This window comes from Heterocephalus glaber, unplaced genomic scaffold, assembly GCF_053883595.1.
Source record: "Heterocephalus glaber isolate CG9 unplaced genomic scaffold, H.glaber_assembly_v1.0 deba00001531, whole genome shotgun sequence".
Taxonomy (NCBI): Eukaryota; Metazoa; Chordata; class Mammalia; order Rodentia; family Bathyergidae; genus Heterocephalus; species Heterocephalus glaber.
The window spans coordinates 17699908-17760855 of NW_028258329.1; the positions used below are offsets into that span (position 1 = coordinate 17699908).

Genomic DNA, 60948 nt, shown 5'->3' on the forward strand with positions numbered 1-60948 from the left:
CACCCCTCGCCCCGCCATCTCTATGGCCTCATCTTGTAGTACTTACTCCCTAACTCCGGGCCAGCCACACCTGGCTTTTCTCTGCAAGTTCCTGGAATACACCAAGTCTGTTATGGACTGAATTGTGTTCTCTACCCCCTAAAATTCACAGGTTGAAGTCCTAACCCACAATGTGACAATCTATGGCGAACGAGTCTTTAGGGGAGAATTAAGATTAAATGAGGGCCCTAACCCAATAGCACTGGTGTCCTTATAAGAAGACACTAGGAGCATACATGACAGAGAAAAGGTCATCTCAAGAAGACAACCATCTGCAAGCCAGAGGGAGACGGAGGCCTCACCAGAAACCCAATCTGCTGGCACCTCAATCTTGGACTTCCAACCTCCAAAACGACATGAAAATAAACTTCTGTTGTTTAAGCCACCCTATCTAAAGGTTCTGTTGTGACAGCCCTTGTAGGCTAATTTACAGACAGGCCTTGCCCACCTCAAAGCCCTCCCCCATGCTGTGTTCTCTCCCTGAAAAGCTCCCCCACCTCCCACACTCAGCCAGGTAATTCCTGCTCATCCTTCAGCTGAAAAGTCACACAGACCTTCCCTGATCACTCCTCCCTTGGTCTGTTCTTTTCCTTTAAAAAAACTTATCAGTGAAACAAACTTCAGACTCCAGAAACATGCCCAAACACAAGTGAAAATAAAGGACATGATCAACAGAACATTCAAATCATTAGAACCAACAATGCAGGATTTAATAAATGATGTTGCGATAACCTGGGTCTCTAGCTGGAAAAAAGAAAAAGTTTGATCTCAACCTCACTACTTAAACCAAAATAAATTCCTGAAGGAAGAAATATTCAAAAAAGAAATCTTAAGTTGTTGGAACAGGAATGGCCTTTTTAAAAGTATGATACAAATCCAGAAACCATAACAGAAAAGATTTACTACACTAACTTCACAAAAATTAAATTTTTCTTTATGAAAAAATAATGGTAGAGTCATAAGAAGATTAACAAACTGAGGGAAATACTTGTAACACATGTCACAGACAAAAGGCTAATTTTCATAATACATGAAGAGCTTCTACAAATCAATGAGATCAACAGTCCAATAGGAGAATGTGGAAAAGATAAAATAGTTAACTGTAACTGAAATAAAATGGATTTCTTCAACACATAAAAAGATTCAAAAATGAATACCATTTTTACCTATCATGTTGGCCAAGCTGACAAAGCTTAATAGCAGATTGTTGGCAAGACTATGAAAGAACCAAGGCACTCATTCATATGCACTCTGGGTGCATGTGACCTTTATGGAGGCAATAAACCAAAATATTTAAAATGTGCAGAGTCTTTAATCCTATAATTGCAATTCCAGAAAATTATCTTATAGATATGCTTGCACATGTGTGAAGTGACATATGTATAAGAATATTCATAGTGGAATGTTAAAAATTGAAAAGACTGGAAACAAACTAAATATCCTTCAATATTAGGCTAGTTAAATAAATGAAATAAGCCATACAACTGAATATTATACAGCCTTTACAATGTAGCAAGCAGCTCCCACGAATAGATGTGTAGTATTTTCTAAGATACATTGTTATCTGGAAAAGCAAGTTATTGAAGAGGGTGTATACCATTCTATAATGTGTTTAAAAATAAAAGAATATGTATGCATATACTTATATGTGCATTGATTAACTTTGGAAGGAAATGCCAGGGACTGGTAACCAAGGCTGCCTTCCAGGAAGGGAACTAAGGGGAGGGAGACTTCTTTTTCACTGTAAAATCCTCTGCAACAGTTGAATTCTCTATCTACAATGTATCAAAATGAATTTTTGATTAAGAATACATGAATTAAAAGCCATTTCACAGTGAGAAAATACCAAAAAGCAGAAACAAAATGTTACCAGTGATTGTGTGATGGTACTAGGAGTCCCTTTACTTTTTTTTCTTGTATTTTTTCTATATTTAACTCTATTTCTTTATTGAGCATGTACTGATTTAAAATGGAAGAATCATTTTTAAAACTGTTGGCAGAATCACTAAACAGCACTTCTCCTGGTGAGCCGCATGTGTTCCCAGCTGAATGTGGCATGAAGTCTTCCAGCCACATTTGTAATCCTGAACCATCCCTGTAAAGACCCTCAACTCTGCATGTGATGCCAAGGAACCAAGTTACCCCAGCTACTTCCTGGGTCCCATTCCAAGCAAGTTGGGGGCGGGGCCTGAGTTTAAATGACAGCAGACCTCCCACTCCAAGAGAAGGGGCAGAGGCACATAGCCTGCAAACTTGGAGGGACAGCCAAAAAAACTTAATATTTGGACAGTGCTTTGGAGTTTGCCAAATGCATCTTATGCAACATCTTATTTGATTGTCACAACCACCACAAAATATGGCTCTGGTGAGTTCCCCCTTTATAAAGCTAATGAAACTGATGTTCTAAGAAAGAGGGTCTTGTCCATGCTCCCACAGCTATAGTCCTAGGGTGAGTTAAACCCAAGACTTCTGACTCTTGGTGGCATGACCCACCCCCTCCTCTTCACTGTCAGTAATAAACTATCTTTCCAGTGTAGTCATCTCCTGATCTGCTGAGCTCTCCATATTTGAATACTAATGAAATCCACATTTTAAAATAGTCATGAGGACAAATTTCTAGGCAAGGGAATATGAGCAGGACTTACAGATCCACTGCCAGGACTGACCAATGAATTCCTCCTGTGCAGAGCTGTAGCTCCTGTGCTCCCACTCGTCCTCTCTTCTTAACGTAGCATCCAGCAGAATATTTTGAGGTCCCCGGGGGATGCTAGAGCTACAAGACGGAAGGAGTCTGGGTGCCTGAATTACCACATGGCAGGCCACCTGTCAAACACCCTTATCACACACATATCTGAGCAAAAAATAAACTTTGATGGCATTAATTCAGTTGCCAAAACATATGTTTGGCTATTTTCACCTCTTTCTGAATCCCTGACTGTCTCTCAGACTCTTGCTTCTCCTCTGCCCAACTCCCCTAGGACAGTGACAGTGAACCAATGGCACTTGCGCTACAGTGGACACAAAGAGCCCTCACTGTCAGCAGCATCACCCCAGCAGCCAAGCTTCGGATATTCAGGTTTAATTGCATTGCTGGCATTTGCAATAAATAAGCAGGTTTGGAGTTGCAGTTTGGGCACTTGGTCTCACTGTCCTAGGACCTTAGGCACTCTACAGCTCCCCTCAGGTTGCCAAAAGCCCCTGGAAGAATATCACTATATTCCCCCAAATTCAATCCTACAAATGTCTCCTAAGCCTCTACCATATGTGAGCCTCTGAACAGGATACAAAATAAAGGTCCATCCCAAGGGATGGGCTGGGATCCATCTATGGGAGGTCAAGAGCTAGGTCAAGGCCCAGGGGATACAGGGATGAAGCACAGAGTATCTACCACTTTGTATTATAGGCACTTCAACTGCAAGGTATGCAGGTTCTAACATCCAAAGAAATGAAGAAGAAGAAGGGGAAGGAGAGAGGATGAAACTGAGACTCAAAGAATCAAGGTTGAACTTACTAGGCGGACATGGGGACCAGAGAATATCTTGGGAACCTCAGGTCCTACAGAAGTAAAACACTATGAAGCCATGAAAGGGCAGGGGAGAACAATGAAGACAAGCAACACTCATGTTCCATGTGCTTTTGAAGACACTAGAGCTATTTGCTTCTGTTCATGGCACAAGTCTCTGTTATGGACATCCCAGAAATATCCAGTAACTCATCTCACCCCTACACCCTCATCAAGTTAAGAAGCACTTGAGTCTACAACTCTCATCTTGGGCCATGGCCTGCTGTACTGCTTGCTGCTCCTCCTTTGCAGCCCTGGCCTGTACACAGATGTAGTCAGCTAAAACGGAAGGTCCCTGTGAGGAGCTGGGGATGAACCATGTGTGTAAGATCACTTGGTTGCAAGGAACAGAAACCCCTCTCAAACCAGCTCAAGTAATGCAGTGATGGTGAACATTTTAAAGACCAAGTATCCAAACTGCAACCCAATACCCACTTATTTATCAAAAAATGCCAACACTGCAATTAAACCTGAATATCTGATGCTCAGCTGCTGGGTCAACTTGGCTCACATGCTGACAGAGAGGGCTTTATATGTCTGCTGCAGCAAGCATGCCATAGTTCACCACCACTGTAATAGAGGGCTTAACTGAAGGGCTGCCAAGGGAAACACAAGGAAATACTGAGCAGGAAGTAAAAGTAACTCTCACTGGGGCTAGAAGGTCATTCTACGTTTCTCTCCTCTATTTCTAGGAAGCACTATTTTGTTTCCAGGTCTCTGTAGAATGGCTTCACCTAGATACTATGGTTCTGGCTCATCCATAATTTGGACTTTCATGGGTGTCCCTGGGCCAGGCCAACTTGACTCTGACTCCATCTTCCCTTCTCAGCCTCACAACTGACCAACTCATTTTGTCAGGGTCTTCATTTAAAATTCCTGTGAGAATCAATTTGATCAAGGAACTGATCAGCTTAGCTCGTATGTCCACTCCTAGTTTGATCAACATGGAACACAGAGCTGCCCCTTCCAGGGTCTGGGAGCCCCAGCCAATGAGTAAGCAAAGTGTGTAGGCAGGGACACAAACTCATATAACCACTGCAGGCTGGCCCCAGCTCTCTCAAATCTCACTCTACTGGAGAGAGCTTGCCCTCCAGTGAACTCTCCAACAGGGACATGACAGGAAGTCCTGTTTGCCCAGAAAGGTATCATATGTCCAAAGGAGAATGACCTATGACAGCTCTAGAACTCAAGTGGGTGAATTTGGAAGCAATCTGCCCAACTTCACACCCACCCATCTTGCATCTCCCACTGACAGGCCTGAGGTTTGCTGCACCTGAGCCTGTGGCCCCAAACAAGCTTTCTACTTCAGCCTTGTCAGGTCCATCAGAACTTCCTCCTGGACTCTTACATGAGCAGAGCACCAAATGAGAGGCAGCTTCATGACCCAGATCAATTAATACCATACTGTTCCCTAAGTGTTTACATGCCCAGACAGACCACACTAAGGTAAAATCATCTGAGATATTACAATGCAAATGTACAGTGTGTAAACAAAACTAGTCCCATAGTGGCTGAAGGAGGGCTGGACTGCAAATGCAGAGACCTGGTTGCTTGGCCTGACCCTGATACTAGATCACCAAATTAAAAGTGAACATTTCATCTCCTTTTTCTGCACCTGCATAATCTCTACTCTCTAGCCTTTCCTTCTGCCCTTCTTTGGTTGGGAGGTAACTTGTACAGAGTCGGAGGGATGGTATAAAAAAAGGAAGGCAGTTCATGCTTTCCCTTACTTAGAAGGGATTCTCTGGATGAGGCTAGTTCCCAGAAATGATTAATAGAGGAAGGAGAGGAGAGGGAGAGGAGAGGGAGAAGGAAATGGTCTACAACTGGAAAGTGTTAGGGCCTGGTGCACTTGAGAGAAGGCTGGGTCACTGTCACAAGACAGGTAAGTGAAGCAATGGACTGGTATCCTGCTGAAAGAGTTTGGTCCTGATGTTGCTTCGTGGCCTTCACAGATATGGGTGTGAATCTGGAGGTGCAAGAGTAGTACAGGCAGCCAAAAGGTAAAATATTTGCTTTGTGTGGTCTTTTCCACAGGGTCTCTCGGGAGGCTTTTGATGGACCTGTCATAAGGCATAGGAACTTCAATGAGAACTGAGTGCCATATGTAACTGAAAAGTTCAGAGGTCAAGTTGGCTTCAGGCATGGCTGAATATAGACATTCAAGAAATACAGCCAAAACCTGGTTCTTCATCTCCAGGGCCTGCTCTCTCTGGATAGGGTCCATTATCAATTCCAGGTTCAAGTTCTAAGGGAAAGTGTAAGTCTGCTTCTCCACTAATGAAACAAAAATCCCAGAAGTCCTGGGACAACTCACTTAGCTTCACTGATCTTCAGCTGGATCTCACTGGCTCTGATTGGCCTGACTTATGTGCTGACTCCTGCGCTAATCACTGTCAGCAGGCGAGTGAAGCACACCAACTGTATAAGCCTGACCCTCATACTTCCCACAGGGCAGGAGACAAATCCTACTCAAACCATGCAAGCTGATAGAGAGAAAGGGGTGGATCCTCAGATAAAAGCAGGGAGATGCTATTATCAGAAAATGAAGAGTGGATGCTTGAAAAGCAAATAACAAGTTTTCACTGGAGCACGTTAACCTAAACTAGAATTATTGATAAAAGTGCATTTCCATTCCAGTTGTAAATCTATGTGGAAAAGACCTCCAACACAGCTGTTTGCTGGCATCTCATCCTTCTACCAGGGGATGATTCTTATTCGCCATTCTACCCGCTGCAATGCCTAATACAGGGCCTGTCCGGTGCACAGTAAGTACTTAATACCTCTTTCTTGGGTTGAATTGAGCATCTTCAGGGGAGCTAATCACAATTAGCTCTGTATGCAGCACTTTATATAATTTACCAAAAACTCTTTGATCCACTATTTAATTTCTTCTTCCCAAAGCCCTGCAAGAAAGGTACTATGAGCCTCATTTAATAGATATGAAAACTAAGATCAGTGAAGCTAGGTGAGTTGCCCCAGGACTTCTTGACTTAAAGTATGGGCTTTTTCCTCTTCTCTGTGTGCCTCTACATGGAGAAAGGAAAGGACATCGGCACCAAGATGTGAGTCCATGCTGCCCCAGTCCAGACAGACTCAGCTGCAATAAACACTTCCCACCTGCTAAGCTGGCCAGCAAGGTCTCCTTTCCTATGGATGTGACCATAGACCTAGTTCCACATCATGTGGCCTAGAGCCCAGAGCCCTAAGGGCAAGAATAAATGCTAAGTTGAATGTGTAGTGCCAACCTACCAAATGGATCCTCTACCAGAGACCTAACTCCTGGCATCCTTCATGCCACTACTGAGTTTGGGGCCAGGGCTGAGCTGAGTTGTGAACCTCATTTATTGACATACAAAATCTAAAGGTTTGTTTCCCCCAAGATTTTGCTGAGCCTGTATTTTAAAATAACAACTCCAGCCACTGAAAAACATGCTTGTCCACTTGGTTACTGCCTGTGAAAGAATTGATATGCTTCAGCGCATTTGTTTATTTAATATTTCCAAATTAAATTTAGAATTTTACAGCATTGCTATTAAATATGTGTCACCTATCTTGAACTGTATATAAAAGTGTTTATAAGAATTGTGTGTATTTCTTAGTATTTATTTAATCTTCTAAATTAACCTCTGAATTTCTGCAAAGTGCCTCATTAAGCATGTCACTTCTCTTAAAAACAGTACATAAGAGCCCAGAAGAGACTTCCAGGTAGGAATGCCATGGCTTCCAGCTTAGAGGATGCTTCCAGGTCAGCGCCCCATGGCTCCCAGCCCAGAGGAGACTTCTGGGTAGGTGTGCTGCGGCTCCCAGCACAGAGGAGGCCTCCGAGTCGGCGTGCCACAGCTACCAGCCCAGAGGACACTTCTGGGTCAGCGTGCCATGGCTCCCAGCCCAGAGGAGACTTCTGGGTGGACGTGCTGCAGCTCCCAGCACAGAGGAGGTGAGCCGTGTGGATGCCAGGAACACATCCCCCAACCCACCCCCATCAAAATGAGAAGACAGGTAAACAAGGCTAAGAACTAGACTTCCAGATCACCTACAGCAATCCCAAAGGGAAACGAGATGGAACACTCTGATACTCAACCACCTGGACTCCCTGAACTAGCAATGAAAGAGGATCTGGATAAAATGAAATCAGAAATAATTTCTCACATAACAGCAAAGATTTTGCCCATAGTCCAAGACATGATTAATAAATCTAGAGAGGATACAGATCAAAAAATAGAGGAGCTGAGGAACATGATGGAATCCCAACATAGGAAACAAACTGAATCCATAAAACAGATGCAAACAGATTTCCAGGAGATTACAAACTCCACTGAAAATCTATGCACCAGAATGAGCCAATGTGAAGACAGAATTTCAGATATAGAAGATAAGATTGCAATTAGTGACCAGGAAAAGAAAAAATTCTTTAAAATTGTAAGGGAACATGAGAAATCAATCCAGCAGCTGCTAGATGATGCGAAGAAAAATAACATAAGACTGATTGGGGTCAATGAAGAAACAGGAGACAGTGCAGATGACATAAAAAAAACTGTTCACAGAAGTGATGGCAGAAAACTTCCCAAGCCAGCGGAAAGAATTTGACATACAGATAAGGGAGGCATATAGGACTCCAACTAGCCTTGATAAAAAATCAAGGTCTGCAAACGCCATCCTGAGGTCTCCAGTCACGCCAAAAACACCGAGTCAGCCCGCTGCAGACAGGCGGGTCTATGGATGCGGTCCCGAGGTCACCCCTCATGCGGAAAACACCAAATCAGCCCACTGCAGACAGGCAGGTCTGCGGATACAGTTTCAAGGTCGCCAGTCATGGGGAAAACACCGAATCAGCCTGCTGCAGACAGGCAGGTCTGCGGAAGTGGTCCCAAGGTCACCAGTCGCTTGGAAAACACCGAATCAGCCTTCACCATGGCAGCAATCCACTGGACCCCCCCGCCCCGCTCCTTTGGCCTCTTCTCTGTACAGCCACCTGGTTCCACACTACAAAGATGCAGAGAACACTGGACCACCAGACCACTGTACTGGAGCTCATCAAGTTCTCAGCATTTAAAGAATTCCTGCCCAAAGGTAGGGGCTTCTGAGCTGCCATCCCACTGCTCCTGGTCCAGAGGAAGGGGCTTCTGGGCCTCCAAATGTCCCGCCACTCCCAGCCCAGAGGAAGGGGCTTTAAGAACACCATCCCTACTGCCGCTCCCAGCCCCTGGCCCACCTCTCCCAGCTCAGAGGAGGTAAGCTGCGCAGACACCAACAGCACCCCCATGCCCCCCCCCGAGTCGAACTGAGAAAACACATAAATAAGTCTCAAACCCAGACTTCCAGATCACCTACAGCAACCCCAAAGGGAAATGAGATGGAACACTCTGATACTCAACCACCTGGACCCACTGAACTGGAAACAAAAGGGGATCTGGAAAAAATGAAAGCAGAAATAATTTCTCAGCTAACAGAGAAATTGTGCTCCTAGTGCAAGACATTGATTAATAAATCTAGAGGGGAGCTGAGAAACATGATGGAATCTGAACATAGGAAACAAATGGAATCCATAAAATAGATGCAAATAGATTTCCAGGACATGAAAAACTCCATTGAAAGTCTACACAGCAGAATGAGCCAACTGGGGGACAGAATTTCAGATACAGAAGATAAGATTGCAATTAATGACCAGGAAAAGAAAAATTGTTTCAAAATTATAAGGGAACACAGAAATCAAACCAGCAGCTGCTAGACAATCCAAAGAAGAATAACATAAGACTGACTGGAGTCAATGAAGAAACAGGAGAGAGTGCAGATGACATAAAAAATCTCTTCACAGAAATAATGGCAGAAAACTTCCCAAGCAGGGGAAAAGAACATGACATACAGATAAGTGAGGCATATAGGACTCCAAATAGCCTTGATCAAAAAAAACCTACACAAAGGCATAGAATTGTTAAGATTCCAGAACGTCAACAGAAGAACAAAGTTCTACAAACAGAGAAAAGAAACAACTCACATACAAAGGAAAGCCCATCAGAATCACAGCAGACTTCGCAACACAAACCAACAAGGAAAGAAGAGCTTGCAGTGACATATTCCAAGCCTAAAAGAAAACAGCCACCTACCCAGATTGATGTACCCTGCAAAACTATCTTTCAAAGTGGATGGAGAAATAAAATACTTTCATGACAAAGAGCACCTTAGGAACTTCGTGAATATCAAACCATCATTCCAAAGAATTTTACACAATATCCTAGGAACAGACATTCAGGATCACAATGCCAGGAAGCAAAGCAGAATGAACCCATGTGGCATGACAAGAAATTAAATGTAAAGGGGGAGAACCCAACAAAAAGAAAAAGTCGTGGCAATGACAAGTCAATACGGTTCAGTTATAACCATCAATGTTAATGGTCTCCATTCACCAATCAAAAGAAAGAGACTGGCAGAATGGGTCAAGAAGCAAAATCCAACGATACAAAAAATCAATGAAGCCAAGAGTTGGTTCTTCAAAAGAATCAACAAAATTGACAAACCCTTAGCCAACCTTATCAGAAAAAGGAAAGAAAAGGCCCAAATCCATACAATTAGGAATGAAAAGTCAAATTACAACAGACCCAGCAGAAATCCAGAGGATCATCAATACCCTATATGTCAATACGATGGAAAACACAGAAGAAATGGACAGATTCCTAGATACATATGAATTACCAAAGTTGAATGAAGAAGACCTAAAAACTCTGAACAACCCAATATCAATCAATGAAATTGAAAATATAATTAAAAACTTAACAACTAAGAAAAGCCCAGGTCCTGATCGCTTCACTGCTGAATTCTACAAGACATTTAGAGAGCAACTACTGCCACTACTGTTTCAATGAAATTGAAAGGGAAGCAATACTCCTAAATTCATTCCTGGAAGCAAGCATCACCTTGATCCCCAAAGCAGAGAAAGACCCAACCGAAAAGGAAAACTATAGGCCAATCTCACTAATGAACTAATGAACACAGATGAAAAAATCCTTACTAAGACACTGGCAAACAGAATGCAGAAGATCATCAAGAAGATCATACACCCTGATCAAGTGGGATTCATCCCAGGGATGCAGGGATGGTTCAACAAACATAAATCAATCAATGTAATACACTATATCAATAGAGCCAACAACAAAAACCATATGATCATCTCCATAGATGCAGAAAAAGCATGTAACAAAATCCAACATACATTTATGAGAAAAACCCTACAAAAAATTGGAATAAATGGTCTCTACCTCTATCTGATAAAAGCCATCTATGAAAAACCAACAGCCAATATCATACTAAATGGTCAAAAACTGAAATCCTACACACTAAAATCAGGAACAAGACAAGGATGTCCACTATCACCATTCTTGTTCAATATAGTTTTGGAAACATTAGCCAAAGCAATTAGACAAGAGAAAGAAATAAAAGGAACAAAAATAGGAAATGAAGAAGTCAAATTGTCATTATTTGCAGATGACATGATACTCTACATAGAAGACCCCAAGAACTCCACCAAAAGTCTTCTAGACTTAATAACCAAATTCAGTAAAGTAGCTGGATACAAGGTCAACACACAAAAATCAATAGCTTTCCTCTACACGAACAACAGACTCACTGAGAGAGAAATAGGGCAAACAATTCCTTTCACGATAGCACCCAGAAAACTGAAATACCTAGAAATCAACCTAACAAAAGAAATCAAAGACCTCCTCTCCGAAAACTATAGCACTTTGAAAAAAGATATTGAAGGGGATATCAGAAAATGAAAAGACATGCCTTGCTCTTGGGTAGGAAGGCTCAACATAGTGAAAATGACTATACTTCCAAAACTGCTATATAGATTCAATGCAATCCCAATTGAAATCCCAGCAGCATACTTCATGGACCTTGACAAAACAATCCAAAAATTCATTTGGAACAAGAAAAGACCCAGAATAGCAAAAGCAATTCTAGGTAACAGACACATGGCAGGGTGTATTACAACTCCCAACTTGAAACTATACTACAAACCTACTGTGATAAAAACAGCATGGTACTGGCAAAAAAACAGACCTGAAGACCAGTGGAACAGATTAGAAGATGCAGAAACAACGCCAGACACACTCAGCCACCTCATCTTTGACAAAGGAGCCAAACACCCTCGCTGGAGGAAAGATAATCTCTTTAATAAATGGTGCTGGAGAAATTGGGTTTCAACTTGACAAAGATTAAAACTAGACCTATATCTCTCACTATGCACTTAACTAAAATCGAAATGGATTAAAGATCTAAATATAAAAACAGAAATGCTGAACCGGCTGGAACAGAGAGGTTAGGTAGAACTATTGAAGACATTGGGGTAGGAAAAGACTTTATGAACAAAACCTCAGTTGCCCGTGAACTAGCACAAGCAATTAACAAGTGGGATCTCTTTTTACTAAAAAAGCTTCTGCACAGCAAGAAAAACCACCAGCAGTGTGAAGAGACAACCCACAATGTGGGAAAAAAATCTTCACCTGCTTTTCCTCAGACAAAGGCCTACTATCTCGAATCTATAAAGAACTTAAAAAGATCAGACCTCCCAAATTTAAAGACCCTATCCAAAAATGGGCATCTGAAATGAGCAGACATTTCTCACAAAAAGAAGTAGAAATAGCAAATAAACATATGAAAAAATGTTCAATGTCACTGGTCATTCAAGAGATGCAAATGAAAACAACACTGAGATTCCACCTCACTCCAGAAAGAATGGCTGCTATCATGAAATCAACCAACAACAAATGCTGGCAGAGCTGTGGGGAATGAAGAACCCTGCTCCACTGCTGCTGGGAGTGTAGACTGGTGCAACCATTGTGGAAATCAGTATGGAGATACCTCAAAGAACTAGGACTGGAAGTCCCATTTGACCCAGCTAGTCCCCTGCTGGGTACCTTCCCCAAAGAATTAAAAGAATCATACCACAGTGATATATGTGCACCCATGTTCATAGCAGCACAATTTGTAATAGCGAAAACTTGGAAACAGCCCAAATGCCCATCAACTGGAGACTGGATCAAGAAAATGTGTTTTTTTTACTAAAAAGGAGTACTACTCAGCCATCAAAAATGAGAAATTAGAGACATTTATTGCTAAATGGATGCACATTGAGGCGATACTCTTAAATTAAATAAATAGGACACACATGCGTAAATACCAAACAGTTTCTCTAGTGTGAGAAATTGAAAGTGTAAATAAGGACTAAAAGTTATAATAGATTATGTGAAATAGGAAGAAAAGGGGCAAAGGGGAGGGGGAAGTGAGAGGGGTAGGGAAAGGAAAGAAGGGAATGGAATCAATATGAGAAAATGAAAAAATGGGAACAAAGTCTTTGTAAATAGGGAGGGATGGAGGGGTTGAAGGGAGGGCAGGGGAAGGGGGAAAAAATAAGAACCAAGAGAGTATGTAAAGATGCATGTCTCCAATGATGAATCTCATTATATTGTACACCTAAAATGTACCAATAAAAAGATAAAAAAACAGTACATAAAGACATTCATGAGAATTGCATTATTTGGGGGCATTTATCTACTTAATTAAAAGCGTGTATATGTTTGTGCATATTTATTTAATTAAAGATTTTAAATTTTCAAGAAGAGTAAAAATGGCTAACTAAATGTAAGAACTCTAAGAAGCCACAGAGGAACTACTTATAACTTTAGAGAAGCAATCACATAAACTCTAGTGCTGAAGTGAAATGTCATATTGAAGATGAGCAGAGGCCTGAAAAAGGATGAAAAAAGACTGGAAATGAGGAAAAAGAAAATATTGCAGAACAAAGACAAATAGATGTTCCAGATATAAGTCACCAACAAACTATAATGGGCTCTGTGGAGCCCAAGGGAGGAAATATGGAGCAAATATGAACATCACAGTGAACTTGGACATGCTTCCCCTCCCACTCACCATGACTGCCCTCCATACTCAAAAGAACAGGGTCCTGCTTTTTTCACTGATTAGCTACAAGCCCTAGGAAAAATTTTTTGACAGAACTTCATATCCTACAGAATGATATGCTCTGTCAAGAGTTTGATCATCGGGCTCATTAAAAGTTATATTTGAGAAGAATAAGATTAACTTCACAACTAAATGGATGGGGAAATATGGTTTTATTAATAGCAGGTAAGATCTGTTGGAATGAGGTGTGCTGCACTGGGAGTAGCTCATTTCCCATTGCCCCCTGGGGCTGCTCCTTTGGTCCTCTGAGAGACATCCTGATCCATTCCTCAGGCATGAATTTGGAGAAAGGACATCCTGCCATGATGTCCAAGCATTGGAATTCGATAGATACCACATTGGATATGCTGACTTAGATTTCTGGCTAGTTCCCCCAAGGCTACACACACACACACACACACAGTCTTGGCAACCTGAATTCTTTCTCTTCTTCCCTCCAGGAGATCCCATCCTGTTTGCACTCAAGATCAGTCATGCTGGGATCCAAAGACTTGAGTGGTTGGAGGACTGCTGACAATAATCACCAATGGCCTTATCAAGCAGATTTTTTACATTTTCCCCATCATAACACTTATGAAAGATGTGAAGAACATAAACATGGCAAACTCCCTAAGTATCTGCAGATCTTAATAAAAACCTCACACTGTTTTTCAGGAAATGAAGATATTACAATAATTTAGCTACCCCATCAATAAAGGTGAATTATTTTAGATCCAGGACTACAAGCTTACATTCCAATGCCTAAAAGCAGCCTAGCCCACAGAAGCATTTTGTTTGATCTGTGCAACATTTGTTTAAATATTTTAATTTTTTTCTACCTTGAAAATGATATGATTTCACATTAAAAGAACAAGATCTGGGCATGGCTTCCAGTTAGGATGGACAAAGTCATGAAAGACTGCCACTCCCACCAAAACAATAAGAAAACATCAAATTAACTACAAAATCACATTTTGTAAACCATCAAGAGAACTAAGGATGCAAAGAAATCTAAATGAACTAAATTCTAAAGAGAGATAAGCTTTCCATAAGTGACTAGAGACCAGTGACTGCTTTTACTCTTTGAGACACAGGCAGGCAAACAGGCAAACCTGAAATAGACAAGGTATTTTACTGAATTACAGAGAACCAAGATTAACTGGTAATGACTGTAAGAGCTGGAATGACAGACTGCATTTTGATGGAGCTCTCAAAGTAGAGTAACACTTACTGGAGGCCAATTCTCCCTCACAAGACATTTATCAAGTGTGAAGTACTGTGCAGACCTGGACAGGAAAGCAAAGCAAGAGATCTCCCACTGAATGAAAATCTGGAGGCAGGAAAGGAAGTCAGAGAGAGAGAGAGGGTGAAAGAGAGATGATTTTATGATCATTAATCGGTAGACCTCAAGGGAGGGGCCTGAATCCCTCCTCAATACATCTGAAACCAGTGGATCCATTGTTTTTGCTTCTGAGAAAAGAAAGGGCATCGTTACCATTCTGGAAATAAATACTGACTACTTCAGTTTCTACTGCTCTTTCATACATTATATGCAGCTTGTAATTCAAAAGTTCTAATAAATCCAAAACAGATTGACGATTATAATCAAGAGTAAAATAATCAATAGAAGTAGACCCACAGGTGACCCAGATAGTGAAATTAATAGGCAATACTTTGATGCAATAATTACATATATTTTAAGGAATTAGTGGAAAGCATAAATGTTATGGATAAAGAATTTTATCAGCAGAAACTTTTAAAGAAGAATCAAAAGAAATCTCAAACCTAAGCCGGCCATGGTGGCTCACACACAGAATATCAGCTACTTGGGAGGGTAAGGCAGGATCACAAGTTCAAGGCCAGCCTGGGTAACATAGCAAGACCCCCATCTTTAAAAAACAAATTTCAGAAATGAATGATGAGGAAACAACTTAACGGACTTGCCAAAGTAGAAAAAGAGATCAGTAAACTCAAAACAAGGTCAATTATTTAAAAAATAGCAAAACTGATGAACAAAGAGAAAAACAGAATTTTAAAAATGTAGCATCAGGATGCTATGAGAGGAAAAATCTGTTTAGTATAGATAAAATTGGAGTTCAAGAAGAAGAGGGAAGATAAATGTAAATGAATTGTATACCTAAAATGTACCAATAAAAGAACTAAAAAAAAAAGAAGAAGAGGGAAAAGAGAGTTAAAACAAAAGAAGTATCTGAAGGAATGATGACACAGAATTTTCAAAATTTTATGAAACATATCAATCCAGAGATCCAAGAAATTCAATGAATCCCAAGTTGGATAAATACAAAAAATACTACATCTAAGAGCACATTACAGCCAAACCACTGAAAACTAAAGACAATGAAAAAACTCTTATGAGGAGGCAGAGAAAAAAACATATTAAATTTAGAGAAAGAACTAAAAGATTTACAAATTTATAGAAAACTTCTCAAAGAAACAATAGAATTCAGAAAATAATACAATGACATTGTTTAGATGCTGAAAGAAAAGCCATCACTTTAAAATTTTATATGTATGAAAACAAAGATATTTTTAGAAAAACAAAAGAAGTTGAGTATTTATCACTATTAGACTGAACTAAAAGAAATAAAAGAGGACACTCCTCTGGCTGAGGCACAAATGGAGGCCTGAATTTCAAGAAGGAATGAAGAGTGCAAAAACAGTATAAATATTTGCAAATACGTATCTATGTACATACTGACTACTTATGCTAAAATAAAAATAATTTTGAAGTATGTGCCTAACATCATGTCTGAATGTAAAATACATACAAATAGCATAAATGGTAGGACGGTGAGTAGAAGGAATGAAACTTTGTAAGATTTTTCCATTGGGTTGAGGGTACTAGTTCAGTGGCAGACCACTGGCCTAACGTGTGTGATGCCCTGGGTTCCATCCCCGGAGACTAAAAAAAAAAAAAAAAAGAGATTCTTATATCTTACATTGTTTGTTAAATGGTATACTTGTAATTAGTACTAATTTCATAAATGCATGATGTTAGATTGGGATCTTAAATGTCCCCCAAGGCCCATATGCTATAGGCTTGGTTGTTAGTCTGTAGCATCATTGGGAGGTGGTGGAACCTTTAGGAGGAGGGGCCTATGGGAAGAAGTTACATCACTAGAGCTGTGACCTTGAAGAAGATACAGGATCCAGATCTCTTTCTCTTTCTTTGCTTCCTGGGACTATGACATGAGCAGCCTCCTTTGTCACATGCTTCTGCCATGATGTACTGTGCTGCCACAGGCCCAGACCAATAAGGCCAAGTGGCCATGGACCAAAACATCTGAAACTGTGAGCCAAAATAAATCTTGCCTCTTTAAGTTGATTATCTCTGGTATTTTGTCACAGAGATGGAAAGCTAACACACATGCCTTATTAAATGTGAAAAGTTAAGGACACATATTATAATTTCTAGAATAACATTTAAAATACTACAAAGATGTATAGCTTAAAAGACAACAAAGGAACAAAAGAAAAAATATAAAATACTTGATTAATTCATAAGGACAGAAGTGAGGAGCAAATACAATGGTACCTCAGTTCATGAACTCAATTCTCTCCATGATTCTGGACACAAACCGAACTGGATGAGAACTGAATAAAATTTCCCCATAAGGTCAACATTGAACCTAACCATTGAGTTTGATTCAGTTCTCACCCAGCTCAGTTTGTGACCAGAATCGTGGAAAAAATCAAGTTTCTGAACCAAGGTAACACTATATATAAAAAGAGATAGGATGTACAGTAAGAACCCAAACTTATTCTTAATTTTACTAACTGTAAATACAGCAAGCACAGAAATTTTAAAAATAGAGGGAGATTGTTTGGATAAAGAAACAAGTTCAAATTATATAGAGATATACTTTAAATATAAGCACAGAGGGCTGGGAATTTAGCTCAGCAGCACCACACCTGCCTTGCAAGGTCCTGAGTTCAATCCCTAGCACCCCAAAAGTAAATAAATAAATAAATAAGATGAAATAAGCCCCTGTATTCATCCTTTGGGCCAGGATTTAGCTCAGTGGCACTGTGCCTGCCTCACAAGCATGAGGTCCTAAGCTTGATCCCTGGTACCAAAATAAATAAATATAAGGACAGAGTTTTTAAATAAACAGATTTTTAAAAGATATTCCATATCAAAATGATTAAAATGAATAATTGATAATTTGAAATACGAAGAAAAGGTCCAAAGAGGTAGGGGAAGTGGGAGGGGAAGGGGAAAGGTAAGAAGGGAAAGGAAAAATTATGAGAAAAGGAAAAAATGGAAATAAAGTATTTGTAAATAGGGAAGGGTGGAGGGAATGAAAGGAGGACAGGGAATGGGGAAAAAATAAGAACCAAGATACATCATGTACAGGTACAAGTACCCAATGATAAATGTAAACATATTGTATACCTAAATTGTACCAATAAAAGAATTTAAGCATAAAAAAGATATACCATACCATATAAATGCTAATCAGAAGAAAGATGGTATGACCATACTTGCTATATCAAATAGGCTTTAAGACAAACAGTACTACCAGAAGTAAAGGCGGCACATTATAATGAAAAAGGGCCAATTCATCAGGAACACCCAACAATCAGAAATGCATATGTACCTAATAACAGAGTTCCAAAATATTCAGAGTTCAAAATCTAACACAAGAAAGAAATACATCCATAGCCTTAGATTTTAACACACCCTCTCAATAATGGATAGAACAACTAATTAAAACATCAAAAAGTATATAGTAGATTTGAACACTATCAACTATCAATACAACTGCTTTGATCTAACTGATATTCAGAGAAAACAATACTCAACAACTACAGAATATAATTTTTGTTAAATTCACAAGGAGGAGTTACCAAAATATTTCACATGCTGGGACACAAAGCAAATTTTGATAAATCACAAAGGACTAAACTCATACAGAGTATACTCTCTGATCAAAATGGGTTATAGAGCTGGGGATTTAACTTAATGGTGCCGCCACCTGCCTCGCAAGTCCAAGGTCCCAAGTTCAATGCCCGGTACCAAAAAAAAAATGGGTTATAATAGAAAGCATTAACAAAACAAAACCTAAAAATAGCCAATATATACAATACTCATGTAATACAAAATAATAATAAGACAACCCAATTTATAAAGAAAAAACAGGGCAAGGAACTGAAAAATAGCTTCTTTTTTTTTTTTTTCAGTGCAAAGGATCCATCTCAGGGCCTTACGTATGTTTTGTTTTGTGTGTTTTGAGACAGGGTCTCACTATGTAGTCCTGGCTAACCTTGAACTCTTCAACTTGTGGCAGTCCTCCTGCCTCAGCCTCCCAGCTGCTGGGATACCATGCCTGCCTCGGCTTCATGTATGTTAGGTAAACAGTATATCCTAAGTCCTTGAAGAGGATCTTTACATGAGAAGATACTGAATCCGTTTAGCTATAAATGTCTCTAATTTCTCATTTTTGATGGCTGAGTAGTACTCCATTTTATTTTTTTAAAAAACCACATTTTCTTTATCCAGTCTCCAGTTGATGGGCATTTGGGCTGCTTCCAAGTTTTCGCTATTACAAATTGTGCTGCTATGAACATGAGTGCACATATATCGCTGTGGTATGATTTTTAATTCTTTGGGGAAGGTACCCAGCAGGGGACTAGCTGGGTCAAATGGGACTTCCAGTCCTAGTTCTTTGAGGTATCTCCATACTGATTTCCACAATGGTTGCACCAGTCTACACTCCCAGCAGCAGTGGAGCAGGGTTCCTCATTCCCCACAGCCCCGCCAGCATTTGTTGTTGGTTGATTTCATGATAGCTGCCATTCTTTCTGGAGTGAGGTGGAATCTCTGTTGTTTTCATTTGCATCTCTCAAATGACCAGTGACACTGAACATTTTTTCATATGTTTATTTGCTATTTCTACTTCTTTTTGTGAGAAATGTCTGCTCATTTCAGATGCCCATTTTTGGATAGGGTCTTTAAATTTGGGAGGTCTGATCTTTTTAAGTTCTTTATAGATTCGAGATAGTAGGCCTTTGTCTGAGGAAAAGCAGGTGAAGATTTTTTCCCACATTGTGGGTTGTCTCTTCACACTGCTGGTGGTTTCTCTTGCTGTGCAGAAGCTTTTTAATAAGAAGAGATCCCACTTGTTAATTGCTTGTGCTAGTTCATGGGCAACTGAGGTTTTGTTCATAAAACCTTTTCCTACACCAATGTCTTCAAGGGTTTTACCTAACCTCTGTTCCAGCCGATTCAGCATATTCTATTTTAATATTTAGATCTTTAATCCATTTCGATTTTAGTTTAGTGGCTGGTAAGAGATGTAGGTCTAGTTTTAATCTTTGTCAAGTTGAAACCCAATTTTTCCAGCACCATTTATTAAAGAGGCTATCTTTCATCCAGTGAGGGTGTTTGGCTCCTTTATCCAAGATGAGATGGCTGAGTGTGTCTGGAATTGTTTCTGCATCTTCTAATCTGTTCCACTGGTCCTCAGGTCTGTTTCTTTGCCAGTAACATGCTGTTTTTATCACAGTGGCTTTGTTGTATAGTTGCAGGTTGGGGATTGTGATACCCCCTGCCATGTCTCTGTTACCTAGAATTGCTTTTGCTATTCTGGGTCTCTTCTTGTTCCAAATGAATTTTTGGATTGTTTTGTCAAGGTCCATGAAGTATGCTGCTGGGATTTCAATTGGGATTGCATTGAATCTATATAGCAGTTTTGGAAGTATGGCCATTTTCACTATGTTGATCCTTCCTACCCAGAAGCAAGGGATGTCTTTCCATTTTCTGATATCATCTTCAATCTCTCTTTTCAGAGTGCTATAGTTTTCAGAGAAGAGGTCTTTGATTTCTTTCGTTAGGTTGATTCCTAGGCATTTCAGTTGTTTGGATGCTATTGTGAAAGGAATTGTTTGCCCTATTTCTCTCTCAGTGAGTCTGTTGTTCATGTAGAGGAAAGCTATTGATTTTTGTGTGTTGACCTTGTATCCAGCTAAATGGATGCACATTGAAGCGATACTCTTAAGTGAAATAAACAGGACACACATGTGTAAATACCAAACAGTTTCTCTAGTGTGAGAAACTGAAAGTGTAAATAAGGTCTAAAAGGTATAATAGATAATGTGAAATCGGAAGAAAAGGCACAAAGGGGAAAGGGGAGTAGGAGGGGTAGGGGAAAGGAAAGAAGGGAATGGAATTAATATGAGAAAATGGAAAAATGGGAACAAAGTCTTTGTAAATAGGGAGGGATGGAGGGGTTGAAGGGAGGGCAGGGGAAGAGGGAAAAATAAGAACCAAGAGAGATTATGTAAAGGTGCAAATTTCCAATGACGAATGTCATTATATTGCATACCTAAAATGTACCAATGATTAAAATGAATAATTGATAATGAAAAAAAGAAGATAGTGAATAGCTAATAAATATGAACATATGTGAAGACGTTCAATATCATCATTCATGGGGAAATATAAATTGAAACCACAAGGAGATACAACAACACACCCAGTAGAATCACCAAAGGTGCTGATAAAGACATGAGCCCACTAAAACTCTCCAACATTGCTAGTAAGAGTGCAAATTGTCATACCCTTTATAGAAAAGTATCAGTTTCTAGTAAAGTTACAAATACCTATTTTATGGCCCAGTGATACCACTCATGTATGAAGTATGATCAAAACGTGCGGTGAATTTTTTTTTACTTTACTACAGTAAAAATCACATTTCCATTAATGCCCCTCAAAATAACTTTCACTCACTTCAAGCATACTTATCCCATCACTTTGGCCACTTTCTGAAGCATCAGACTTTCTGAAGTTTTTTTTCATGAGTGTCTTTAATTGTGCTGCTGTGGCTGCCTTGATGCCCTGAATTTATTTAAAATGTTTACATTTCACACTCCTTGTGACTTTGGGGAAGAGCTAGAAGTTGCACAGTCCTAGATCTGGTAAATATGGTGGATGAGGACACACTGTAATGTTTTTATGAGGCTACCTTTCTGTTGGATGGCACTTGGTAGCAGTATTCATCATATTTTTGTTCACATTTCATAAAGACACTCAAGAAAAAAGACTTCCAGAACTGCTTCATAAAGAGGCAAGAATAATGGGGAAAGTGTGTTCAAAGCAAGCCACAGTATTTTGAGGGGGATTATGGCAATGTGTCTTTAATTGCGATAAAATTTTTTTATTTAAATATGCAAATATTTTTGATCAGCCCTTTTCTGCATAACTAAGATAAATTGAGTGAATGTGTCCACAAAAAATGTCAGATGAGGGCTGGGGATTTTAGCTCAGTGGCACCGTGCCTGCCTTGCAAGCGTAAGGTCCTGAGTTCAATCCCCAGTACTGGAAAAAAAAAAAAAATGTCAGATGCATCATTAGTGGCACTCTGAGAGGCTGAGGCCCAGCCTGGGCAATGTAGTGACTCAGCAAGACCTTGTTTCAAAATAAAAAAAGAGAAAAGGGATGGACATGTAGCTCAGTGTAAAAGCCCTGGTTTCAATCCCCAGTACTGAAAAAACACACACATACACACAAAGCACACACACACACACACAAAACACAGGTGCATGGTAGCTTTATTCACTAGCCCACAAGTGAAAACAATTCAAATATTCCTCAACAAGAGTACAGGAAAACAAATTTGAGCATTATTACTTATCAATGAAAAGGAATGAATTAGTGGTGCATGCAACATAGATAACCCTTGAGAGTATTATATTGAACAAGAGGAGCTAGACACGGAAGAATATAGACTGTAAGATTTCAGTTATAGGGAGTTCAAGATTGGACAAAGCTAATTATGGCTATAGGAGTCAGCAGTCCCCTTTAGTGGTAGAAGGAGTACTTATTGACTAGAAAAGAGCACAGGGCAACTTTCTGGTTGTAGAAATGTGCCAGATCTTCATATGGATGAGGGCTACATAAGTAAAATGTATACATATGTGTTAATTCATTAAACTGTATAAGTCTTGTTGCTTGCCTCAAAAATAAAACCCTGCCCAGGGATTTAGCTCAGTGGTACCACCGCCTGACTCACAAGTGCAAGGTCTGGAGTTTGATCCCCTACCAAAAAAATAAAAATAAATAAATAAAATAAAACCCCATTTTTACTGGATAAAAACCATATATTTGAGGTGTTTTGAAAATGTGAGAAAATCTGGTAACACAGGGCCCAGGTTTCCACATAGCTATAGCTGGCTGGGGGGTGCACAGGTCACTTCACCATAGACCCACTCCACCCCCCAGACTCTCTTGCTCACTTCTAGCCCATCACACTCATTTCTGCTGCCTCCCTGGCTCCATCCCGCCCAGATCCAACCACCTTAGTGCACCAGTCAGGGAGGAGTCCTGAGCAACAGCACAATGGTAGCCACCAAATCAAACTATTAGCTAGTAGATAAATCCAACTCTGTTTTGCTGCCTAGCATTGGGAAGTAGGTGTACTTTCTTCCTAGTGAGACACCAACAATTCCACCAGGAAGGAAGCCTCAACAGAGAAACTTTAAATTTCTAAATATGAAAGACTGCTCAAGCAACTATTTGAAGAAATAAAAGAAATGTGATGGTATTTGCATTCCCAGCTGGTGAAGCAGGTCATATTGATTACATTTTTAATCATTTAAGCAAACCATGTGCAAACTCCATTTTAACAGAGATAGACACTCTTTGTTGCTTCAGTTCAGCCTCCAGATACAGCCATATTGCCTGGGGACAATAAGGGGAGGGGGTTCTGTCAAAGTAGCTGATAGTACCAGGCACCTTTTGAGATGCAGGCCCGTGATCCCTCAAACAATTTATTTGGTCTGGTACAGCCTCGAGAAAACCAGAACTGATACCGGCCAAATAACAGGAGCCTCATAAGTGCAATGAATGGATTAGTGGGAGATTGGGAAACTCACTAGGGGAGGGGCCGGGGCTACTGGCATAAGGAAGGGCTCTTAAGGCAGGGGCTAGTCACCAACCAGTGTAATCATTTGTAATACTCATTAAGCAACCTTCTTACACTAGTGGGTATGGGGATAGACCTCTGCTGGACCCAGCTCACACCAACTCTTAGGAGCCAACTGGGTGTACCTCTTCCCAATTCTACATTAAGTGGTGGCTCAAAATCTGCCATGATAGGAGTCTTTACACCATGGAAATCAGCAAGGGTTACAAAGCAACACATCATCACCATCATTACCACTACCCACCCACTACCTCCAAGTGCTAATACAAAATATCAGCTACAACCCCACTCATACTCGGGATGATCTCTGGATTCAGGGATCCATGTGACAGGCAATCTTCCAAGGGCTTTAAATATGCACATTTGGCTGAGAGTGTGGCTCAGTGGTAAAGCACTTGCCAGCATTACAAGGTCCTGGGTTTAATCTTTACACTGCAAAAACAAACAAACAAACATGCTGACTTAAATCTCACAGCAACCTCAAAAGACACAGCTTATTAGTATACCCATTTTACAGAAGAAGAAGTGAAGCATAGAAAGCTCAAGTGACTTGGCCAAGGCCATGTAGCTACAAACCAACAGAGCTGAGTTCAGACTTGGCGGACCAAGGCCAGAATCCATGCGCTGCAGTGCTACATGACATTGCCCTGCTTCTCTTCTTCCCCCTTCAAAAGCTTCAGTAGGCTATGGACTTTATACCAGCCACAGACACTCCATTGCTCAGGCCTCATTTCAAAAGGATGAGAGATATGTGCATCTAATCATCAGAAAAATTCCCCTCCCACCCCAGAAATGTGCTTAATGATGCTTTCTCAAATGCAAAGTTGTCTTCATTACCTAAACAGGTGGACTGTCCATATGCAGAATTATTGGTAATGAATGGTTTTCCACCTGGCTGCTCTGGCTCCAGCTGCCCTACCCTTCTCTCTCCTATACTGAGGGCATAAACCCCCCTGGCCCCCAGGTCCCTTAGAAAATGTTGGCCTGGCTCCAGTCATGAAGAGCATGCCCTATCCTGGACCCAGCCCTGAAGGGCCTGAGGGGGTTCTGGGAGGTCCTGGCTCATAGCATCAAGACCAGATGGCTGGAGAGATTACTACAATTTGATTTTCACATAATCCACAAACTTGGATGAGCTAATGTTTCTTCATACGCATTATCTTGTAATCCCAGGGAAAGCTGGGCAGGGCCAAGGGCCTGGCTCTCCCTGCCTCTATAGACCTGGCATGCTGGGTAATCCTTGGCTCTACTCACAGGTCTCACAAAGGCCAAGGAGCTCTGCCAGGGGGCTGGGAGACGCTGGCACAGGCAATGTGGACTCCTCAGGTGTCTATTTCAGAGCAGTGAGGGAGGACCAAATCCCAGCAGGCATCAGGGGTCTCACACTGGGGCCAGGCAGTCCCCATGTGATGTCTGGACAAAAACCAAGGCTGGGAATCAGGAATCCTGAAGTCTCTTGCCCTTGCCTTCCTTCTGTGTGATGCCTAAGATAAGTGACTGCCCCTCTCTGGGCCCCATTATCCCTAGGTATAGAGAGAAGGTGGAAGCAGATGAAGTAAAGAGCCCATTCAGCTTCATCCACTGCAGTGTCCCATGCCAGGAGAGGCTGGCCAGTCACCCAAGACCATCCTGAGGTGACAAGGTATGCCACCATTGACTGATTCTAGTACCCAAAGGTGTCCTTAGTAAGCCTGGCATCCCAGGTCATGACGCTAGTGACTAGTGACTAGTCCTAGTGACTGGTCAGCGTGCCACTTCATTCCCCAGTTCTGCACCCCTTGCCTACCAATTAGGAATGCTTGTGTGACCCTGCTTTCCTCCTGTATCTTGTGAAGATCACAGAAATTTAGGACACTGGACTACAGGGAAAGTCTAGCAGGTCAGTCTGCGCAAAGTAAAAATGTGTTTAATTCAATCAAATACATGAGAAAATACTTAGATGCTCGTGCTATGACCTTTCTTCCTAGTTCTCTCTACCTTTTCAAACTTTACCTCTCCTGAATTCTTATGACCTCTTCATGATTCTGCTTAAACTTATTAGCTCATTCTAATGTATTAACCTAATGTGTTAACAACTTGGTGCTTTTTGCCACACAATACAGCTGCATGTTTGCAGTGGCCTTTCAATGCCGTGACTCAGTTTATAACAGGCAGACATCTGCCCAGTGGTACTCATATACCAGGAGGCTTTGGGGAAGAGGAAACCTGGGCTTTCAGACAGGCACTAGAGCTTCTGGCCTGGAGTGTCTGGGCAGGGTATACATTTGTGTGTGGCGCCTCCCTGTGGACACCATATGTACTGCATGGTTCTGGCACTGATCAACACCCATGGCAGTCCCCATCAAGACCATGAATCTAAATTTCTTATGTGTCGATCAGATCCACAGGCCAGGAAGCACGTAACACATTCGAAATTGTGCAGTTCCTTCGGCATTCTGCAAACAGGACTAAGTGATCAGAAATAGACCCTCATAATTCTAAAAAGCAAGGATGCTCAGGCAAAGGGTGGCTTGCTCAAATCAGTTTCAGAGTAGGAATTTAGATTTAGGGACCAGTACTCAGACCATAAACGTACCTATATTTTAGGAAGAGAGATGACCCCATTCTTCCTTATTTAACCCAGATAGTGCTGGTTCCCTTGCTTCCGAAGTCACATCTGGATCTTCTGGTGTAGTTGCACATGATCTCCCCCTAAAGTTTCCACAAGGGTGTGACTTGGTCAAGAGCAGTTCACCCTCCACCCTCCAAATGTGCTTTGCCCAAAATCAGGAGTCCATCAAGCTGGGCACTGTCACATGATCATTGGCAATCCATCCCAACAGGGCTGAAGATGTCTCTGAGCTCAGGGATTCAGGCATGCAACAAAATATACCCAAGAAAATCCTAGAAACCAAGAAAAATTCTAGAACAGTAGGGGAGAAGAAGTTATCACTGTAGCCATTCTTTCAACTACTCTGAACCAGGATTCAATCCAACGAAGATCTGACCACAGCAAGAGGAAAAGCTGTATGCCAGGGATGAGAATATTCCAAGGTATGGTTGTTGGCAAGTACCCATCAGGATCCAGCTAGGCAAGTCACTCGTGTCACGTAGTTCAGAAAGGGAATTTAATACAGAAAACTAGTTACAAAGGTATTGGGAAGACTTAAAAATAGAAACATGGGTGGTGAAGCAACCCAGAGATTAGTAAAAGCCACCATCACTCCTGGAGATGAAGGTATAGAAAAAGAAAGTGGTGCTATCACAAGCCTCAGCCATTCTGCAGGAATGTGAAAGAGGAAGGCTGGCAACAGAGTCTAGGATCACAGAGATGCTAGGAATGTCTCCTAAACAAAGAATGAAGAGAAACAGCTTCCCTTCTATCTCTCACCAGTACCTATTATCGGTCAAATGCTGCTGGAATCCAGTTAGCAAGAAATCTTGAGAAATGTAATTTACAGGGGTCATCACATGTATGCCCAACATATATATACATGTGCATTGCAAAGCACAGCAGAAGAAAGATCTGAGGACCTGAGAGCATAGGCAAAGGACCTGAACAGTGCATGGGGTGAATATTCATGAGTATATGTGTGATGTGAATGTTCAAGGGTGTGCGCATTTATCAGGTTCAAAGATGTGTGTAATGGGAGTGCATGTGCGAGGGCTAGTGTGACCATTCAAGGATATATATGTATCAGATGGACATCAAGGGTTTGTATCTCTGTGAGCTAGGAATAAAGTCCCAAGCATTCATGTGTGATGTGAACAGGAAGGGTGTGGGTGTGATGAGAATACTTAGGCTCTTGGTGTGTGCTGTGCTGTGAATGTCCAAGGAAGTGTATATGTGATGTGAATGATCAAAGCTGTGACACGATGTTCAGTAGTATGAGAGAGATTTGTGATTTATGATTTGTGTGTAAGATTTTTAGACTGACTTTAATAGTCCATCTAAATGCTAAACAAAAAATCTCAAATCATTACTCATAACCCCACAGTCGTGTTGGCTGAGGCTAGAATGACCCAACTTAGTCACTTAAGTCATTCTCACTGTTGGCCTAAGAACTTCCCCCCAAAAGGAGAATAAAGCTACTTCGTCACTTTCTGAGGCCAAGCATCCTTTGCTATATGGGTTAAAGCACAGGTTCCAATGCCAGATAATTAGCATTGGAGATGGGAGTGTGCAGGGAGTTATGGAAACAACTAGGAACCAAAGAACAGCACAGAATCTGCAGAATCACATCATGCGCATATTTGACTTTGGTGTATTCAAACTATTAGGGTGGGATTTTTAAGGTAAAACAAATAATAGTATAAATAGTATTTTATAGTGTTTCCATCCATTATTCTCGTCCCTGGGATCCTGCTTTGGCATGAGCCTGAGAGGAGTGAGGCAATTCCATCTTGGACCCTGAACCTATGTCCTTGTGTGAACATCTCATGTTGCTTAGGGTGATCTCAGTCCTCTTCATATTCTTCCAAATGCCTCAATTCAGGCCTTTTTGGCAGTGGGAAACAGACCTGCAGTCATTTTCCCCTTAGTGACAGCACCTGGAATCTTGGTATTTTATACTCAACATAAGCCACCTGGAGAGTTCTGCGCTCGATCAAATAAACTATGACTGGCCCAGTCATTGAAGAAAACACTAGCCACACTGGATTCCCCAAGAGACCTAGGCCAGTCACCAATATGACACCTTTCTAAGGGATATTTCCAAGGTAACTTTTATAATATACAATCTGTGACTAGAATCCAATCCAGATGTAAGATGTGACCATGTAAGAGATGAAGGAAGTCATTCTTTTTGCAGACAAAACTACTCCTAAACTGTCTTGGACAGTTAAGAATACAAGACACTAAGACAAACCCCACATGCACAGCCCTCTAGGCCCACAGAACTTCATTTAGACCTCTCGGAGCTTTGTGTATACATTTCCTACTATCCTTTCCCAGCTCCATCCTCCTCATTGCTCTGGGTCTCAGTTCAGCCTTGGTTGTCTGGGAGGCCTTCCCTGGGCCAGACACACACAGTGCATATATCCCCTTGCTTGTTGATGGGTCTGTTTCCTGTCCCCACCTTTAGCACTAAACTATTGTGAGAACAATGTCCAGGAGAATTTTGATTACCATTTTATATCCAAAGCCTGGCAATGAAAGCACCCTTTTCCACAAATATCTGTTGAAGGGTAACTGGAATGTCTCAGAATTCATGTTAATGTGTTAGAGGTTTTCCCATGTGTAACTTATCAAAATCCCTATTCCTGTGTCTTAATCTTATTGCCTCTAATTCAGACAAAGATAACTACAGACATTCCTTATTTAATGACCAAGTTCTGGTCCTGTGACTAGATCATTAGGTGACTTGGTCACTAAATGAGGAATCGTATATAGTATGTATACAATATTCAGAACAAAGAAATGGTCAAAGGGAACTCCAACTTGATGACTTCACTTTTATTTGCATAACTCTTACATGCAATACTGTAAGGTAAAACAGAACATAAAACTACAGTACTGTTCTGTACAGTGTAATCAGCAAAAATTACAGTACCGTATAAACAAGGTGTACTGAACAAAAAAAAGACATTGAGGCTCTACAAACAAGATGCACAAAAACATACAAAAGAAAAAAAAAAAGATGAGTCGTAAATATGAGTGGCAAACCCTAAATCCAGACAGTTGTTAAACAGGTAGGTCGTTAAACAAGGAATATCTGATTATTAATGCTTCCCCATAAAAGCAACACACTCACATTTGAAGACCATGATTCTCATCATTCTCTTCTCCAAGTCCAAGGACGTCAGCTCCTTAAGCATCATTGTTCTGTACTCCAAATCTTCACAGTCGTAAAAAAATGCCCCAGTTCAGGCTTTTCTAGCCAGCCTGCAGCAGTTGTACCTCGGTGACCAGTTCAAAATTTCTGCTACACAGGTTAAGTGTCCAGGCAGCAGGGGGCATAGGTGCCTTCAGAATTACATAGCTCTGGGTTCAAATCCTGACTCCATCACACACTGATTATTATTAGACCTTCACAGAGTTCACTTCCCTAAATTTGTCTACTGATCTAGAAATGACAAGGAAAAAACTGCCACAGAGGGGTGACCTAAAAATAAGTGATGTAGATTACATGGACAGGCAGGCCTAGCATGAGGCTACAAGAGGCCCCAACACACAGGATTCTAGGTCCCCTTCCCCTCCTGAGGACGGAGCATCCATCTGTGTACCCTGAATCTGTCCTGGCTGGTTGCACGCCAGCTCTGGGCTGCTCTTAACCCCAGGGGCAGGCCCTGAAGACTGCTCAGCCTGAGGCAAGGAGGTGCTTCAAAGGCAGCAGCCAAAGGCCAAGTGCAATGAAGGTTTCGGGAACAATGGTCTGCATCCAGAAAAAAAGTGGCAGACTCTGCCATCTTGTGGTGATCCTGCAGATGATCCCACCCACCAATCCCAAAGGCGCACCCATGCCGCTCTACCTGCAATCTGGTTTAGTCCGGGGTGTCATGCTTTCCGATCCTCCAAATCCCTACTCCCGGTGTTTTCTCAACTTCACCTGCCAGCCCTGTTGCCCTCAAAGTACCTGATCTCAGGGATCCTCAACTGACTATACTTTGATGCTTTCCCCCTTACTGGGCCAAAGAAAAATTTAGAGGGTTTCTCTCCTATCCCAGCCCCTTCCTCAGCCACTCAGCAGCTAGCTGGGGCATGGGGCTCTGCTATTTCAGTGACCAATGGTGTGTCTGCACTGCCAAAGCCTCTGAACAAAACCTGTTGCTTGTTTTTCTGGCCCACTTTGGGATGGCTTAGGATGTACCTATCCCTTGCTCTCTGGGGCATCCTCACCCTGACTCATAGGACCTACCAGTCCCCTCCTCAGCCTCAGCAGCAACAATTCATCTAAGCTACCTGAACCTGATAGCAAGATCCATGCTGAATGCTTCTCCTGGAAGCAGGAACAGGTGCAGTTTCCTCCCTGGCTCTCCGTCTTAAGCACTGAAATTCCAAAGGAGGTAAAAGGTGACTTAAAGTCTAAAGTGGCTGGCCATAATCCAGGCTCCCTGGGCTTCTAGGAAATAAAGCTGAGAAGGGCGGGGGCTGAGGAGCCCTGCGCTTTCAGGCAAACAGGCTTTATCGTGCTGTGTGTGCTTGCAGCTCAGCGATCTGTGAGCTCTTAATAACTGGGTTGCTGACCTTTCAGCAGTGCTCCTTTTTCTCCTGCTGGGGTAATAGAATGGGTCAGCAGGTCTATTCTGTTTTTAGTGCCCCATAAGCCTGCACCTAACTGTGGCTGTGGATATCCAGGCTCGGGGTGGGATGGGGTAGCTTGCCTGAGTAGCTGGACGTAGTTATGGGACTGACCTGCCACACACTCATTCTAAGATTAGCTGATGAAATCCATTAATGTCCAAATCATCTGTGTGCCTTTCCAAATAGGTCAGAAATGCTTGGTTGCCACAATGCATAACACAGAAAAGGTGAAAATAGGGGCTGTAAAAGCTACAGATGATACAGCTGAATTCAGGAGAATTGGGAGCCCCTGCTGGAAGAAGGGAAACATTTACTGAGTGCTTATAACAAGCCCATACACGGTGCTAAGTACTTCCAAATAAATTATCTCATTAGCTGAGAAACAGCAGCATCTTCATTTTACAGATGAAAAAGTTAAGACAGGGTTAAGAACTAGCAGTGCACACAAATTGTCTTGAGTTTGAATTCTGATCCTTTTAATAGCAAGTAACCCTAATCAAGTCAACTAACTTCTTTCAGTGTGTTTTCTCATCAATAAAATAGGGATAGCAATGCCTGCACTGCTGGTTTAAATAAAAATGTACTTTTAGGTAAGGGTCCTTACACTGTTCTAGGTCCTAAGGAGTCACTCCACCAGTATTAATAATGATAGTTGCTGTAACTTTGAGGACATATAACAAATTCAAACCCTATTTTCTGACTGTAAATCTGGTGCCTAGGAGGAGAGAAGCTGACTCTTATATACTTTTTGAAGTTGGGGGTGGGGGGCGATAATCCAGTAAAGTGCTATGTGTAGAAGCACATACTAGGTGAAGAAATGGCCCAGCAATAAATCATCTTGAGGGTAAGATACCAAAAAAAAAAACAAGTTTGTAAGTGCAGCAGCATTTTCTCCACAGTACCAATAAAGGTGGGAGAACCAGGAGAGACTGGAAATCATTTGGGAAAGGAATGACCAAGGGAGTGGCAAGTCCAAGCCTACACCTCTGGAGGACTCTTCTGGTGGGCTGGGTGGTCTGTTTTACCTGTCATACACACACAAACACACATGTACAACATTTATCTTTTTAGGTTGTACAAACACATCTCAAACTACAATTCCTAATCCGCACACCACCATACATATCACTCTCTCTTCCACCATGCCATTTGCTTTGAAGACATCCATCCCTCAAAACACAGAGAGCAGCTTATTTTCTCCCTAGCCAACTTCCCCCAAACAATTTTTGGTCATCTTTGACAACCAGTGGAAGGTTTAAGATGGCACTCAACAAATGCAGTCAATTCTACTACAATGCTGAGTATCTTGCAGCCTAAAAATCACACTTGAAAAATAACAAAGGAGGTTTAGAGAAGACCACTCAAAACCTGTGGAATTTCGTAGCCAGAGCCCAAACAGAAGCATTAAGCCCAATGAGGACACTGATGCAGTGAAATCCCTACCACTTTGTGTACTGGTCCCTCGTAGCATTAAAGCCTGAGTATGTGCCACTACAGAGATGTGGGACCTTTGAGATGCAGCTCCTAGAAGAAATGAGTTCCAACCATACTAAACACGCTGCCAAAGTTGGGCCCTTCTTCATTCATTTTTTTAAAACAAAGGGCAGGCAAGATGTATTCCCAGTTTCATCCTTTCCACTTGGTTTCCTCTGGTATCTGAACACAATGGAAGGGCTATTTAAACACTATATCCCGCTAAAGAAACAATGCTATAGGTTGGGGTTGTAGCTCAGTGGTAGAGTATTTGCCTAACAGGCACACACCTCTGGGTTTGATCCCCAACACTACAAAAAAAAAAAAAAGAATGTTAACAAGCTATCTTTGCACGGTTATGAAAATTATCACTTCATTTTGGCCCTTCTAGGTTAGAGCAGACTAAGGCTCTGGATTAGATAGTACAGATAACATGTATGACACAATCTAAAACACAGAGCACCCTGGTCCTATGGCTGTGCCCAGGCTTCACTCCCAGGTGCCACAACTGCTCTTGATGAGCACGCTGTACCGGGGCACATCTTCCCCAGTAATGTGGGCAATGAGGTAAAGGGCAAGGAGTCAGATACAGAATGAGGCACCTCACTTTCATTATAGACAGCAATTTCTATGACCCTGTGCAAGAATACAAGGATACATCTGAGGCAGAAACAAAGTTTCCATCAAGAGGACCATCTATTTACCCAGAAGGCTGGGCAAGAGGAAACCAGGAAGTCTGATGGGATCCAGGACTGCAGCCTCTCCACTAGAACCACAAGTCTGGACAAACAGACATATCTGACTTCCTCACTCTCTTGCACTCATGTAGCAAAATGTTTATTTGTGCCCTCTATGTGGCAGGCGCCTGGGACCAGTGATGACCCAAGCAACAAACTGAACAGCCACAAGGCCCAACTCAGAGGCAAGAGGTCAGCTTTTTCCTCTAACACAAGAGATGTACAGCATGACTCCAGGCCACATCACAGCCTGGCCATGACTCCTCCTTTTGAGGAATGAAGATAAGCTGAACTTGCTTGCTACACGTGACCATTTCAAAACAGGTATGACATGATGAGTTTATTTTTAAACATAAAATGCTTTTAAGAAGGAAAAGAAGGGATGAAGGGAAAAAGTGAAGAAAAACAGCATTATTTTTAAGCTAGATTAAAACATTTTCCTATCAAATGGACAGGAGTAACAAAATGGAAAATGGCTAAGAAACTGTACACAGTGAGGTTTTTCTTGTGACTCTAGAAGCTTTACAGAATTCAAGGCTTTGTCAATTCATTTCCTTCTGTTCTTTCTTCCTGGGCCCCTTAAGTCAGTTAATTCACCATAAGGCAATAAAATAATTATTATCAGCTTGAAAAAACAAAAAGGTGCCCTAGGAGATCCCTCTTCACAGGGAGAAGCCAGTTGACCCCCCAGGGCAAATCAGCTGAGACAACACAGGACAGATTCATTTAATTCTTCAAATTGTTTACTCCTCCATATCCCCTGCACATGTGGGGCAACACGCCAAAGTCCTTGAGGCCCAACTTGTCCTCAGGCAGCTCAGTCCATCAGAGGTCCAAAAGAAATTTCCTAACCTGGGTCAAGTATTTCGGTTTCAAATAGTCGCCCAGCTCCTCCTTACTGACCCACACATGATGGCTCTTCTTCCCGGCCTGGGAAAAGTCTCCATTTAATAGTAGTGCTTTGAAGAAGAATATTTTGGCCCCGAGGTTACTCTCTGTCCGCACTGCCTGGGGGAACTTGAACTTGTAGTGGCCACAGGGTGCATTTCCTAGGAACTTGGCTTTCATGTTGTTTTCTGAAGGAGGAAAAAAAATTGGGAGATAAAAACACACCCTCCAGTTTATTCTAGTTCCCAAAGTCACAGAATTCTCTACGAATGCCAGTTCCAGTCCTGAAATAAAAGCTATCCCTAGGACTGAGGACGGAGGCCATTCCTGAAGAGCCTCTTGCCCTCTCAATCCAAATGCTTCGTCCAGGCTCACTGGGTCCTTCACACACGCTGAGCTACCACTTGAAATCAAACTGAAGTCAGCAACACAGTTCCAGAAACACTTTCTGGTAGCGAGAGCAGCTGGCTCCTGCATACAGCCTGCTCACCATCTGCTGACAATACTTGGTGTCTGTATAGCAAAGTTCACTTGCCTTTCAAAGGGGTGACACAGGCAAAACACAAAAGGAACCCCGGATTTGACTTCTATAGTATGGAAACATCATAAACAAAGTTAAAAACCAGTATCTGCAATCTGTAACTATGGTTTAAATCCTTATCAGGCATTTCTAAGGATGGGGAAAGGGAGGATTAATTACTGAGGAACTAGCTAGCTAAATGGAAAAACAAGACAGATGCCAACCTTGGTATCCACATTGAAGTGATACTACAGATGAAAGATTTAACCAAAATTTCAAATTTTCATAAACAATTTCTTCCTTCTGAATGGTGGTTTCATGGGCAATTAGTATTTCCTAAATTATTCTGTATTTTTAAACTTTTCATTTTTTTCATTTAAAAATCATAAGGTATTAGAAGAGAACATGGGATACTTTCTGTGTCATTATTGAGAGAGGAAGGCCATTCTACACAAGACACAAAATTCAAAAACCCCCAAATTAAAAAATATATTTTCCTACAAAAAATTTTATCTTCCTGCAAGGAAAAACAAAGTACAACAAAGTCAAAGACAAAATGTTAAACTAGGAAAAACATTTTCATCACATTCAACAAAGAAATATCTTCAAGTACTGTATTAAGGAGCACTTATAAATCCAGGAAAAAAATGAAATCCAAAAGAAAAATGACCCAAATATTTGAACAGGAAGTTCATGTGAAAATATCAACAGCCTATAAATATATTAATAAGTACTCAATCTAACTGATAATTAAAGTAATATAAATTAAAACAACAATAACATATCGCGGGCTTGAGTTGTAGCTTGGTAGAAGAGAGCTTGAGCCTAACATGCTCAAGGCCCTGGATTCAATTCCTAGCATCACAACAAACAAACAAATAATAACATGTCATTATAATTGGCCTTCTTTATCTCCTTGTCTGCAGGTCATGAATCCATGAATTTAACCAACTGTGGATTGAAAATTCTCGGGGCAGAAAGACAATGGCTCGATACTGAATACACACTGACTTTTTTCTTGTCATTATTCCCTAAACACTAAGTATAACAATTATTCATATGACATTTACATCATATTAAGTATCATAAGCAACCTAGAAATGACTGAAGTATACAGGAGGATGTGTGCAAGTTATACCAAATGTTATGCCATTTTATATATCCATAGATGTTCAAGTGTGCGGTAGAAGGGGAAAGGCCAGGAACCAATCCCTTGCACATACTGAGAAAAGACTGTAATAGTAAAGTTCAAAACCTTTGATTTTTATACTGTGTAAGAGAGACAAGGGAAAAAAATGGTACCTCCACACATATAATGGAGATATAAATTAGGGAGATATTATAAATAATTTGCCAACATCAATTTTAATTGTACATACTCTTTTACCTAGCCAAATCTGGAACTTTATCCTCCCAAATATTCATCTTTGCCCATGTGAGCAAAGATGAATATACAAGGATGTTACCTGCAGCTTTACTTATAAAAGCAACAGACTAAGCAAATGGCAGTACCTACATTGCATGAAATAGTATGCTGGTGATAAAAACATCTAAAATCAGTCTTTATATGCTGATCTGGAAAATGTTAAAAGCTGTATGAGGAAAAAGGTATTTAACTCTGGGTGTGTGGTGTGTCTATCTATATCCTCCCATTATATAAAAGTAGAAAATATTTATTGTTATGCTTGTATATGCATAGAAAATTTCTAAAAGGATATACACACCAACAAAAAAAAAATCTGCTAATGAGGGTTACCTCTGAGAAAGGAAAAGCACTTTCTATACATTTATGAGATGCTGTTTAGAAATTTTTCACCATATACATGAATTGCTATCCCTTATTAAAAAAACATTACTAGCATTAGATGAAGAGTTTACATATGGTGTAAGATCACTCACATACAATACAAAATGTAACCAGTGCACACTTGTGAATTATACTGGAGTATTTCTTTATTCTTTCCAAACAATTCAATAATGCATATTACTTTGCCATAAGCTGGAAAAGGTGGATTAAAAAATACAACCAAATCAAAAAGAAAAAATCAGCTCATTAAAACATGAACAAAGGATCTGAACAGGCAGTTCATGAAAGAAGAAATAGTTAATAAACATATGAAAAGATGACTAATCTCACTAGCAAGAGGAATGTACTAATCCCTAAGGGAGATCAGATCATTTTTGCCACCTAAAGAAGCAAAAACGAACTGTGCTATTTCACATGTCAAGGCAACAAGGCATTCCCACACTGCTCCTAAAAATGTCATCTGTTACATACTTTCCAGAGGACAATTGGGCAGTACTTATCAAAAACTAAGTGTGCCTAGTTGTGACCTATTGATCCCATCTCTAGAAACTGTATCTTGCAGAAATATTGGAAGTGTGGAGCAAGTGCTGAAGAAAGTAACATACTTACTTTTCTTACATACTGCTTGAGTTTTTCTTTGCCACTTTTATTTTATATTACTACTATAGTAAATTTGCAATTAATATTTTTGAAATAAATCAATATATTCTATTTCCTATGCATGTATTAAATATAAAACATACTTTTAATGTCACACATTTCCTTTAACTTTATTAATTACAAATGAAATTTTAAGAGGAGCAAAGCATAGAGCCACTTCCATGTGGGACACAGGAAGTAGTACGGAGCAAGAATCTGTCATGGAGGTTTGAGGGAAGCTGAGCACTTGAACACAATGATCCTGGCAAGTAACTCAGCCCCTAATTCCTATGTGATGACTGAGAGTGAAAACAGCAAAGGCCCCATGTTCCACTGTGGCTTGCTGCCTCTCCTACAAGCCAAAGAGGTTCTTGGTTAGAAAGGGTCAAGGGAGCACACATTGATTGCTGACATTTTGTTAAGAGCACTTAGGCTGGTGGCAGGACTGGTCAAGCAGCTGTACACCTATACCACCAAATCCATTTACTCAACCAGCACTCAGCAAGTACCTACTATGTGCCAGATACTTTGCTGAGAGTTGAAATCATAAAGAGGAACAGATACTTTCCAGGCTTTCAATGAACTCAAAATTCTGGCTGGGGAGAGAAGTGTGCAATAAACAATCACTACAGTAAAAGCATAAGTGAAAGGGCATATCCAATTCATTACTGTGACACAAGTGCCTGGAGAGGAGGACCTGGCACAGAGTAGATGTCTGTTTCATAAACTAAATAATGGTACATGCAAGTGTGATGGAAGCCTAGGAAGAGACATTCTCTTTACCTGGAGGCTCAAGGAAGACTGCAATACAAAAAGTACAATATATATAAGCAGAGTGTTAAAAACTGTGCAGCCAGACCAGGAAGTACTAAAGCATTCTGCCAGGAACCAGCATGCCTCAAAGTAAAGATGCATGAAAGGCCACATTAGTTAAGGAATACAAAAGCTTTATGAGTCAGAACTTGGAATATATATTAACAATGTAAGACAGAAGACTGATGAGATAAGGACCAAGGCAAAAAGGAAGTCTAAGCCATGCTGGAAATTTGACTTTGTATGGGAAACCTTTAAAAATTCTATGCAGAGAAGTAACAAGGGATTTGTACTTCAGAAAGCTCATATTAGCAGCACTGAAGGGTATGACACAAAAGCAAGGGGCAACTTCTTTAGCATCTCCTTCAACAGGCCAGTGTAGTGGTTCTCCACAAGTAATGTCTGGTAATGTGTAAAGATATTTTGGGCTGTCACATTGAGGGTGAGGGATAGGGTATGAGGAGGAGGTAGTACTGCTGGCATCTAGTGGGTAGAGGTCAGAAATCTTGCTAAATATCTTACAATGCACAGAATAGCCCCCCACAAACAATTATCTGGTTTCAAACATCAACAGTGCCACAGCTGAGAAATGCTGATCTAATAAGAAGTGAAGGGAGTCACAGCTAAAGCCAAGGGAATAAAAAACAGGGCTATTTGAATAGACCAAGTAGGTCTCAAAGACTTAAGTATGTTGGAATGAGGTTAAGAAAAACTAAGGTTTCTAGTTGAGTGAATGGATAAGCCATGGTACTGACAAGCAAGGTTATAAGGATAAGAAGAGAAAGAGGCAGAGGGAATAATAGAAACACCAGTTTTGAATGCACTAAAATCTCAGTGGGACAAAGATAAGATTCTCATTCATTTCAAGGGAAAGTACTTGTCTGAATTTTTCTAGTAGAAATTTTTATAAACATCAGTCTCCATTTACCTTCTTATTCTTTACTCTTAAACCCAATCTCACAGCCTATTAATTCTCCAGCTAGGTCTAAAGTCAATCTTTTTTTTTTTTTGAGACGAGATCTCACTATGTTGCCGAGGCTGGCATTAACTCCTAGGCTCAACGAATACTCTCACCTCAGACTCTCAAGTAGCTGTAACTACAGGCATGCATCACTGAATCCAGTTCTGAAGAGAATCTTGAGATTTAGGGAAAGCAGAGAACTCACCTGAGAGAGTGCCCAGTGTTCGCTCCACTGTGCCTCGGAGGGTCTCCCCTGGCTGCCACTCTGCCTGGGGTAGCAACCAAACATCCTCATCTCCAAGTTTCTCTCTGACTAACAGGACAAGATTTCTGTCTAGCTTCCGGTGCAGTGAGGTTCGGTCATTTTTTTTATCGGCTTCTATGAAGAAAAGGAGGTCAGAGGAGGCAAAGATGATCAATCTACCAGAACCGAAAAAACCATAAGTTTTAGAGCCTCCCTTTAGGGAGAGCTATAATCCTTGCCCTCAAAGAACATACAGCCAAATTACAACCTAACCCATGTCTCTAACTCTGACCTCTTTCAGGGTACAGGTTCACAATACATTTCCTCTACAGAGCAAAACATACTCCGGAGAACAAACAATACCTATAAAAAGTCAAATACAACTGCTTGGTTGAATTTATCACTATTACTGACCTAAGTGGCCCCCACTTTCTCTGCTCTTCACTCATCTGTGAAACAGTGACAATAGAATCCCTTGCTTTAAGAGGGATTTCTGATGAAACACAAAAACTAGAAGAAAAAGTTTTAATATTTTCCACTCTGTCCTAGAGTAGGAATTAAACTCAGATAACATTCACCAAGTTTAACTGAGAAAAGGCTACCTCAACACAAAAAAGTAACACAGGCCTTTTAAAAAATTGTATTAGGATAGTTGTAAAGAATAAGGGAAACTAGGCCGGGGATTTAGCTCAGTAGTTCCGCCACCTGCCTCCGAAGCACAAGGACCAGAGTTTGATCCCTGATACCAAAAAAAAAAAAAAAAGAATTTAAGGGAAAGAATTTACTTTCCTCAGAGATATTCTGTTATTTGAAATTGTTACTTAAAACACAAAGCAGAGACTAAGCAACTGTCCTATATTTGGGAACCGGAATATCCTTCTTTCCCTTTCTTTTTGTTGGCTTAAAAAGATCACAAATCTGGGCCAAGGATTTAGCTCAATGGTTTTGCTGTCTGCTGCGTAAGTGCAAGGACCGGAGTTCGATCCCCAGTACCAAAAAAAAAAAAAAAAAAAAAAGATCACAAACCTGTTATACGCGCTCCAGGTTTGAAATTTAGGAATGCCTGCTCCCATGAATCTTCCAAATCTTGTACAAGCAATATATCCTGTTCATCTTGCTCTACATCAGCGTACAGGTCAGCTTTCTTCTTTGCCAGCCTCTGGGCTTCATCTAGAATACGAAGTTCATGGTCTGAATATAGGCTTTTCTCTACTTCAATCTGAAAAAATTAAAAGAATCAAAAACAAACCAAAAAAAAAGAAGAAAAAACAGTAATAAATAAAACAAAGCTACAGCATCCCTGAACAGGCTCAGAAGTTTATCATGACATAATCGTGACATACAATCAAAACGCTATACAGAAAGAAAACAAACAAAAAGAAAGAGGTGTCACCTGCATAAGGCTTCAGTTACACTTGTCAGAATGTCAGAATGTGACTAGGGGTCAAGACTGCTACAAAGAAGAGGTCTGGGACGGGCATTGCCTGCCCACTACCACACTCCAGTCCTGCCAATCTTTGATTAGCATCTTACTTTCCTGCCTCAGGGACTTTACAAATGTTCTTTCTTCCCAGAATGTATTCCTTCATGTTCTTTCTCCCAAAGGATTTCTACTCATCCTTCTGATCCCAATTTACTAAATTTCACTTTCTCGGAGAGACTTTCCTTAAAACCTCCCATAAACTCAAAACTAGACGTCCCTGTGAAACGCATTATTCTATAATTTCCTTCTCAACACTTACCAGGGTCTGCAATTACTTATGTGATTATTTGGTTACGGGCCTCCTCCCTTCATTCCACTGGACTGAAAACTCTAAGCCATAGCTACATCTGCCTTATTCAGTACTGCATCTCTATCACAACACACTGTCTGATACACAAAAATGCATGTCCTAAGAACATCTGTAAGGTGAGTAACGATAATTTGCCAAGTGACTGCACAAGTAAACCAAGAAACACACACACACACACACACACACACACACACACACACACACACACACAGACGAGTTTATAGCTTTCAATAGTCCAAGACAAAAACATCTCAGATTCTCTGGAAACATAACACCCTTCGGTCATTATTTGTGGGGTCTTAGCACCTTCACAACCACTACACTTATTTTTCGCCCCTATTTTACCTGCCCTTTACAGAAATAGCCCTGTGAGGTAAAACAGAGCCGACTTTATCACAGGTATCTTACAGATGTGCCCCCGCCTCCTGTGCTTCCTTCTTAACACGCATCACACATCAGACTTTCTCCCCTCCAGTCAGAGAGCGCTTGGTGAGAGGGATTGGTTCCACCGGATCCCAAATGCGTTGGATGAATAAAGAAGAAAAGTGGTTCCAAAGTGTTGTCCAAAGAGACAACAAAGGAGGGCAATGAAAATAAACTGTTTGTTAAACGCCTATTGTGTTTCAACCCAACACATTAATTAGTTCTATCTTGCAAACAAGTACAGTGAGGCTGAGAAAGAAGAAACCCTTTGCTTCAGGTCACACAAACTAATTGGTGACGAAGTTAGTATCCAACCAAGGCCCGTGTGCTATTGCTTCCCCTTCATCGCCCTTAAACCCACATCCTAGTCTTACCTGCTGCAGCAAAGCCGCCATCTCTTCCTGCAGGGGGGTCAGAGGCTTGGAGATGAGCGGTGGCCGCTGCAGACACAACGAGCCCAATAAACGCCATGGCGATCTGTTGTTTAAGGGTGCGGTCTCGAGAGACAGGCTGCGAGAACCGAAGCCACCTGCCCAAAGTTTCTCGAACTGCCACCAGCCTCTCGTCAATCCTGACACTGTGTGCCTCACAGGCGCCGCCATCTTTCTCCCTTCCCACAATGTCCCGCGGCTCCCAGAGGAGACCTCAGCCAATCCCTTGCTCCCATAAGGCAACGCGGGGGCGTGGGGAATGGGGGAGAGGTCGGTCCCTAACCTACTACCACGAACCATTCCAATATGCAGGAGTGGTTGAAGTTCTCTTGTTAGGACATTTAAAGGGGGAATAATTCCCAAGTGAACACGCAACGATAAATTTTATTGAGCAATTAAATTGAGAAAAACATTTAATGCACCCAATAAAGAGCAACAAGATAAATTTCCCTTCTCTACCCTCCCCCGCAGGCACTCATGGTACCGGCGCCTCTAGCTACCCCAACGCCACCGACGGGTGCTGACTGGGACAATTCAAGTCATGCAGGTTGTAAGAAACGTGGGGTCTTGGATCCTGCGGGCATGGACTGGGTCCCAGACCACCCGGTAAGAATAATTGCCCCTTAGACTCCACCGCCACCTTTGGGACTGCACTTCTGTCCGTGTCTCAGGTGTTACTTGAGCTCCAGTGACCGTTAAGCCAGGACCTTACCGAGCTTTCCTTCTCCGCAGGATTATGGCGGAAGTCCCAGCCCGGACCGTCCACACTGGCGCCCAGGAGATGCACGATGCAGCGGCCAAACAGGAAATTGAGCAGGAGCCTACGAGCCACAGCAGATTCAGGTGAGGGCCACTGAGATCCAGTCCTCGGGAGACCCACTATCGTGACTCCTGCCCACCACCCTCCAGAGCCCGAAAAGCAGTGAATTCCCAACCCTGTCACCTGCCATCCACAGGACCTCATGCAAATCAATCTCGGAGAGTCCGTTTTCTCGTCAAAAACATGGGGCTATTGCTTAGAGGCATTGTGTGTGAAAATCAAATGAGATAAGCTCTGGAACTTCGAGTTGTTCGGTGAACATGTGTTGAGTGAATAAGTGAATGTCAGATGTATGTGTGCTTTCTTTCCACCGAGATGGATTTCATGTCAAACTAACAACTGTCCCTGCCTTGGATACAGAATGGAATGAAAGGGGTTTTTACACCTGGGAGCAGATCATCCTGCACTATGAGTTGATTGAAGGTCCGGGGTGAGTTTCATGCTCACCCTTGGGCGCTGGCATCTTGCCTCCTACCAATGCCACTACCTAGGTGTCCAGGCAATGTACCCCTTCAATTAACTTCACATCCATTTAACAAACGTTTACTGAGAACCTACTATGTAGCAGGTACCATGCTAGGTACCAGAAATACAAAAGGTCATTCTACCACTAAGATAGTTCACAGTCTTTTTCTAAAAAAGATATGCACACAGTTTCACCATATTCTGGTCAGTGGTATAATGGGTAAGAACTGGTTGAAAGTATGAAAGAAAAAATGCCTCACTTCTTAGAAATCAAGCAAGAAAGTGAAGATAATGTGAAGTACTTTGAAGTTCAGCTGGGCAAGATGAACAGACTCAGCCAAAGATAACTTCTCTGTGTAAAAGCATGTAGTTTGAAAGAATATAGTGTACTTAGGTGTGGTGATGACAGATGAGGCCAGCAAGACAAGAAGAAATCAGAATAGTGAAGGTCTTGTCTGACATCCTGGAGCTTTTACACTTTCCTCACTGCTGAAGGAATTTAAATCAAGATTCTGTTGTAGGCATTTATTCAGCATTGTCAGGGTTAGGGGTGTAGCTTGCTGGCAGTGTGCTTGTCTACTGTGCATGAGGTCCCATATTTGGGACCAGCACTAGGGGGAAAAAAATTGAACAATGCCAGGCATTGGCATAAACCTGGCCAAACAGAGAAAAAGCCCCGCTCCATAGAACTTAAATCCTAGTGGGTTGGGAACAGCAAATAGAAAACAAGTAAAACAGTGGGAGGTTCCAGCAGGCTTGCATGTCCACAGTGTATAGGGCTTGTAGGCCATCTTGAGGACTTGTAAGTGAGATGAGAAGCCACTGGAGAATTGAGCAGAGGACTGACACGATTTTGCTTGCTTTTTAAAAGGAATCTCTGCTGCTGTGTTGATATTAAGCCACTGGGGAAAGTTATAAACAGAAAACTGGAGAAATAATCCAGGCAAGAAACAATGCTGGTGTGGACCAAGTTGATAGCAGTGGAGATAGTTTAAATAGCCGGACTGATAAATCTTGAAGGTACAGTGTAGCCAACAGGGTTTGTTAATGTAAGGTGTGAGAAAAAGAGAGGAATGAAAGAAGACTCCAAAATTTTGCACCTGAAGAACTGGAAAGATGAAGTTACTCATTAAGATGGGGAAAAACTGTAGGAGTTTAGGTTTGGGTGGTTTCATTGAAGGTGCCTAGTATTAATATCTGAGTGAAGGTACAACATAGAGTAGAGATTTAGGTGATGAGGGTGAACCAGTGAAAGTGACAACCTCCAGAGAGGCAGAAAGAAAACCAAGAAAGTTGTTTTTTCAGTGCGGTTAATGGTAGGGAGATCGGCTGTGTCCAGGGCTGCTGATATGAATGCTTTGATAAGCTAGTACAGAATTGCTGGTTGGATTTAACAATGTAAATTTGGTTGGTGATGTTGATGAGAGCATTTCTGGTGGAGTGGTAGGGGCTGATGACTGATTGGAGTGGGTTCAAGGAGAATAAAAACAGGAAGAAACAGGAGTGTAATCAGTTTCTCAGGGGACTTTTGCTATAAGGGGAAAATAGAGAAATGAGCAGTCGAGGGAACTTGGGTTCAAGGAGTTTGATTTCTTTTTTTTTTCTTTTTTTTTTTCTTTTTGGTTTAGGGCATAACCGTATGCTTTGCTGCTGGGAATAATGCAGTAGAGAGGAAAGAACTACACACTGAAGTGCAAGCACTGCTAGAGCAGTGTCCTTGAGGGACTAATATGCAAGCAGAGCTTCAGAACAAGGGAGACAGCAAAGGCCATGGGCACAGATGTTTTTGGTCGTGGGAGGTGGAAGAAACTCTGATTGCTTTGGCTTCTGTAGAGGTCATCAGCTGGCATTGAGTCAGCAGGAAGGAATTAGAAGCTTGAGGAGACAAAAGAAAATTCAGAAGAGTCATCAAGAAGAATGGAAGGATAATTGAACAGGGGATATTGCCAGGCAGTGCTGAGGGCCCACTTGATGCTAGCAGTCACTGAAATACAGCAGTGATTCTCAGCCTAGACCAACTTTGCCCCCAAGAGACTTTGTGTAGTGTTTGAAGACATCTTTGGTTGCCACAACTTGGGGAACAGTATCTAGTAAATAGAAGCCAGGAATCCTGCTAAACACCCCATAATTCACAGGACAGCCTCCCACAACAAAGAATTATCTTGCCCAAAATGTCAGTAGTGATGAGGTTGGGAAGCCTCCATCACGGAGATCAGTTAGCATTGCTGTATTTGCACAGGTTGAGTGGCTGGAGTAATGGGTTTAACCAGGGAGAGGGGCTTGCTAGAGGGGTATAGTGAAGTAAGAGAAACAGAATCGAGAGTGTCTGCGAGGGGGTAGTCATCAGGATTGGCCATGAGGTTTAGGCGAGGAGGGAAATGAGGACATGAACGTGCGGGATAGTGGACAACTGATAGGATTGCTGGATTGCAGGTCCTTGTGGGATTGAAGGGTTCTTGGAGTGAAGATAGCAGGAGAGGGAGTGTGCTGGGGTGGTGGTCAGAGAGTATGGTGCTTGAAGATCAGAATGTGGCTGCAGGTACTGGTAATGACAAAGGTGAGGTGTGACCCTAGGAGTAAATGGCTATGGTAGGACAGAGGGCACATGTTGTTGAAGGGCATAGATTGAGAAATAGAAGCCAAATGGTTGGAAGGATCTTACTGAAATCACCAGTAATTACAGTAGGAGTAGTGCTAAGGAAAGCTGAACCAGGAGCTATGTCTTTGCATTTTCTACATGTATTTACATTTTTTAAAATTGTCTCCAGCAATTATACTAGAAAATAGGTTGGTCTCGGGCCGGGGATTTAGCTCAGTGGTTCTGCCGCCTGTCTCGCAAGCGCAAGGACCCAAGTTCGATCCCCGGTACCAAAAAAAAAAAATCGGTTGTCTCTTTAGTTACCTTGGTGTAACGATGGGTAGAAAGAGGGAGGTGCCTGAAAGCTTTTCTTGCTTTTTGGGGGGCTTCCTTGGGTGAGCCATTTGTTCATTTATACACTGAACCTGAGAGGTTTAAGGGCATACTCTTGTTCAGGCTTTCAGGTAAACAGATCAAGTTCTGAATCCTTTCTAGTTGTAAAACTTTGCTGTCTGTAAAAGACTTTACAGTGATGACACTCAGACTTCAGTAGATGGTTTTTTGACCCCCTGTGAACAGGGGAAATAATCAGTGGAGAAATGATCATCTTTTAAACATTTAAGTCATCTCCAAGACTCATCCTCTTCCCATATCTGCATGTAGGCAGAGAAGCCAACAACCTCCTGGACTTTACATCATCTCTAAGATCAGACCTCAGGAAAGAATACACATGTAACCTTTGGATACCACTGTACTGTTGTTTAGTTTTATCTTTTGAAATACCCTTAGAAAAGCAGCAAGAGCTGAAGGGAAAGTGGTGCTCAGATTACAGTGTTGTGTCTAGAATAAAGTTTGTTGTATGAGAAATTCAGCGTGGCTGTGTGGGATACAAACATGAATCTGACTTGGGTGCGGAAACAGAGTGGAGCAGTGGGTTTTCTCCCAGCTGGGTTGCTGAATGACAGTTGTGTGTGTTCAGATTTTTAAAAAGCACAGCTTGGTGTGCAAAGCTCTGCACTGGGGTGAATCTCATAGGTCTAAGCCCAGCTTCCCTTAAGAACCCTAATCCCCTATTTGTACCTGAGTTTCTTCATCTAAAAATGAAGAGAACTTACATACAGCAAGCTGAAAATAGACTAAGACTGAACTCAACACAGTGTCTAAGCCAGTGTTCCCAACACAGTTCACATATGATTGACCTGGGGTATTTGAAAAATAGATTCCTGGACCCATTCTGAAGTCTAGGGTGAAGCTTAAGCATCTGGATGCTCGGGGTGACTGTTTTGCCTCCAGTGAAAACCACCAGTCTACAGTAGAGATTTGCAAACTATGGCCAGTTGCCTGTTTTTGTAAAATTTTATTGGAACACCCACACTTATTAATTTACTATTGTCTATGGCTATTTATAACAGAGTTTAGTAGTTGTGACCCAAATCTCTTGACCATTGGCCAAGGAAACCTAAGATATTTGCCATCTAGCCCTTACAGAAGTTTGCTAGGATATTCAGAAATGGGCTCATTCTTATACAGACAAGATATTGTCTGTGATTGACAAAACAAGAAGTAGAAGTTTGTCTAGATTTTTAAACTGCAGTAAGAGTGGTCTATAAAGGACTTGAAAGTACTGATGTGATTCTCTAGCAAGACAAGGAAAGATGGGGAATATGAGTTAAATTATCCTTTCTCATAGCAGAAAGTCCCTAGATATGTCTGAAGTCAACAAGTCAAAAAATACAGTAGCTCCAAGCAGGAATTGTACCTTACTGGTGGAATGCTTGCCTAGCATGTACAAGGCCCTGGGTTCAATTCCAAGCACTACAGCAGAAAGAAAAGCCCTGTAAGTGCAGTGCTCACAGAAACCACAGTAGCCCCAGAGCAATTGGAAATGAATGGTGGGGACAGCGACCCTCCAAGCAGGACAGGGGCCTAGGGATGTTGTTTTTCGTTCTGGGCTCGTCAGTACCATTTTCTGTTTCTTTTTTTCCAAGTGATATGTCTTCAATTTTTTTTTTTTAATCAAGACAATTTTAAATAAAATGTTTCTTCTAATTGCAGCCTTTACCCTCCATTTCCAGGAGAAGAGAGCTCTCTACGATGGGCAGGGAAGAAATTTGAAGAGATCCCAATTGCACACATTAAAGCAACCTACAACAAGTGAGCCAGAAGGGGAGCCCCTGGGTGGTGGGGTTCCTTCCACTTCAACCCTCCACAGATGAGAAATCAGGGTGCCAAGTGCTGCATGATGATATTGATACAAGGGTCCCCAGGCTCACCACTTCTTATTTGAGGAAAACACTTCTGTCTTGCTAAAATTTAAGTTTCAGATTGTATCTATAAGGGTTTTGTTGTTGTTGCTTTTGTTGGTTTTTTGTTTTGGGGGGAGGGGGGGTTTTGCCTTCTTTGAATACAATATTTCCTGTTCAAGAATTGGGGGAACTGTATTAGGGTCAGACAGTCCCCACCATGAAGGTGCTTATCAAGTGTTGGCTGAGTACTGAGGGGAGGAGAGTGATGGGAGAGATGATCGGCAAGTACACGGCTTATTAATGAAGTAACCAGAAGGTAAACCTCTGAGTAAGTGCCAGCCCCTTAACGTTCTCACCTTGGGCCTTGATGCACTGACCTCTACGTCAGAGGGAGAAAGGTGAATGGTGAGTTCAGAGTGACAAGACTTGTGTTGTTGTGAGACGTGTACACACATGTGAAGGGAGTTCCCAGCCGTGCATCAGCTACAGAAACAAGTGAATTTCTGTCTCCCCCAGGCTAGGTTAGTGCTCTTATTTCCCTGAACAACAGTTACACTCATATGCCTCCTCTGTTTTCCCCAGCACACACATCCAGGTGGTCTCCTACAATAATGTGCCCCTCGCCCGCACTTCCTGTGGCACAGAAGGGTTTCGGAATGCCAAGAAGGGCACGGGCATCGCAGCACAGACGGCAGGCATAGCCGCAGCGGCGGTAAGTGCGTGCACCCCAAGGTTCCCTCGGTGTCGTCCACTTTCTGCATGGCTGATCCCTGTGGAGAGTTCGTATTAAAGTAGCCATTCAGAAGCAGTGGCATGCGCGCCAACCCCTGTGAGAATATGCCCTGACGCTCCAGGTGGTATGAGGAGGTCTGTGTGCAAAGGTTCTTTTTGCTTTCTCCACTTCATTACAGATAAAACACTTGGCTTATCTTAGGAGTCAGAGCCAAAGTGATGAAGGCTTAAGACTCACAACTCCTCAATTTAAAAGCCCTTAGCATGGAGTGGGGTGAGGGTGACAGTCTCTTTGGAGAACATGTGATATAGTGAGGACTCTCGTACAATACCAGTTCCAGTGTGAAAATACAGATCTTTCTAGAAGCAAATTGTCAAACACTACTGTTGGTATATTTATTGAGCAACTTCTGTGCTCTAGACACTTTACATTCATTATTGTGAATCTTCAAAGGACCCTCAGTATTAGCTACTTTTTCAAGAGCCAGTTTGAGAATCAGGGTGTGTGTAGCATGGTCAGAGCCAAAGAGCTGGTTCAGCTCCCTGACAGGAGCCCAGCCTGGCCTGAGACTACAGCCTGCACGCACTCTGTTCTGTAGCCTTGGCCTTATGGCGTTCATCCCCTTCCAGGCCATAATTACAGTATTTCCTATAATAAAACCTTCTTTTTTTTTTGCATGACTAAGTCTTCACTTTTACTACTAAATGATTATCAATACACCAAATAATACGTAACAAGTTCTTGAGTCCTATCGTCTAGTAAATTGTTTTGTTTTGTTTTGAAACATGGTCTCACTAGATAGTCCAGGCAGTCCCGGATCTTACTATGTAGCCCAGGCTGACCTGAAAGTGATCCTCCTGCCTCAGCCTCCGAGTGCTGGGATTACAGGCGTGCACCACCACAGCCGGCTCGTCTAGTAATTTTGGTTAAGATAAACTAAGCACAGCCCAAGCAAGTATACTAGTATTTGCTTTTCTAATCTTTCCTCAAAATATACTATTTTAAGGGTGGCTACTGCATCATACAAGTTACAAATAGCTATTTACTGCTTTTTCATAGATAAAGCCCCTGACCTTCAAGAAAGTATAAGGGAAAAAAAGTTTAATCCCTTCCTTTCTTTAAAGAACTGTTTTTTCCTTTTCTTACTAAATCTAAGAATGAAAAAGTCAACACTGATACACATGTTGCTTGAGCCTAAATGGTATAAGGAAACAGACAATATATACTCATTAAATTTCTAAGAAATACAAGGCAAAAAGATGAAATCTTTGGAGAAAGTACTAAGTTTGTCCAAAGAAGCTAGAAATGCTACTCTCCAGGAAGTGAAGGGAACTTTTACACAACATAAGAAATAATTTAATGCATTTCATAAGAACAGAAATCGACTTTGTTAAAGCTTCATATTCCATGAGAGCATCTACAATGCTAATCCACAGAACAGGTGCTTCTTTCGTCTATCCATTGATGCAGTAGTTTTCACGGATTTCTGGCCGGATGTCGCAGACAGAGGCCAAGAGGTTATCCAGGACTACTTCTCTGTTCTGCTGGAAGTAGGTCTGGAGGATGGCCATCTTCTCCTGGGTCTCCTCCACTTCACTGCCGTAGCTGCCGTGGGACCCTAAGGCCGCAGCTTCTTTGGCCTCGAACTCTTTCTCCCTCCACAGGCGGTACTGTTCAGTCTCAGCCTGAGCTGCTTTGGCCTGCTTCAGTCTCCAGTTCTTTCGCTTTTGGGCCTCGGACACCTTCTCCAAGGCCCACTTCTCGGCCTGCAGCAGCTGCTGGATTCCCTGCGACTGGCTGGCCATGGCTGCTGCCAATAAAACCTTGATCTTCAAACAGTGCTTGCCCTCCAGAAATATTTATTGCTGTGGATTAATGATCACCAAAAATCAAAATATTATAAATGTCCAACAATGGACAGATGATATACAATTAAAAGAAATATGTCAGTGTTGCCGGTGGCTTCCACATGGCAGGTTATGAGTAACTTCTGTGTATTTTCCCATTTCTGTAAGGAACTGCCTTTATCATCCAAAGGGGAAAATTAACTGTAAAAATTTTAATCTATGACACTTTTAATCTCAGCCTTGAAGTCCAGGGGAATACCTGAGGGTCTGCAATTCTGCGTTTACCTACCCGAGAAGAATCTGAGTAGTGTTCAGGAATCTCCATTAGGTGGCGGTGCTGTGCTGGGCATAAAGACCACAGTCACTGTAGTTCTGTGCCTTACAGGCTCCGAGTCTGCCCTCCACCACAGCCATCTCCCCCTTGAGTCTTCTGTCCTCTGCCTCCCTGTTTGCCCCTGTGGCTGCCTTTTCCCTCTGGCTCCCAAGGCGGGCAGGAGCCAGAGATTGGGACACAGTAGTTCTCTCCCTGGGCCACTAACCATTTACCACTTCTCTCCAGAAAGCTACGGTGAAGGGTGTGACCCACATCCGAGTTGTGGTGAAAGGCCTGGGCCCGGGGCGCTGGGTAAGTGACCAGGGTTCTCCATGGTGTGTGTGGAATTCGGGGTTGAGAGCTGGGTAAGTGAGGGTAGGAAAGCCCCCTTTAGTGGGTTTCCCTGGGATGGCTTGAAGTTTCTTCCTGTTGTTCCTATAATCTACTGACCCCCTCCACATGAGCCTAGATAACTTTGTTTAAGTCACTGGACCCTCCCTGAGCGTCCCCTGTGTGCCAGGCCCCAGGAGTGGGAACGCGGTGCCACAGGGGACCATCTCTCAGTACATACCGGGGGCAGGCTCAGCACCCAAGCAGGAGCATCTCAGGATGGTGGGGAGAGGTCTGTCAAACAGGATTCTCTGGTGGTGAAGCACGTGCTGGGGGCCTGTGGGGGCATTCCGCGCTCAGCAGCGTGGTCTTTGGCTTTGATATTGAAGATGTGCCAAGGAGTCTTCATCCTCAGATTGTTAAGCACAAGGTGGCAGATGCAATTTGAGAGGTGGTCAGTGTTGAGAACTTAAGGCCAAGGGGCTTGGCAGGAGCCCTTTGTGAGGGGAGAGTAAGAACAGGGCTACAAGTGGCAGAGCCAACGCCTCCCCACTCCTCCCTCCTGCCCTGACTGGTCTGGAGGCGATGGGTCTCACCTCTGCGACCATGCCATTCTCCTCTTTCTGCTCCTTCCAGTCTGCCATCAAGGGCCTGACCATGGGCGGCCTGGAAGTGATCTCTATCACAGACAACACCCCTCACCCACACAACGGCTGCCGCCCCAGGAAGGCCCGGAGGCTGTGATGGGAAGGGAACCTGCACTGGAGCCTGACCTCAGCTCTCACCTCCGGCTGGACCTCTCAAAGCCCCCTGGCAAAGCGACCCTGAAAGAGGGCTCACTGGAGACTTTTGGGCTCCCTGAATGTCCTCCTCACTGCAGCCTTTGCTCCCACCCCTACTGGAGAAGGATGTGCCCCCTGACCCATGCTGTGCCTCTGAATGCAAAGGGAGCTGTGGGGACAGCAGGGCCCCAGGCTCCGGCCTCTGCTCTTTGGAAATAAAGGACTTTGACCATCTGTAGTAATTGTGGCTGTTGCTCTCAGAGTTACAAGCAACAATCCCCAGTTGCTCCTGGAAGGAAGTATACGTTGCGTGCCACCCTTGATGGAAGGAAGTATACGTTGCGTGCCACCCTTGATGGAAGGGTCCACTGTAAACCTGAGCTGCTGTGACCCAGACCCTTTCTTTGGCTTCACACACTCAACACCTCTCAGCCAGGATCTCCAGGGCTCACTACAGCAACTTTGCACACTAACAAGTTGTAATTTGGCCCCAACAGAAGAGCTTTCTACTTCCCACCTCTAGAGTCTGAGAGAAGATGCCCCAGTTAGCGGCCACACTTGAAGTTAGCCCCAGCAGTGTAAGAGGGTTGTCCATAGTTCAGGTCTTCTGGAGTGACAGGCTCACCACACTGAAGTGGCGGTCAGCTTTTACACTGCATGAGCCTCCCCATCCCTGCATCCAGGAGGGAGTCTCCAAGGTTGGCGGTGAGGAGGTTGAGTTGCATGAACAGAATTCCCCAGGAAGGAAGATGGCTGGCCAGATGCCCTGAGAGGGTGCAAATCAAGAGCACAGGGACGTGTGCTGGGGTGGACCCTGAATAGTGCTGGCTGTGGGTGCAGCCCAGCCCCCCAGGCAGGACTGACAGCTCCTCAGTCAGGGGTCTGGGGTCGCTGGTACAGCTCGGAAGCCAAAGATGTAGGCTCGAGACATGGGAGAGATCCCTCTTCCATGGATGAGCCTAAGGCCAAGAGTGAGCATCATAGAAGCCCAGAAGGAACTGTGAAGCCCACAGAACACAGTGTTATTTTATTCACAGGAAGCTCTGGAAAAGAAGAGCCTACAAGCTCAGATAGGACGATGAGGACCCTAAAAGATCAGTGGTCCTCTGCCCAGAAATGATTGCTCAGCACGAGCCCCAGGAATCAGGCCTCCTTTCTCAAAGCATCCTGGGAAACGCACACTGCTATACTGTTGTCACAAGCTGCCATTGCACACTGATGCTCCCAGGCTCTGGGTAGCCAAGAAAAACTGCTCTCAAGTGGAAATATTCTTAATCATTTGGTCTTGGCTTCTCAAAGACTGGCCCCAACCCCCTTCACAAAAGATTGGCCAGTCAAGGCAGTTTTTGTTTACTAAAACACTGAGCTGTAAGTCCCCTGCTGCCACAAGCCCCCCTCAGCTGCAGATCTCTGTCCTGAGCAAAGGTGGAATGTATGTTTGCCTTTCCCCAGGCAGAGGAGATGCTGAGGCCTGTGTTTGGTCCCAGAGCATCTGCACCAGCAGTGTTGGCATCAGCCTGTGGGACATATGTCCTTGTTTCTGGGCAGCAGGACCTCAGATAGTTTCTATGGGTGCAATTTTACTTCTAAAGCTGTTGGCACAGGACTGGCTACATAAGAGATATCTATCCTGTCCTATACAAGCAAAAACTGCAATTCCTTTCCTTTTGGCATAGATGCAGTGCTTTTGCTTCTTTCAGCCAAGGCCAAGACCTGGCACTGTGATGCATGGTCACTGCCACAATAAGTCTGCTTAGCCCTGGAGTCACGGGACACTAATGGAGAATCACTTGGCACTTTAGGAAAAACCATTTCCCAATTGCGGCTGCCTGTGACCTAGCTCAGTTATGTCCAGTTTTAAGGCTGCATATAGACTCACCCTCCCCCATCTCCCTCTCCCTCTCTCTCTCCCTGTCCCCATCTGTCTCTTCTCTCTTCCCATCTCTGTGTGTGTGTCTCGTTTTTTAAATTGGCATCATCACCCCTCAGTGATAAGATGGTCATTGCAAAAGCAAAAATTAAGCTGGGCATGGTGGTACACACCTATAATCCCAGCACTCAGGATGCTGAGGCAGGAGGATAACTTCGAGTTCAAGGCCAGCCTGGAGTCATGGGGGTATAGGCTGGATGGGCAGTCTGATGGAGGTCCGAGCAAGATTGGAGAGAAAGGGAAAAAAAACAAAAAAAACTTGCAATCACACCAAGGATGATGTGCTACAGAAAGGAAGGTGGGTTTGTAGAAGGCAGTGCTCAAAAAGGAACTCAAGAGTCAGAGATCTTAGAGGTAGCTCATTTACAGGAGGTACAATTAGGTACAGGAGAGTTGAAATAAAAGTCACTGGGTTTTAAATCAAGTAATTATAAGATATGGACCAAGAAAGTTATCCTCATGCTGAAGCTCCAAAGTTGATGCTGGGGAAAGGGATCGAGAAGAAATCTATGAGATTTGAAGTCCTCATACAAAGTGCAGAGGCCTGAAGTCTAGGAAGGAAGAGGAGTTCAACAGGAGGGGAAGAACAGATAGCAGGAACCTCAGAGGAGGACTGTTGAGAGGGAGTGGGGGTGACAGCCGAGGAGAAGAATGCAGGCTGGGACAGGGTCCTGTGCAGTGATGGGGGCTGCTGAAAGAGTATAGAATTGAAGAGTCCTGCAGTGCCAAGAAGTGCCATGGCCAGGATCTGTATGGAACCTGTGTCTAACATCCAACATCTACTCTGCTTCAAAGCAGCTTTTATAAGGGAAGAAATACAGAAGATCACAACCTATGAAAAGATGCTCAATCTAACTAATTAATGATCAAGGGAAGGGAAATTAAAATGTATTACCATGTTCCCAGGATGTAGAGAAGTTAATCAAAGCCACAGCAGGGATGAGATGGCCCAGGAGAAAGTAGAGAATGAGGAGAAGGTGGCCCAGGCTGTAAAAGCTGAAGGAAGAGACCAGACAAAGCCAGAGATGGAGTAATGGGGAATAAGAGGCTCTGGTGTCTTAAAGCCAAGAAGCCCAGCACTTAGGAAGGAAGGGACAGTCACTGTGCAGACTGCTACTCGTAGGTTAGCTAGGAGCTCTATGGGATGAGATCAGAAGGTGCCTGAGGGAGTGGCAGCTCAGAAGTCGTGATTCCCCAAATGGACAAAGGGTGGGAGACAGTGGGATGGAAGGAAGGGAGATTTGGGGTGGTACTGAGTACTTGGTACCTGGTAAAGGATGTCTTCTAGCAATAGGGAACCTGTGCAGGGATGGGCACTTTCCCTGCAATACAGGAGCCAGGTAGGGCATGCAGAGGGGAGAAGAGCCTGAGAGCTAGAGGGAAGCAGACCTTGGCAAGGCAGCAGAGGCTGGGTGTCCAAGGGAGACCATGCCATGTGGGACCCAAGGACAGGTGTGCCGTTGTAAGCTGGGAACAGCAGAGTCCGATATGAGCAACGTGGATACCATGACAGAAACAGAATGTCCTTGGAACCAGCACACAGGGAACCTTCTTGTTCTTTCCAACATTGCATACAATTGTTGGGAAACAAAAGAGCTCTCCCCCCTCAGTCTTACTGATGATGGATACAGATGATAGCTAGAACCTCTTCAAAGGGAGACTTGACCATCTCTGCCCGCGCTTCAGACACAGACCTTTGGCTTGCTCCTTCCCTCGCAGGAATGTGTCATCCAGCAAGAGCAGCACTGGCCACCGGGACGCCCTGCATGCTGGAAACATTCCATTGCTGCACTGCCCCTGGGGAAGCCCCTAGACCCACGTGGCTGTAGAATTGTGTCTGGTGTGACCAAGAAACTGAATTCTATATTTGATTTAAATGGAATTCATTTAAATGTAGATAGCCACATATAGCTGGTGGCTGCCGTATTGGACAGAGTGGCTCTGGATAGTCTTTCCTGTGTGCCCCAAGTGTGCAGAAGTAGCCACGGAGGCTCTGTGCACAGCAGGAAAACGGGGACCTAGAGCCCCAGCATCGGGCTAGTGAAGGAAATCACAGTACAGCCACAGGAAATGCCAGGCCAGAGACAAGCAAGAGGTGCTGCCAAGTGAGAAAGGAAGGTGTGCCAAGCATGGTTGTTGATTTTTGTAGAAAAGAAGACAATGTGTGCATATATGTTTGTATATGCCCTAAGTATCAGGAGAAAATACCCCAAAATGGTAGCATACTTAGCTCCAGAGAGAGAAATCAAGTGGCTGTGTAGCAGGTGCAAAGACGTGTGTGTGTGTGAGGGAGAGAGAGAGAGAGAGAGAGAGAGTCTTGCTGTGTGGCCCAGGTTGGGCTCAAACTCATGATCCTCCTGCCTCAACCCCCCACGTAGCCAGGATTACGAATTACAAGTGTACCAATATGTCCAGTAAGAACTTAACTTTTTACCTTTCTCACCTTTCAAAAGTGAGCATCATGTGTTTTTATTCAGATTTCTGAACCAGTTAAAATAATAGAAATACAGAACTCTATGTTTAATGTATAGAAACTGCAGTGGGGCATTATGTAAATTATCCCCTGAGGTGTGCATGTAACATTTTCTTAGTGTATATTTTGACACATGCAGACTCTGTAACATTCTCTGTCCCTATTGATGGTCTGGTATTCAAGGAAAGACCAGGTTTGGCCCTGAAATTTGTTCTTTTAATTAATATGGCTTCTCCCCTCTCCGAGCCCAGGGTCAAATCACATTGTACCATTGCTCTCAAATGAGCCTAACATACCTTGCCAGAGAAGTCGGCCTTGGCCTTGGTGTTGTTATTGCCCAGCTGGAAGGAGTGAACAGAGCTGGGCACTTGTTTCCATAGTACCCTGTGGCAGCTTAACCATCATGGATTTGTGTAATCCCCTTGAACTGAAAGGAAAGGTCAACTGAGGGGCAGTGGGGTGTCACAAGGGGCCCTTGGCTGGGAAACACCTGTTCTCTAGACTCAGTGTGAGCCCACACTCCCCTTGCTCCACCAGGCCTCAGTTTCTCCCTCAGGATGAAAGGGGAAGAGAGTGGGATAGAGCTCTGGCATCGAGGGAGCCAACAACTGGCCCATGGATGAACACCCGGATGCTGATGCATTAGATCACATTGGGGGAGGACCCCAGGGGTGTACCATGAGCCACAGTGATGTCCCTGGAATCCAATTCACTCTTGTTCCCTGGCTCGTGGCCAGTGCCCCTCACTGGTCATCCATTCCTTCCAGCCTACTGGGCTGGGAAAATCAGTCGTTGGAGTCACAAAGACAGGATTTGAATCCTAGCCCTGTTATGTGACCCTGGGGGGATGCCTACATCTTGAACCTCAGCTGCTCCCCTCCTGCTAGGTGCTGTTAAGGGGATTCTCTGAGTTAGCTGTGTATCCAACTGCTGTCACCTAGGATGGCCTTGCCTCACCAGCACCCCCCCAACTCCCTGCACCCTCTGTCCTCAGGGAACCCCAGTTCCATCCCATGGAATCCTGGCCAGAAACCTCAGGGTGAATGCCCATCTGGCCATGGTGGCTGCTGCGGTTATTATTATAATTCTCAAATACTTTTCCTATAATTTTAATTAAAAAATGTTGTATAGGAGCCAATCACCCATCTTCCTATTTCCTTTAATCCACTCAACTGTAGATTAAGCCAGATTGTTAAAAACTTGCAGCCAAAAATGAAATTAAATTAAAAAGCCAAATGATTCAAGAGTCTATCTCTCAAGAGTCCTTCTCCTCTCCCTCCTTACTGGAACATCTATCAACATTCAGATACAAGATGTCCCAGCCCTGGTAACTGCCCTGAGCAGTTTACAGATGAGTGGGGGAGACGAATTCAGAGAAGTCCCCTGTAATGTCATAGGGGCTCCCACAGGACAGGGACCCTTGCAAGTGTGGGTGTGTGATGGCAGTGGTGACAAGGAGAGGAGCCAGGAATACTTCCTAGTGGAAGTGACACCCAAGATCAAAACGTGAGCAAGAGAGGTGCATGGGGGTGACGGACAGCAGTGGTTTCCCACAGAGAGGGTAGCGTGGACGGGACATGTACAGAGGATCCAGTCTGTGTAGCAAGCGGCAAACTGTTTAGAGTACAGGTAAGCAAGGTAGAGAGACTATAAGACAGAAAGGCTCCCAAAGGCATCAGGACCTAACCCAGGAACCTGTACCAGCTTATACAGAAGCAGGTTGCTAATGTGGATAAATTAGGGATCTGGAGATCGGGAGTTATCCAGGATCATCTGGGTGGGCCCTACATGTAGTCCTGCACAGTTGGATCACACACAGGAAAGAAGGCATACAACCACAGAGGCAGGGATTGACAGGCAGCTACAAGCCGAGAAAATCCGGCTCTTCGGGGAATAGTAGAGGCAAGAGCAGTCCTTCCCCAGGGCCTCTAGGCAGCAGTGCATAGACAACCCCTTGATTTGGGCCCAGTGAGAGATCTGTGGGAGAACACACTTCTGCCATCTTGAGGCCCCAGTGTATAGCTGCAGGTGTGGAATAGAGAGGGTAGGAGAGAACGCTGAAGAAGCCAGTGTGGGTAGAGATAAGTGTGTGGCCAATGGTCAGAACACAAATGGACCAGGCTTAGGTGGGTGCAGATACATCCAGAGATGTGGGACTGGGGACATCCAGAGAGCCCACCCCACTGAGAGGTTCTCCCCACACAGGGAGAACCCTTGAAAGAGTGAATAGGGGCCTGAGGAAGGTGGCTTTTAAGAAGACCCCTCCAGGCACAGTGACGGAGGAAGGGAACGCAGGAAGCCTGGAGACAGGGAGGCCCAAAGGAGATACTGGCTGGAGCCCAGGGCAGAGATGCCATTGACAGAAATGAACAGCAGGAAAGACAGAGCCAGGGAGGCTGCGAAGGCAAAGATGCCACCTCAAGTCGCAAAGGTATAAACACCAAAGTTGCCCAAGGAGTGTCTCACAGAGGATGCCCTGGGCCAAGGAGGCCAGCGCTGAGGGATGGGCTCCTCCCCTCCCTGCCAGTGTCCTGGGCTCTGCAGGGCCAGGGGGACCCAAGGCCCTCCCAAGGTTGCCTTACAGCCTTCAGCTGTGCCAGCTGAGCACAGAGGAAAATCAGGGGCCCTGGGAGCAGGCAAAAGCACATTTTTTGTCCTGTTGGGACTGGGATAATTGGGGCATTAACGGAAATGCATTTCTCACCTATTTTCTGTCTGATTGAAAAGTACTTTGCAGTCATTTAGAGCCCTCACACCTCCTATAATCATAGCTCACTCGCTCAGACAGACGCAGAAAACTGGGTCATCATGTGGCTCCTGAGCCTCCCAGGACTCAGGAGCACAAAGCACAGGCTCAGTCCCTTCCTTGCACCCTAAGTTCCTTCTCTGCACGCCAAGCCCCCTTCCTGCTCAGCCCCTTCATCCGTGAGCAGGCTGAGGATTCTCTGGCTAGGACTTGATTCCTCTCCCATCCCTCAAATCACCTGTGTTCATCACATCTCCCTTTCCAGACCTCCTCCCCAGCATCATCTCGGAAGATCCTGGCTTTCTGGTTTTCACTGAGAATGGGTCTGGAACTGGAATTGGCATGTAGCTCAGTGGCAGAGCATTTGCTTAGAATGTGTGGGGCCCTGGGTTCCATCCCCAACACCTCCAAAAAAGTGTAAGTATGGAAGAGGGAGGGAGGCTCTGGTCTTTCGGCTGAAAGGAGAAGTGTGTACGTGATGACACAGAGGGAGGCATCTGGCCAGTGTCCACTCAGGACCTGAGCACCGGGTGGCCTATTGTCTCCTCTTCAGTGTGACTCAACTTCATGAGATTTAAGTGGAAAAGGTCAGGCTTTGGAAGAGTGACCTGTTTTCCTATTTGCCTTTTTACTTTTTTTCCCTTGGGAAATATATTGCAAATAAAAGGAATATACGTGACACACATTAACAATTTAAAGGACTATTTAAAAAAGAAAACCTGAGAGTCGGGGATGGGGACACACACCTGTAATCTTGGCACCCTGGAAGGCTGAGGCAGGGGGATCCCAAGCTTAAATCTAACCAGGGAAACCTGGTGACTTAGTGAGACCCTGTCTCAAAATTTAAAAAGGCTGGGGGTGTAGCTCAGTGCAAAGGTTCTGGGTTCAATTCTCAATACCACGAAAAACAAAAAAGGAAAGAAGGAAGGAAGGAAAGGAGAGAGAGAGAGAAAAGGAAAAGAAAACCTGGGGCTGAGGATGTAGGTCGGTGATAAGTGCTTGCCTAGCTTGTGCAAGGCCCTGGGTTCCGTCAAGCTCCATTTTGGTAGATACCAGGCTCTTTTCAAAGCTCTGCAGTCCAGTGGAATCCGTAACAAACCATCAGTCTTGCAGCCAGTTCAAAGCTTCTCCCCTCTCCAATCTTATTCTCCCTCCTCCATTTCTAGATTCTTCCAGGGCTGGGATGGATAAGATGGAACTGGGGGAAGTGCAATGGTTGTTCTGTTCAGCAGGCGCTATCTTCAGGGTTGGCTTGGCCACCACTGGCCACCACTCCTCCCTTGCTGACAGGGTGGTTCTTTCATGGGCCACTGGGAGTGCTTTGAAGCCTCCTCCTCACCCATCCACCCCTTTAGAGCTCTCTGCCCTGGGCCTTCCCATGGGGGACATGGAGCCGGAGGGGGTCTGTTGCCCAGCTACTGGGAGTACTACAATCCCCAAAGGGCTGCCTTGCCCAGGGTCACATTTATCCACGACATGTCCAGTTAAGCTCATGACTGCAGGTAACAAAAATCACGCTGGCTTTTCCAGGCAGAAAAGGGTTTGTTACTGGAAATGGGTTGTTTACAACAGCATCTTGGAAGGGTTGCTCCATCTGTCACTGCACATACCCTGGTTGCTCTACCATTGCCCCATCGAGAGGGCAGGGCTGCCAGAGGGGGTGTGGCAGAGGTGGACCTCCAGACCTTTGCCTCTCCTTGACCATGGATGAGGACCACTGCACATGGGAAAAGCTCAACATCTCCCCAGTGAAAGGGCAGGGGCAGAGGGAAAGTCGTCTCTCCCTCTCTTCTTCCTTCCAAGTCTGCTCAGTCTCATTGTCTCTACACTGTAATGCCATGATGACAGGAACAGTCCCTGGGGCCTAACAAAACACAGGAGTGGGCGGCTGAGCATGTGCTGAGGGCCTCACTGAACAGCAGAGCTTGGGCCACAGCTGGGATGGGCACCTCATCCAGGGATGCCCTGACCCTTCCACAATCCAGATTTACGAAGTCCCAGCTCCAGAGTCAACCATGTTCCAGAAAATGCCATGGGAATGTTGGAGAACATTACAAAATGTGACTTTAAAGATCCTTTCCAGAAAGTTTCTGGAGAAACATTCTAAAACAATAAGTGGCCAAACTAGGTTACCAACAAGATGGATGACCAAAATGGCACATGGGATAGAGCCTACAGTGGGAGAGAGCTGGGGCTCAAAACATCAGCCAGTGGCTGGCTTGATTC

The 60948-nt window shown here is 43.2% G+C and overlaps 2 protein-coding genes and 1 pseudogene across 2 annotated transcripts; 1 reads left to right on the plus strand and 2 right to left on the minus strand.

The window, feature by feature from the left end:
* Window positions 1-33265: 33265 nt before the first annotated feature.
* Mrpl46 (mitochondrial ribosomal protein L46) lies at window positions 33266-41662 on the minus strand. Its single transcript, XM_004852736.4, has 4 exons — window positions 41403-41662; window positions 39839-40031; window positions 38774-38947; window positions 33266-34016 (listed from the first exon to the last, which is right to left on the minus strand). The coding sequence occupies exons 1-4, from the start codon at window positions 41628-41630 to the stop codon at window positions 33766-33768; spliced, it is 846 nt and encodes a 281-aa protein (XP_004852793.1). The 5' UTR covers window positions 41631-41662; the 3' UTR covers window positions 33266-33765.
* Window positions 41663-41718: 56 nt separating this feature from the next.
* Mrps11 (mitochondrial ribosomal protein S11) lies at window positions 41719-51811 on the plus strand. The gene is made up of 6 exons (XM_004852737.3): window positions 41719-42065; window positions 42192-42302; window positions 47378-47476; window positions 48151-48280; window positions 50708-50773; window positions 51428-51811. The coding sequence occupies exons 1-6, from the start codon at window positions 42001-42003 to the stop codon at window positions 51533-51535; spliced, it is 579 nt and encodes a 192-aa protein (XP_004852794.1). The 5' UTR covers window positions 41719-42000; the 3' UTR covers window positions 51536-51811.
* LOC110350744 (V-type proton ATPase subunit G 1 pseudogene) lies at window positions 49602-50244 on the minus strand (annotated as a pseudogene).
* Window positions 51812-60948: the final 9137 nt, after the last annotated feature.

Coding starts and splice junctions, on each gene's coding strand:
- Mrps11 (XM_004852737.3), top strand. CDS start 42,001: ATGCAGGTTGTAAGAAACGTGGGGTCTTGGATCCTGCGGGCATGGACT. Junction 42,303..47,377: donor ACGAGCCACAGCAGATTCAG/GTGAGGGCCACT, acceptor TTCTAATTGCAG/CCTTTACCCTCCATTTCCAG. Junction 48,281..50,707: donor CAGGCATAGCCGCAGCGGCG/GTAAGTGCGTGC, acceptor ACTTCTCTCCAG/AAAGCTACGGTGAAGGGTGT.
- Mrpl46 (XM_004852736.4), bottom strand. CDS start 41,630: ATGGCGGCGCCTGTGAGGCACACAGTGTCAGGATTGACGAGAGGCTGG. Junction 40,032..41,402: donor TGGCGGCTTTGCTGCAGCAG/GTAAGACTAGGA, acceptor TAATTTTTTCAG/ATTGAAGTAGAGAAAAGCCT. Junction 34,017..38,773: donor AACACTGGGCACTCTCTCAG/GTGAGTTCTCTG, acceptor TTCCTCCTTCAG/AAAACAACATGAAAGCCAAG.